The sequence below is a fragment of the Mytilus galloprovincialis genome, chromosome 14, assembly GCF_965363235.1.
Source record: "Mytilus galloprovincialis chromosome 14, xbMytGall1.hap1.1, whole genome shotgun sequence".
NCBI classification, from domain to species: domain Eukaryota; kingdom Metazoa; phylum Mollusca; class Bivalvia; order Mytilida; family Mytilidae; genus Mytilus; species Mytilus galloprovincialis.
The window spans coordinates 36110326-36182414 of NC_134851.1; the positions used below are offsets into that span (position 1 = coordinate 36110326).

General features: G+C 30.9%; 1 protein-coding gene across 3 annotated transcripts; it reads left to right on the forward strand.

Moving 5' to 3' along the window:
* Window positions 1-5766: 5766 nt before the first annotated feature.
* LOC143058664 (uncharacterized) lies at window positions 5767-52546 on the forward strand. Of its 3 annotated transcripts, none has more exons than XM_076232128.1 (6): window positions 5767-5842; window positions 20903-20990; window positions 34032-34105; window positions 36457-36735; window positions 38018-38125; window positions 51718-52546. In XM_076232128.1, exons 2-6 carry the CDS (start codon window positions 20964-20966, stop codon window positions 51881-51883), a joined length of 654 nt encoding a protein of 217 aa, XP_076088243.1. In that variant the 5' UTR covers window positions 5767-5842; window positions 20903-20963; the 3' UTR covers window positions 51884-52546. The 3 variants fall into 3 exon arrangements, with proteins under 3 accessions (XP_076088243.1, XP_076088241.1, XP_076088242.1); XM_076232126.1 differs by lacking the exon at window positions 51718-52546 and adding an exon at window positions 41165-41704; XM_076232127.1 differs by lacking the exons at window positions 5767-5842; window positions 51718-52546 and adding exons at window positions 18605-18658; window positions 41165-41704.
* The last annotated feature ends 19543 nt before the right edge of the window (window positions 52547-72089 follow it).

The window sequence follows — 72089 nt, forward strand, 5'->3', positions numbered from 1 at the left end:
ACTGTATGTTAAGTAAATTTTCTGCCACATGACCCTATATATTTTAACTGCTTCCCGTTTTTCTACTTTGTCTAGTCTTCGAGAAATAGAATGGGAACACCACTTGTACCCTTTAGAAAATGGCATTGCGAATAATTGCGCTCTTGTAACCAGTTAGACTGGATGGATCAATTGAGTTTAAGGTGCACGGTACCGAACACTTTGACTAAAAATGGATTTGGCTCTTTTAATTTTCATATTTTTTTTTTTACAAAATATTCACTTTGACCCTTTGACGAAAATATAAAAAAAAGCAAAAAAACTTGAACCACATACCTTCCCGGAAAAACTTGCTTATATATATAGTACTGTAGTTTGACAAACACTAATTTTGATAATTGAAAAGCTTGATATTGCCTTGATAATAATATTGATCTTTACTGACATGTTCAGCCTTTTCTTGAGCGTGGTAGTACAAGAAACTGTCCACAGAACGACTTGTCACCCTACCAGTACAAGAGGTCAATAAAATGTTAATGTAATATGAATATGAATATATATACTAGTATGTATTTGATCTCAGAGGTGGATTTAAGGGGGGCGCCCCTTTTTGGGAAAACAATTGGTTGCTTATATAGGGAATCACTGAAGCGTGACTGGAGCGGGCCCCCTCTTAGGCAGTCAGTGGGCCCCCTCTTATTACAATTTCTAGATCCGCCAGTAAATCTTGATCGACATATTGAGCTGTAGATTTAACTTTAAAGCTCCAGTCAAGTTAAAAGATCACAGTAAGAAATTTAGATGTCGTTTGTTTGACCTGATCGGCGATCGAACGTCGACATTCTGCACTTTACTTGCGTACAAATCCACAAAGGCGGTCCAGTTATGTAATATTACACGATGGGTATAGTTCATGGGAGTAGTTTTGTCGACTTTTTTCAAATATCGCTTTTCACATGCGAGATTATTTTCTCTTTTTCGATAAGGAGTCGATATGAGTCGCATCAAATGATAACCGTTTTACATTACAGCTTTTTAAAAGTCCAATAAGGCTAGAATGACAGTATAAAATGCAACAACAACTATATTGTATTGCTTGCACAATGTAAACGTATAACACCGACTAAGAATGTAACGCTCAGTTGGTTAAGCGGGATTCTTCTTTCGTAATCCCCTTACAAATAAAATTGTAAACACGCACTTCATCAACTGTTAAAATTGTGTATGACGTACATGATAATTCTGAAGAATCATTGAACTTCTTAGTTGCACTCACACAAAGATGCAGTACACATAACATGCATCAACACAATAAAATTTTTAAATGCATATATATATAACAAATGCGTTATAAAATATGAAATGATGATGATGTGTGAATACTCTCAATTAGTTTTGGATGGTGTAAACAATTATTAAAGAAAACAACCCTTTGAATCATTTCCTATGTGTGTATGTGTGTATGTGCGTGTTTGTGTGTGTAGGAAAGGAGTAAACACAGTTATTGTGGAAAAAAAGATATATATTCCAAATTATTTACTCAGATATTTAACCCCGCAGCATTTTTGCGCCTGTCCAAAGTCTGGCCTTCGTTTGTTTTGCATTTTTTTCTTCAATAATTTGCTCATTTGTATGTTTCGGACTTAAGCGGCCTTTTGCATTTGCGCCGATCTGCATTTCATTTGCGAGTATTTTTTCTTTCATTTGCTCCGATTTTTGTTTTATTTGCGCCGATTTTTTTACAGGTAGATAACAGGTTAATTACAGGTGAAAAGATATTAAATTAGCAAGTGTCCTAATACGAGAATTTATCGGGTCAACAAAATTCATTTCGGGTGAGCGATAAATTCCGCATTAAGACAATTGGACACTGTGTTAAAACCCTCTTGCTGCCGAAGGGACACATATGTCCATGGATAAATTTATGCAAGCTTCTCATCAATGCTGTAACTCTTTCAATTAAAATACCGAAGATAAAACAGAGTTATGTTTTCTCCAGTGGGTCCCAAATGTATTGGTCATTATGTCGTGACGTCATATATCGAATGACGTCGTTGTTTGGCATGTTACGTCACAGACGTTGTTCTATCGTATTTTCCGGCATATGAAATGCAACCTTGAAAAACGGTCGGCAGCAAGAGGGTTAACGAATTTATCCTGATTTTGTTATATTACATATTTTTATATTCAAATTCAATTTTAGGACAAAAAATATATTTTAGATATCAAATCTAAAACTGTGAAAATAAAAAAAATATCATGATTATGAATGCAAAGCAACTAAATTGGGTTTTTTTATTAGGTCAATGGTATAAGGGAGATAATTCCAATTGACGTGATAAAAAATTGTACTGAAATTTATTAGGACAATATCAGCCAATCAAATTGCGAGAAATTACTCTAAATCAGGATAAAAGAAGATGTGGTATCAGTGCCAATGAGACAACTCTCCATCCCTATCATGTTATTTTTATTTATCATCAAATACCACTTGTCGATAACGAAGGCCATCTTCTCTTTGTCTGGCATACGAACAGGTGGGGGCATTTCTAGAGGTAACGGTCTGGATTTCCTTGATAACATCCATAAAAACATCCATAAAACATATATGTTGTGGTGGTGTAAATAAAATTCTAATGCAATTTGTATGTAACAATTTTTTTCATTGGCTAAAAGTTGCCGTCAAATCCACAGTTGACCAGGCGTAACTAAGGAGGGACAACCATTTTGAAATGATTGAATCAACAAATGTTCGATTACTACTATATAATCCAAAATAAAACAACTCCTACCTCGAATTCTTCGTTTTAAAGTTATTTTATCCGAATTTGAAGCGTACAGGTAACGTAATAACCTCCAGTTTGTAAGTTTTCATTTGTATGACGTCACGTTTACCCATGACGTATTTGCGCCAAAATCATTCATGAAGTTTCGCGGATTTTTTTTTATTTGTTAAATTTATACATTTTTCCAAGTTTTATCGTATTATTTCTTTTTGAAATGCATTAGAATCGGAATAACAGACTCAGTACTGTAGTTGAAGAGTTGCCACCGTCAATTTTGATTCTCAACGGGTGCAGCTGTCCAGAAATGAGGTGGATAGCGTGACGTTGTGCATATTATATATATATGTACGACTTTAGTGTGCCTGCCATGCATTTTTCTCTGAACAAATACACTTATTTTATTAGGGGCCAGCTGAAGCCCGCCTACTATAAACGGAATATGCTGGATTTTCTCGCTGCGTTGAGCATGTTGAAGACCCATTGGTGGCATTGGGCTTTTTCTGCTCATTGGTCGGGTTATTGTCTCTTTGACACATTTCCCATTTCCATTCTTAATTTATTGGAAGTTGGGGTAAATGTAACTGTATTATTTTTGGAGACTACTTGATGTAGAAAAATCCTTTTAACCCCATGTATAGACGGAGTAATCATCGACATTCATATAATTGGTTGTAAAAGAAAGTCTTGCCATAACGCATTTTATGTATATCACTTTTTGCTGAGAATTTTCACTTGTTGAGGCCCCTCATAGGGATGTCAAAGTAACCACATAATCACAAAGTTTTTGCCAATATGATTACATATAAAATCATTAATTATCGTGTTAAGCAAGATAATCAAATAATCCAAAAGACAGTACTAGGTTTAGTAGGTTAATCATGAAATATTTGGTCTGCATAGTAATCAAATAATCACTATATAAAAGGTCAAGTAATCACATAATCAAACTAGAGGCTCTAAAGAGCCTGTATCGCTCACCTTGGTATATGTGAATATTAAACCAAGGACGCAAATAGATTCATGACAAAATTGTGTTTTGGTGATGGTGATGTGTTTGTACATCTTACTTTACTGAACATTCTTGCTGCTTACAATTATCTCTATCTATAATGAACTTGGCCAAGTAGTTTCAGTGGAAAATGTTAGTAAAAATTTACAAATTCTATGAAATTTTTTAAAAATTGACTATAAAGGACAATAACTCCTTAGGGGGTCAATTGACCATTTCAGTCATGCTGACTTATTTGTAAATCTTACTTTTCTGAACATTATTGCTGTTTACAGGTTATCTCTATAACCAAAAACAGCAAAATTTCCTTAAAATTACCAATTCAGGGGCAGCAACCTAACAACCAGTTGTCCAATTCATCTGAAAATTTTAGAGCAGATAGATCTGGACTTGATAAACATTTTCTCCCACTGTCAGATTTGCTCTAAATGCTTTGGTTTTTAAGTTATAAGCCCAAAACTGCATTTTACCCGTATGTTCTATTTTTAGCCATGGCGGCCATCTTGGTTGGTTGGCCGGATCACTGGACACAATTTTTAAACTAGATACCCCAATGATGATTGTGGCTAAGTTTGATTTTATTTGGCCCAGTAGTTTCAGAGTAGAAGATTTTTGTAAAAGATAACTAAGATTTACGAAAAATGGTTAAAAATTGACTATAAAAAGCAATAAAGGGGTCAACTGACCATTTTGGACCTGTTGACTTATTTGTAAATCTTACTTTGCTGAACATTTTTTCTATTTACAGTTTATCTCTATCTATAATAATATTCAAGAAAATAACCAAAAATAGCAAAAATTTCCTTAAAATTACCAATTCAGGGGCAGTAACCTAACAACAGGTTGTCCGATTCATCTGAAAATTTCAGGGCAGTTAGATCTTGACCTAATAAACAATTTTACTGCTGTCAGATTTGCTCTTATTGCTTTGGTTTTTGAGTTATAAGCCAAAAACTGCATTTTACCCCTATGTTCTATTTTTAGCCATGGCGGCCATCTTGGTTGGTTGGCCGGATCACTGGACACAATTTTTAAACTAGATACCCTAATTATGATTTTGGCCATATTTGGTTAAATTTGGCCAAGTAGTTTCAGAGAAGAAAATTTTTGTAAAAGATAACTAAGATTTACGAAAAATGGTTAAAAATTGACTATAAAGGGCAATAACTCCTAAAGGGGTCAACTGACCATTTTGGACCTGTTGACTTATTTGTAAATCTTATTTTGCTGAACATTATTGCTGTTTACAGTTTATCTCTATCTATGATAATATTCAAGATAATAACCATATAACGGCAAAATTTCCTTAAAATTGCCAATTCAGGGGCAGCAACCCAACAACCGGTTGTCCGATTCGTCTGACAATTTCAGGGCAAATAGATCTTGACTTAATAAACAATTTAATTCCGTCAGATTTGCTCTAAATGCTTTGGTTTCAGAGTTATAAGCCAAAAACTGCATTTGACCCCTATGTTCTATTTTTAGCCATGGCGGCCATCTTGGTTGGTTGGCCGGGTAACCGAACACATTTTTTAAACTAGATACCCCAATGATGATTGTGACCAAGTTTGGTTAAATTTGGCCAAGTAGTATCAGAGGAGAAGAATTTTGTAAAAGTTAACGACGACGGACGACGGACGACGGACGACGGACGCCGGACGCCAAGTGATGAGAAAAGCTCACTTGGCCCTTCGGGCCAGGTGAGCTAAAAAACATGAAGAGACTTTTTTACGACAGAAAAAGGACATAGATATCATTAACACTAATATTTTCTTTGCATGGAAAACCCCGAGTACTCCAGTACGCAGCGTAATTTATCATGTTGAACAGCTACATGTATAGGTTCAAGATATACAGGGAAAGGGGAAAGCCCCACTTAAGCAAAGTAACACCTCGATTCACGTTTATATATTGTTTTGTTGGTGTATATATATTTTCCCATGTAATGATCAAATATCGTCACGGTCTGATGGTTAATGATAGGTAATTTATGATTAGAAATCTATACGTTATTCTTTAGTCGAACCATGGTGTCTTGAATGAACGTTGGATATTTTTTTTAGGAATAGTAAGTCCTTTCTCTTATTTTCACAAACTTGACATTTCCCTAGTTTTTTTTTTTCTTAAAGTAAATATTTATTTATGAAGTAAATATAGTTTATAGGGAAAACATGACAATTTGTTATTAATGTTTTCTATTCATCTTGTCAACATGAACGAAATTAATTGTAATTTCAGAAAGTAAATAATAACCTCTAGAAAAACAGTAATTGTATCTCGTAAACAATTTGTAAAAAGTAAAGTGATATTTTTGAAAAATTGAAAGTTGATTGATAGTACAACACAAAGTTGAAGAAAAGCAAACTAAAGTAGATATCCGTCATATCGTTTGACAATCAACGCGTCTATCTATAATTATTTGTCAAAGTTATAAATTTGGTTATTCAAACACAGTATAGAAAGAAATATATCCAAGCAACATGCTCGAGAATGCACCAATGCTTAGAGAGCAACTATTTAACGTCAAGAGTAAAGGGAGTTATGTTTTTTTTGTTTGAGTCAGAACTTTTAGTTTCTGATTTTTCATCAATGTTATATACTTTTTTTTTGGAAAAAAAACACAATCCCCTTTAAATTGGAGGTTCAATGGTCGTTCCCTTCTATTTTCGAAACTCTTGTAATGATGTATTTGAAATTGAATAATTTATTGAAATAATTATTGTATATATATTATTCAGATCATATATATATTGGCAATATGTTTACTAGTTAGTATTTAATTGTCACAAACACTTCTATAATTGAACACGTAGATGTATTTATGTTCTAATTAACTTGGAACACTCTTCCTAAAATAACTTTATAAACAAAAGATGTAATATATTTACATGAATTTCATGTAAGGCGATTGTAATTGTATGTTTAACTTAACATTTAAGATCCGTAAATACATGTTGCATTAAACATATTTGTTTCTTAAAAAAATGTTATTCAACACAATGAAAAACGTTTACCTGAAACCTTTATTCATTTAAATAATTAAAATAAAATAAATGCAGCACAGAAGTTGCCGTTTTAAAATATAAATGACCTCGGCAATTCCACTATACATCAAAATGAAAATTGCGTTACGGCATCGGAATCACAATGTTTAATTGTAAGTTTTTGAAAATATAACCAATACCTGTATCTGTATCTGCATCAGACAATCCCTCCCTCACAGGAGCACTTCGTAAAGAATATCTACATTATGTTTTGAAACGTGAAATTGGACGTATCAAAATCTAAAGGACTATGAATAGTTTTTTTTGTTCAAACCCAAAATGAAAATAGCGTCACATCGTTGTGGGTAAATTTCCATTGTTTATGACGTTTTTATCACCCATTACAACGTTTTAGAGTACCTTATGCAAATATAATATAAATTTTACTATTATTCAACGCTTCGTCTGGTATAGACCGAGGATATTTTTCTCAGTATTTTATTATTTTTAATGTCTGACTATTACAACATTTAACGCAGACTGTTGCATATTAAAAAAAATATATATACATGCCCCTCTTTCTGGCCAAATCGCTCCCTAACTCTCGAAATTTTTTTAATGTCTTTCTTGAGGCGAATGTAAACATCAAACATCAATTAAATTTAAGCTGGCTAAAACCAGGTTCAATCAACCGTTTTCTACATCATAAACGCCTGTACCAAGTCAGGAGTATGACAGTTGTTATCAATTTGTTTGATGTGTTTAATTTTTTATTTTGCCATTAATTTTGTTTAAAAACTTTCCGTTTTGAATTTTCCATCGGTTAATCAACATGCCATACATTGAATGCTGTATTCGTGAGTGCAACCTACATTTTAAAACGACAATGCAAGCAATGTTTACTTACTGAAGTGTATATTATTCAGGTCATTTTTATAATCCACTTTATAATGTATTCGCCTCTCAGGTTTGGAATGTATATTGTCTGAGTTTTACAACACTTTTCATGACTATTGTAAACACATTTTCAGTCATTTAACGAGACGATTTAACAATTTAATAAAATAAATATAGGTCAGGAATGCACTTGTTTGTTTTGATGTGCTTTTATGGTGGGGATTGCATCGGGATCTATTGTGTAAATCATCATCAATATTTGTAATAAAACAGTATCACATGATTATTACGACGTAATAATAATCGGTGACGTAAATATTGTCATATTTATTGCATTAATCCTGTCTTTATGGCGATGTATACTCATTGTCTACATAGTTTGTATCATTAATAATAATAAATTTCGTAAATGAAATTGTAAAAATGATATTACAAAAGAAAGTATTCACGCCAATACCACCATACTTATAGGCACAATATCAAAAATAAAATATTAAATGCAAAAAACGCAACAATATATCGAAATCAGAATTATGAACTCTGACATAAGTGTCTTTCCAAGTTTTACAATAATTGCGCATCAAAATGTGCATTTAAAAGTTTATGAGATGATACAATGACATAATAACCTGTATGATGTTAAACTGAACTAAATTATAGACAATGCACGATTGATTTATGCATTAATATCGTTGTATAACAGGATCAAACTTTTTTTGATCTTAATTTATCGATTTGTAAAGTGCATGGACCCTTTGTGCGTTGACTGAATTAATATCGCAGTATATAACGAAGTTGGATTGAATTATCATAGAACGAAAACGAAAAGACTTCGATGTAGATAGGGCAATAATCAAATTAACAATTTTCAAAGTGTACGGACCAATTGTTCGTTGATTGAATAAATAGTTTCAGTATATAACGAAGTGGGATTTAAGTAACATAGTCCGGAAGCGAAAAGTCTTCGATGCATACAGGTAATGCAATAATTGTATTAATAATTTGAACTGTGAGTATGTTATTTTTATCATATATAGATAACTTTATTTACTGATAGATGTTTCCACTTTAGTATTAAATTTGGCATGTCACACGTTTGAAGTAAAATCACAAAAATGTTTCATTGAATATATAATGAAATATACATTGCTCTGTAATTAGGACATGATAGATCTTATATATCTTTTTTAAACAAACGGCAACTTTTAATCATATCTTGGAATTTGATGCAACTGTCATACAAGTTAGAGGTTTAGCTAGCTATAAAACCAGATTTAACCCACCATTTTCTACATAAGAAAATGTAGAAAATGCCTGTACTAAGTCTGGAATATGACAGTTGTTAACCATTCGTTTGAGCTTTTGATTTTGTCATTTGATTAAGAACTTTCCATTTTGAATTTTCTTAGTTCAGTATTTTTGTGATTTTACTTTTTCCATTGTTTTTGGTTGTTTTGTCTGTAGGACTGTTTAGAAAGATTTGAATAATAATGTTCGTAATGGCTCGCGGCACATGTAACAACTTGTTTCTGCAAGAGTCTAGTAACATGTTCCTGTAGGGTGCCATCTTATAGCGGACTGTAACACTGTGCCGTCTGACTATCACGTTCTAATTCCGACTAAATGCTCCAGTTTTATACAATGCATTATTATCATGTTTTCATTCTGAATATGGGTGAGACTTCTTCCAATCAACTTCTACATAGCATGGTGAAATTTAGGGTAAAACATTTTTGGATATGGAAACCTAACTTTGCTTTTGTTTTCAATGAAATACAATATAAAATAATTCTTTTATGAGCAAATATAATAGTTCTTTATTTCAACAAAACATAAAATATAACACGATTTAATTAGACACTCATAAATATTCATAGAATTATTGACTTATTTTGAAATTATGCAAATAAAGGAAACAGTAATTTGTATTACAAGTTTAAATTTCTCTCATTATTGGTGTTACACAATGAAAATCAATCATTAAGATTGAAAGATGTTGATTCATTAAAATAACTCCGACAGCCATTATTAGCCAAACTATTTGTTTTAATGCGACTATTTTCACTTACACTAAACTAGATTTTAGCGCTCTAATGCGACTATTTTCACTTACACTAAACTAGATTTTAGCGCTCTAATGCGACTATTTTCATTTACACTAAACTAGATTTTAGCGCTCTAATGCGACTATTTTCATTTACACTAAACTAGATTTTAGCGCTCTAATGCGACTATTTTCACTTACACTAAACTAGATTTAAAATTTGATGTTAATAAGCACTGCAAAGATATAAATATATCACAATGACGTTTTTTTCTTTATAATTATAAGCTAAATCCAGCGATCTCTGTATATTCAAAAGAAAATGCGGGGAATATAAGAATAATCAATTATTCTAGGAAATTACATAACTTACACCCACTAAATTCATAGCATGGGTACATGTGTCAGAAGTAGGGGTTAACCACAGGATAATTAGTCATCGACATTCGACACAAATAAAATAAGGAAACAAATATTGTCCAGTAAAATCCCCAAGTAATCCGAATTTAAAAATTAAACAAACATACCACTTTATTCTGATATAGTTGAATTTCAAAAAACAAAATGATCATGCACATATGTTAACCCTTTTTTTGGCCTCATCAAGTCATGACCCCGGATATATCTCAATCAAGTTACATGGACAATGTAAATGAAGCGTTAGTATATCAAACTTGTACAAATGTCGAAAAAAAACCATGTTAACATTACTATTTAATATCATAATAACAGTACTTGTGAATAAGACAAATATGTTTTCACTCATATATTCATGTTTAGTATTAATAAAGACAAGTGTTATGCCCCAAAAAAAAATATATGTTTTTCAAGGCTTAGACTGATTATGTAAAAGAAAAATCCTTACACATAAAAAGTTCAAGGAGCCTAAAAACTTGCGTAACTGTGAGAATTTAAGTATAATGATAAAATAGTAAGAAAATACGTACACGTATACTAAGTTGACAATTTATAATCACCAAAACGTAATAAGAAACGTTCATGTATTAGCACGTTTTTGCTTTTGTATATGTCGAATAAAAGTACATGTAGATATATTTATAGATCGATTTATACGACTGACATCGAGCTGCACAACCCAGCCATACTAAAACAACTTTGGTATAAGACTAAATTGATATACCGGCATTATTACAAAATATTGAATTTCAAGGCAAGGGGAAGTTATAAAAGTAACAAAATCGAAAAGCTATCAATCAAAGGAACAAGCGAAAACCAACCGCCATATTCTAGACTCAGTCTTGCTACAGAAAAAAATGATAGTTTAACCTGGTTTTTCAACTAGTTGTCCAACTTGACAGTTGGTTATATTAAAAGAAATCGAGGGGCCAACCCACACAGACAGAGTTGATCAGTGTGACAATAATTTGGTTCTGCATCCATAACTGTGTAAACATACATAACAGGCATACAACACAATTGACTTAACAATTTAAACACACATACAAATTTTGAATTTGACAATGACATCAACAACAAAAACGTTTTTGTTATGTTTTTGTTATTGAAAGTACAGTTATGTGAAAGTGTAACAACTATTAATCTCTCCTTAAATTTTAGATAATCATTGAATCGGTTTTTTTGCAATTCAACATAGATATCATACATCACAAAGTATGAGAACCCTTTTCGCAGCACCTGATTTCATTTTGTTTTAATATTTATTTTTTTAGTCAATGTATGCTTATTGTGTCTGTCTTCTACCTTTTATACATCTTCTTTTATACATCATTTTGACTAGGTTTTTCTGATTTTGACTGGAAACGTTGTTTTTATATGATCATCATATTAATACCTCCAAAATGGAGATGAGCGGTTAATGAAAAATATAATGTAAACGGATTAAAAAAACGTTAAATACATTCTAGATTTGTTTTTGTCATAAATAAGAAAGGAAGCCCATACAATTTTTCTTATTAATAATTGTTTATATGTAGCCGTTTCTTGATTGATCGTCATGATCTACAAAACATGTGGATAATATTTCAAATTTTTAAAATGGCGTCCGATCTAACATAATACTATTACATGAAAATTTAATCACGGAAAGTTATAACTGATTGGCAAATTTCACAGTCAAAATGATTTACATAAAATATTAAGTGTTTAACTTCTACTACTTAGACATAAAATTACTCTATAGTGAAACCTGTCTAAACAAAATCTTACACGAACCTTATATCTGTGTAAACAAAACATGTTCTATAGTGTAGTGATATTAAACTTTTAGCATTTTGAACCTGGTTATAGTGAACCTCTACCAGAAGCGAACACAATCTTTAGTCCCGACGAGGTTTTGTTTAGAATTATGTTAGTCAAATAGTAAAAAAATAAAATTAGTAGCTGCATATTTTATGTGGAGAACACTATTTTTCATAAGTTGCATGATTAAAATTTGAAATATCATTTCACTATTATAAAAAAAACAAAACAATATACACAGACAGAACAAAATACATAGTGAGAAATGTCTGTTATGTTAACAATTTAATAATTCATAGAGCGACCCTCCTAAATAACGGTCAGTTATGCGGTCAGGTATGTAATTTTCATACAGGCAATAAAACAACAAATAACATGAGTTATATTACTTTACATAAACATTTAATATTGTATAGAATTATAATAGTAATGCAACAGGGATGTCCATTATACGATCACGTTAAAGTAAATAGTCATTACAAGTGATTTAATTTTACAGTATCAGGTTTTGAAACGTCGAATCATTGTAAGTTAAAGACTTCAGTTGGTACACTATAAAAAAAGTTTCAGAAGGACATTTTTACAATCTGGCAGTAGCCAAAATTCTTGTACGATATACATCCACATAACAAATAAGAATAAGTGCCAATGAGTACTGCTGTGTCTTTCACCTCAATTATTGGTGTATCTGTTCATTAAAGGGGCAGTAGCTGTAAAATTCACCAATTTGACACAAATTCTCATTTTTGATTTATCCAAATTATAAAAAAAGTATTAAATAAACTATTAACAGGACATATGCCCGATGATATGTAGCTTTGTTCTGTAGGTATCGTAGTCTAGACTCCATCAAATTAACTATTGAGATGACCCCGAAAACAACCGACGTTCACATAACTCTAGCACGATATAAACATAAACATAAATGTAAATAGATATATGGACCTCGTGCAAATGGATTTTTCTATGTCTGTTTGATTTAAATTTTAAGGTTAAAAAATTAATTTAATTTATTTTCGATTTAACCTGTATATAAACGATTTGTTTTGATCGAATCAGTCATTCAACTGATTTACCTTTGTTTCACTTTCAATGTTGACATTGTTTTCTTTTAATAGCCTTACTTTCATCAATTATGCATTATCCATCTCTAGTTTAGGGGTTAAATGGAAGTTCATATGAATACGGATTCACTGAGGTCACTCACTTGCAAGTGAATAATTCATCATCGATGTTTTTTTTAGCTTATTTTAGCAAAATTGAATCATACAGGCTGTCAATAGCGACTTCTCATCTCACTATTTCACTTTAATTAATGATTGAACAAAAACCAAAAAAAAATAATTTGATTTTTTATGTATCTCGTAGCTAGTGCCCCCTCATAAGAATTTGAAAAGTATTTCTATTCAAAAAAGTATTTTCATTCAGAAAAGTAGTTCTATCTACTAGATAGTACAAAGCCTTTTCATTATTTAAAACAAAAAATGTAAGCTATTTATTTCAAGATATAATTCACGAGGTACAAATGTACCACACATAAATTGGAAATCAGCTTTGAGTACCAGTCACATTTTATTAATTAACAGTTTAATAAAATAATAAATTTTATTTATCGTTTTCGCTGTACAAAACTTCAATCAATATATGATTTAAAGTGATTTATTATAACAGTTTGTCATATAGGAGTCATTCAAACATAAGTGTATTTCAATGAATCAATGTACACAATCGTTGTTTAATTGATACACTTTTTTTTTGCATTTGCAATTCATAACATATTCCTTAAAAGTTTGTGATGGTTTATTATATTTCCATTTTTTAAAACAGCCTAACTTGAATAGTTTTGTTATTTTGGATTGTATAAACTGCGTTAGTGCTACAGACTTAACAGAAGGTATTATATTAAAACGTTATTATTATATTTTAGACGTGTACTTTTAATTACATAAATAAATGACAGAAAGAAGGTCATCATTATATCTTGTATAAAAATCAGTTAGCATCTTTTTAAATTAAACGTAAAATACGACCTGTAAAAACCATGTGAAATGGGTGTGTGTGTTAATATGGGTGAGTTGGGATGGGTTGGGGTTAACAATCTGAATCGCACATACTCCATCGAACATAGAGAGAAGTTTAATCGACTGGATACGCATCCCATAAAGGCAGAAGTCAGAAATGTAATAAGAAGCTACAGTCGACTACCGATGTTCAAAAAGTTTAAATTCAGATCGAATGTACAAACTACGTAATAAGGAGAATATGTCCATAGTATACAGATACTCCACTCGCAGTATCATTTCTATGTTTAGTGGACCGTGAAATGGAAATAAAAAATCTAATTAAACTATAAAGATCATATCATAGGACACATGTGTACTACGTTTTAAATTGATTGGACTTCAACTTATCAAAAACCGAAAAAAACAAGGCATGAACTGGTAAAATCCGTCGTGCTACTCATGAAAGTAAAATCAGCTGATAAGGCACATCCGGTAATGTCACAAACAAGGAAAAGGGGACATAATTGGGACTACAAATCCCCAGTTGTCAGCTTTAAAAAACATATATCGATCTTATACAGAAAATATAATATAAGAAGATATGAAGGCTGTTTTTTGATGCATGAAGATGATAACAACATATGATATCACTGGAATAGGATCATTCAGAATGGCACGAATTATAATGTGATACTCTATTAACATTAAAAAAAAGTGAATTTGCGAAATATCTCCAAGATCTGTGTTTAATTTTATTTTTGCACATGTTTTATATACTAACAGAACATTTTCAGAAATGCTTCACTGCACTGCATTTGTCAAAGTAATATTCCCGAAAAGTAATTAGAAATGGTAAAGTTGAAAAAATAAAATCGGTTTTAAATTAAGATGCATTATAAAAAAGCGTAATGTAATGACATAATTTCTCGAAAATGGTTGACGGATGTATTGATATTCATTTGCATAAAGTCGATTTTAATCCGACGCATCTCATTTGATTCTGAAATAAAATGCACCAAACACTTTATAATTATGAATATCATTAAGTGAAGAAAAAAGCAAAAAATAAATAAATAAATAAAACACCTCGCTTACTATCAATTTCTATGCGTAGACGATGTTTCCCCCCCTCCGACAAAAAGAGTTGAAAGAGTGTGAGCTAATAAAAACACATCCACCATGACTGCCAAAGTTATTACCCCTGTTTAACTCATTGTTACGATTTACCATGATCAATGAAAGATTTTATTGCACACTATTCATATAAAAATTATTAACCGACAATAACATGGTCTGAATGGTATATACGAAAAGGACAGAGTGGTACATAACTGTCTATGCTTCTTTGTTCACATATAGATATACTTTAATTAGGTCAAGTTCATAATGTCAAAGTACATGAATAGTTTTAGTGACCATCTATTGTGTGGTATTTAAATATTTTTATTTACAATCTGAAAACGCTAATCGTGTAACATTTTGTATGTAAAATTATTGAAAAAAATACTTATGTTAACCAACGACGATCTATAGTGAATGTTTTTGTAACATATCAAATAGCCTAAACAATCACAAATTACATATATAATAAACAGTTCTTTTTGTAAAGTTTACCGTATAAGACCAGGAATATAACAGTTGTTATCCATTCGTTTGAAGTGTTTGGGCTTTTGTTCTTGCCCTTTTATAATGAATTTTCTGCTTTGAATTTTCGCGTGTAACTTTAATGTAAGAAGTTGTGGTCAATGGTTCCAATACGAATTATTAAAATGGTATTGATTCATCTGCTGTGTACATATTAAAATTCAAATATGATTTATAGTGAAACTACACGTTAGGTTAGAATTTGGTTTGAATCAAATGTCTTTAATTTCTGTATCATTTTCTGAAAGTTTTTACTCAGATGACTACGAAAATGTTTGAATTGCAGTTTGCTGTATGCCGTCTTTTTTCATTATTTGTTGCATAGCTGAGACTGAACATCTCGATATCCACGATTAACACGTGGTAGTGCCACACGTTCAACAGGATCTGCATTCCTTAATTGCAACTGAGATCTCCCGGTGGTTTTTGGAGTTAGTGTTAATCAGTTTTTAGTTTTCTATGTTGTATTTTTTAGCTGACGAAAATAACACTTTATGAATATTGTGCGTCAAAAGTCTATTGTTTTGTCTTCTTTTTGCGATGATTTTGTCAGTTTTTTGTCGACTTATGAGCTTTTATTCTTTCTTCCTACTCCTTCTTAGGTTCGTCAACAAATTGAAAAAATTCCAATAAAAAAACATTCGTGTACATTTCATTGTTTGAAAAACTGCCCTATATAGTGCTTTTTATAACATATAGTAGTACGATGTTAAGTAAAATATTTCCACATTGTTTTTACATACGTTATTGACGTTTATATAGCAATAAGGAAACACATGACTTAAGCTACAGGTGGTTTATATGAACGTGAAGTCTTTTACAGGATGCTGTCTGTGGCAAGTCAATCAAAATAGACTATAAAAATGAAACGCAGACAAGGTATCTATTTTTTTTCTCAACTATGAACATTCCTCCTTCCTATGTAATCAAAATAGACTATGAAAAAGGAACGCAGACAAGGCATTTTTTTTTGTCTCAACCATTGGTTTTCCTCCGTCGTATGAACGCACAAGGGTACAGTTTTAGAACAACGTAATCTTAGAATATTCCTTTTACGGGACGAAGTTTATATTTCTATACAGCATTTGTTTTCTTTGACGATTGTTTTGGTCAATAATTACATTAGATGTATGTTTCATTATAATACTTTATTCTGATTGGCTTACTGCACATCACATGTTATTCCGTAAGCAGTTGCATTGCTCAATACAACTTTTCATTCATGAAAACACGTGGTTCAACAATAAAGTGCACAGGTGATTTAAATAAAAAATATGTAAAATTCGTGTTTTCATGATCATAGCTAAAAAATGTAATTATAAGTATTGAATGCTTCTTTTTGTAACTTTATAGGGTTGTAAAAGCGTTGACCGTGCGCACATTTTTAGAATGAAGCGCTTCCGCGCTTCATACAAAATGTACTTCGGTCAACGCTTTTACACCCCAATAAATTTACAAAAAGAAGCATTCAATTCTTAAATGAATTGTTAAAAGAAGATTTATGATCAATATACAGGATGCTGTCTGTGGCAAGTCAATCGCAATAGACTATAAAAATTGAAACGCAGACAAGGCAACTTATGTTTTGTCTAAACTATGTGTATTCCTACTTTGTATAAACGCACAAGGATACAGAAGAAGAACTTCATAATATTAGAAAATTTTAGTTACGATATTATAGGAGAACAACAATATTCTATGTCGATTGTTTTGGTTGAAGGATTGTAAAAAGGAGATTGATGATCAATTTTAATTTAATAAGTAACACTAACATGACTAAGCAATTTATCTAAACTAATTTTGATATCGATGCAAAATTCAAATGTGGTATTACCAAAGCGGTAAAAATTCAATACCAGATTATAACAAACGCGAAATAAAATATGTTAAAACAAAACTAATTTAAAAACAATGATTAAGCCCAAAATTCTTAATTAAAATGCGGATGTTTAATATATAGCATCTGCTTTAAGGCCTATCTGATATAATGTTGTCTAAAATCAGGAACAAGGCAACAAGACCCGGAACAGGTTGAATAGAAACTCCTAACCCATATTGGTTTTGAGTATTAGGCGATGACTTTCATCTTTAGATAGGTTCGGATTCTTTTTATATATCAAGTAGTGTTTGATGCTTCAGGGTATTGATTAAGTATTTGAGGTAAATTATCGCTTAATACTTGTTGTAGACGACGCTCGTGTATTGGTTGATGTTTTATTTAATTAAGTCATTGATAGATTCTGAAAAATGAGATTTTGTAGTTCCCCTGATGTGCTTTAAGGGACTGATAGTTTTTCTTTCGTTTACGTTATTTCCTTATTGACTAATTTGTTAACTAAAATATTTTAAAAGAATCTAAGGTATCTTAACGTGGTTTTGGTAAACCATTAAACTATCTTGATTTCCGTATGTGATATTTCTATGTGGGTTGTGATTGCTGAAAATGGTATATATAGTCTAGTCGATTGAAGTCATTACTAAACAAATATTTGATAACCTCAGATATCTTTAGTGTAGTTTTTGCTTTATCTCAGGTAATTAAGGTTTCCTTGTGTATTTCTAGGTGAATTTTGTGATTCAAGATGTTTAAAACTGCTGTATGTCGCGTAAGATACATGGGCAGACATCTTAATTGAGAGCAATACTGATTTTATGTTATGACTGAATTCCGTCTATGTTATTTTGGTATCAAATATTCTGTGCTTTTTTATTTTTTGATAGACGTAGTTATTATTTGTTTCCGGTTGACACTATAATAATTACATGCTAATGTTTTCTGTCAGATTATGTTTGTATGGTCGCATGCACTCCCTCACGGAAGTATATTGACTCCTGTCTCAAAGCAAATATATAAGTTAAACTGCACATGTTCCTGGTGATGTCATCTGTAATTTGTTGTGTTACTTAGTATGTAAAAGTCTTTAACCTTTATTCCGACCATTGTTTTCTTTCATTTCATAACTCGATTTGTATTACGTGCATTGTTTTGATAAATCAAACTAAATAAGAAACGTTCATTCAAACGCTTTATTCATTAGATTAAATATTAGCTTAACTTGATGGTGAACCTCGGAAATTTATGAATTATTCAGGTAAGTAAATATGGTAGTATTTTCAATAGTTATACATGTTATACATGTATTGATTAAAAATGATTTCTAATTTAAAATATTCATTTTAAAAACTCTTTTTATTCTAAATTTTATATCAAATCTATTGCTTTCGTCCTGCTTGACTAATATCATCCGTTGCCTGGAATATGACTTGCAAGGCTCCAGGAGTAAGTCGTATTTGGTTAGAGTTTAAGCAAGGAAAGGACATTCAGTTTTCCATAAGACAGATTGAACGAATCTAAACGAATCTTAGACACTTATATATTTCGTAACATTTCAAATAGATGTCTGAGACGCTACACTAAGTTATAAGTTGTCATCATATTATGAAAAGAAAAATCGTTACTAACAAACGTAGTGTGAAGGTTATATAAAATATTATTCCTGACCTAAGTTTCACAAAATTCTGATGAATATTACTCGTAAGTTATAAGCAATTCAGTATACTTATGATTCATTTTAGTTCTAAAAGGTTTTCTGAAATTAGGGCCTTGTATATGTTGTATTTATATACATATCTATCTTGTATTCAAAATATTACCAGTTGCAATGTATTACAATGACTTTTAAAATATATAAATGTACGACATATTGTTGAGAAACCCTTTTATCCTGGTATCTATGATAAGTTTATTTATAACCACTGGATATATGCCACTGCTAGTGGAGTTTTATTTCCTCGTGGGTATCACCAGCCCAGTAAGTGCTGACACGAATTATGATTGAGATGGTTATATTAATGAATTAACTGTTTATAAAACTTTTGAAATTTTTGAAATACTAAGGCTTTTCTACCTCAGGAATAGATTATCTTAGCTGTATTTGGCTAAATGTTTAGGAGTTTTAGGTCCTCAATGCTCTTTAACTTCGTACTTTATTTGGTCTTTTTAACTTTTTTGGATTCGAGCGTAACAGATGAGTCTTTTGTAGACAAAACGCGCGTGTGGCGTAAATACTAAATTTAATCCTCGTCTATATGATTGGTTTGTTTGTTTATATTTGAACGTTATTCCGTTATTCATAAAATATTGGTATGTTATAGATTAAATCATCGTTATTTATTCTTCAAACCTGTTGGCTTTTTTTGTGTATTATGAACATACAAATGTAGTCTTATGTACACTATTAAAATTATCATCTAGTTTTTGCACATGTTTTAAATGGGTAGAATTGTCTGCACCAGAAACAGTAGAAGGTCCTTTCATTTGTTCATTCAATTTTAAATTTATAATTTAAAACTCAAAACTGTTTAAAGACATTAGTCTTATTCTAGCTACAGGGTAAAATAGATACTGATAAAATTGGGGAAAATAACAGCTGATAATTGTAGATAAAAAGAACTGGTTATTTTTCGTGTACTGTTTGCTATTTCGTCATATCTTTCATGGTATTGTCACTTTGCTTTCGACTCACCTTTTTAAATATCCCTTTAGAAGTGTCCCCCCTCTCCGACTGATTTAATGAGGTTTTAAGATTTGGTCGAAATCCCAAATGTTACAAAGTCTCTTGTCATTAAATTTACAGATTCAATGCACAATAATTATTCATAAAAAGCTTTATAAGGTAACATGTTTATTAAACGCTTGATTCAGCGGCTGTACATCGTTATCTGTCATCTTGTAGCTGTACATTATCTTTTGTAGATTTTCTTTTGGCTTTAGATTCATTCAATTGATTGTTTGAATAAGTCTTTATTCTTTTTCCTTTTTTTAGAAAGGTTTACAAGTTTACAATTTGATAAATATTAAATTCAAATCTTCCTTTTTTCTTAACAGCCAGCAGTTGTTTTTTTTTATCAACATTATGTAAAATGAAACTTAGTTCGCTTTTTTAAAAAAAGAGAACATTTACCATTGCAAAACATTTCTGTGTTCAACAATTAGATTCATTTATAATATGTCTGATCATACCACAAAAACACGTATTTTCTATTTGCCTGATCATCCCACAAAACCAAACAGACGATAGATAATAATAAATAATTTTTTTTACCCAAATGATTTAGTTATTTAAATTAAAGAAGTATGCACCCTTTCACTAAAAAGACACTATTGTTTTATGGCTAGCGATTAATTAATTTTTTTCTTATGCATTTACCACATTATTTTATAATAAAACAATAAATTGATATGTATCGCACAATATTTATAGTGTAATCATCACGCAGTTTTGACAGATTGGCTTGTTGTCGTTGATTCATTGTTTTGCTATTTCTTCTTATAGGTTTATGGAAAGTATATCTTAGATCTACCAAAAGTATATAGAAAATTGTGGATCAGACAAGATGGCGGGATGTCATATAATCCGAATAGTAAGTATTTCATTCATTTGTAATTGCTCCAGTCTTGTGAAAATGATGTGCTCTTTAGGTCAACAAAAATTTGTTTATAGCGATAAATACAAACTGACATTCAAACACATAAATCGGAAATAAACTGACATCGCCATGTCTAAAAGCAAAAAGACAAACAGACAAAGAACAGTTCACAAAATACAACGTAAACAATAGACATATTATGATCATGAACAGACATGAGAGGTTTAGCAAAGATGGACGAAAGATACCAAAGGGACAGGCAAACTCATATATCTAAAACAAACTGACAACGCCATGGCTAAAAATGAAAAAGACAAACAAACAACAGCACACATGACACAACATAGAAAACTAAAGAAGAAACAACACGAACCCCTCCAAAAAACTAGGGGTGATCTCAAGCAAGCTATAAAACCTGGTTAAACTTACTATTTCCTTTGAAAGTACCAAGTCAGAGATTAAGGATGTACTTAGGTGAGGTTAGGTGAAAACTAATAAATTAAGAAGTTAAAATTAATACTATAAACTGGTAGAGCATCAATTAAGGATAAGAATAAACGAAAAATATTGACAGGTCATGGACCTCCTTTTCGAGATATTTGAGGTTTAAAATATGGCGGGAAAAGGCTGACTCGGACTTTTACCTTATATTTGCATTGGTATTATTAGTTCTCAAAACAAAAGAAAGAAAATTAAGAATCTTCTAAAATTTTGGTAAATGACCTTTCATGAGCTATTAAGTCTTATATGAAAAAATAAATGGGTGTTATGGGGCAAAATATTTTACATTGTATTGTATGGAAAAACACCAAGGAGTCCGAACATTTGACACAAATTCTAAAATTTCACTTCAGTACATCCTTAAACAGTTATTTGACAGTTATTTTCTGTCTTTTCGTTGGTTGATCTGACCTTTATTTGTGTTAGATTTGATTGACTTCACCTCTCGAATTTAGCTAAGAGTTTTGTACTTTTGTTATATTTTTCTTCCTAAAACTAAAATGTAGATACGTGTTCCTGTAAATTCAAATAATGCTACGACAATGTATTTATATGTAAATCATTAAAGATATCGACTTTCTGTATATTTGTACATCTGTGAAGGTTAGATTAAAGGGCAAGTTTGTTTTGAGGTTTATAATTAACATGCAATTGTTCAATGCACTTTGACAACAACACGGAAACACAGACGACATAAATAGATAAATGGATCTCGAAGGAATTTACTCATGTATGTGTTCATAACGATTTTACTAGCATGTGGTTCATGACGTTTCCATCGTTTAAACATTCGTTTTGTATGGCGATAAAAAGAAATTTCCAACATGCCATAATTCTAAGGATACTATTTGTTCATTCAATTTTGTAACTATTTGCACCACCACAAAAAGAACAAGGTCAATAGAGGAGACAGTAGTTTACCCGTGTTCAAATCTGGTATATCGATAAAAAGAGACATTTGACCAACAAAAACCAAAAGAACTAAATGCACATGAGATGGATCGGGACCACGTGCGTTGATAGAGTTAGGATATTCTTGTATAGGAGCTCCTATAAACCTGTAGCGTCCGTCATGCCATTTCACACTCAGTCATAATGTCACAATCGGGAATAGGACATAACTGCAAAATAACAGAATAAAAAAGTATATTGGTATCTAAAAAGTTTAAATGTGTCCTTACAGCTATATGAACTAAAAAAATCTCTGTTAAATATAATGTTTGATTTGTGCTTTATGTGTGCATTTGTGCAGTTCATCTGATTTATATTCATAAAAGTGACATATTTTTCATAAAAATGAGATGAAGTGGTATGATGGAATACTTTTGAACATGTTAGGTTTAAGCGGATATTGAGCATATGCAATAGCTTAATTAAAAGTGCATACAACATGTGTAATGCGTGTGACAAATTTGCATCATCCATTAAATTGTATATATATGATTAGTCATATGCAAGATTTATTGCAAAACAAAAGTGTTTGGATTAGGTCAAATGTGTTTTAAAAGCTTATTTTTTTTATTTATATCTAACGGCGTAAAACATATAAACTTATACATGTATATTTTGCCCTCAATATCAAGAAGAAAAAAAGGTTTCTCTCTTGTGTGTGTGAGTTGAGAGTAGTATGTTTTTCTCTCGATACAAACAATTCCGTCGGTTTCATTTAAAAATCAAAATCAAATTATGATTTTTAACACCATGCATTAACAATAATTCCGTCGGTTTCATTTAAAAATCAAAATCAAATTATGATTTTTAACACCATGCATTAACAATAATGTGGTTTTTGAAACTTGTTGTCTAATTTATCCTCCTAAAAAAAAGGAAAAAAAGAAAGATTATTAATGCATTAAAAATAGAGTAGATTGTTAAGCTGCACGATCGTGCCAGTTAAATACATAGTCTATGAGTTCTAATGTACACCACTATTCATGCAAACTTTTTTTGTATAGCAAACCTCGAAAAATTGAGAGAAAAGTGTTAGAAAATATATTTGTATTGCCGATAATTTGAAGCTATCTTTTATATCCTGGTATCAATATCTTAACAATAAATAGAACAATGATTTATGAAGGCTTATTGTTATATCTATTTAAATAATCTCTTAAATGATATGACATAAATTAGCATTCCCCATGGGTAGTCTTAAACAGCTAAGGTATAATTTAAAACATTATGGCATTTGTTTAGTTTAATAAAATGCAGTAACTTAGTAAGAATAAAACTTTTAAACGTTCCGCATGGACATTATGTCATTTCTATTTTACCTTCAAATAAAAGAAAACAAATGATGTGAAATATTAATTATGAAATATATATATATATATAATTTAGAAACCTACATTAATCAAGGAATTATTCCGAAAGGACTTATTTTAAAGGCCTCCCCACTTACAACCGGAGAAAAGTCGAACAGATTTTTTCACAGATGGAACAACATTTTATACAACAGTTCTTTTCGTCTGATGGATCTCTTACGCCAAGAAGCAATTCATCAAGTTAATTATTTTTATAAACTACGTGATAATTTGCACTGCCGATCCCGTTAACATTTGTCTGATCCTGAACTTGACGAAATTCAAGTACGTCTTGGTGATATCAACCATATTGAATCACATAAGCTCCACGTCAAACAGATCAACAAATTTAAACGTGATGGTGTGCAAATTAACCACCCTTCAATTAGACCCTCTACAAAATCTAAGAAAAAGCCTCGAAATCGTAGATTTAAAAGAAAAATTCGAGTTCCGATGGATCCCAACAACACGGTTGTCAATTTATCCTCAGTCTCTTTATCTGAGGACGAAACTAAAGTCTTGTCCAAGGGTTTGAATTTTTGCCCTACTCCCAATAAAATAGATGATATGAAACTGGGAGATGACCTTGATAACTTTGCTAGAACCCTCAGAATCAAAGAATATTTTGGTAACAAGGATAAAGAGGTGGATAATGAGAAAGACACAGACACGTCCGACTCGGAGGAAGAAATCATAATTCCGCATTTTAAAAAGAAGAGTTCATGGATTCCAAAACCTAGTAAATCTGCTACACTGGAAGATGTTATCGACAAAATCAAATCGGATGTTGTTCATCTAGCTAGCAACAAGTACTCGTCATTTTACAACACCTCTCCTGACGAGAAAAAAGCCATACAATCGCTAAGAAACCGAGATGATATTGTGATAAAACCAGCAGACAAGGGCAGTGCCGTTGTGATAATGGACAAAGCTAACTACATCGCGGAAGCAGTGCGTCAGCTCTCTGATGAGAGATTTTATAAAAAGCTAGAATATGACCCTACTTCCGAGTTTAGCTCCAAAATTATCACTGCGGTACAAACCATGTACAATGACGGTCACATAGATGAGGATACAATTGGTTATTTAAAGCCAGAGAATGCCAAGCCTGGTCGATTGTATCTTCTTCCCAAAATACACAAGGTTAACAACCCTGGTAGACCCATTGTATCCGCAAACGGCCATCCGACTGAGAAAATCTCGGAATTCGTCGATTTTCATTTAAGATCTCATGTAGAAAATCTTCCTTCCCACATTCAAGACACTACAGATTATCTTCGTAAAATGGAATCCATGAACCCTCTTCCTCCGGAAACCCTCCTTGTCACTTTAGATGTCACCTCATTGTATACCAACATACCTCATGATGACGGCATACAATCTTGTAGGGAAATATGGGACTCGCGCAACATTTTAGAACCACCTACTGAATGTTTAGTCCAGCTGCTTACTCTGGTCCTGAAATGCAACAATTTCACCTTTAATGGTGAGCATTACCTTCAAATTAACGGGACAGCGATGGGGACGAAAATGGCACCGTCTTACGCCAATATTTTCATGGGCAAATTAGAAAAACAAATTATTGCAACATCTTTATCCAAACCTTTGTCTTGGTTCCGTTTCATTGATGATGTTGACATGAAATGGATTGAATCTCAACAAAAACTGGATGATTTCATCAGACATGCAAACAACGCCCACCATTCAATTAAATTTACGTATGAAATTTCCGACTCTAAGATATCTTTCTTAGACACAACCACATCTATAAAGGACGGTGTCATATCAACAGACCTTTACTGTAAACCCACAGATAAACATCAATACCTTTCTCCCCAAAGCTGTCACCCCAAACACTGTACAAAAAGTATCCCGTACAGTCAAGCTCTCAGAGTCAAGCGGATTTGCTCCTCTGAGGAGGCTGTCACGAAACGGTTACAGGAACTTCGCGGATTTTTGACAAAACGAGGTTATAAGAAAGTGGACATAGATAAGGGGTTTGCGCGCGCTAACAATAACAGCCGCAATGACCTCTTACAGTACAAACGGAAGAGGCGCAGCAAAATTGTCCCGTTTGTTCTTACATACAATCCAGCCTTTAATAACCTTTCACGTTTGATCCGTGCCAATTGGCAAACTATTGCCAAACACCCTAAATTATCCAAGATCTTTCCCAATCCTCCTGTCTTAGCTTTTCGGAGACCAGCAAGTCTGAAAGACTTATTTGTTAGAGCTGACGTCTCCTCAAATAAAAGCTGTTCAATTGCAGGATGGTGCAAGTCATGTGGTAACAGACGTTGCCTGACTTGTCAACAAATACTGAATACTCAAACATTCACTTGCCACTCGACTGGGTCTGTGTACACTATATATTGCAATGTAACTTGCAAAACCCAGAATGTTGTATACCTCCTTCAATGTCGATGTGGCATGCAGTATGTTGGCGAGACAGAGCAGCCATTTAACAAACGCATGAATGGTCATCGAAGTGACTACACTTGCAAGCCCGACCTACCCGTAAGTCGTCATTTGAGATCACCTGGACACACACAAGCTGATCTCAAAAACCTTACCATCACGATCATAGACCACAACGAGGGTTGGTCGAAGGTCGACAGAGTCGCTCGGGAAAGATTTTGGATAAGAAAGTTACGGACAGTCTCCCCAGAGGGTATAAATGAAAAAACATAGAACGAGTCCCTCATTTTCCTGTGACTACCTGTTTCAAACAACGCCGGATTTAGTACTGGCTTTACAGTTCGAAATTATTTTTAAAATAACAGTTTAAATTACAGGTTTTCATTGATTCGCGATGATGTATAAGTACGTTGCCACGTTCAATTATTTTACCTCATTATACAATACTTATTTTTTCAATCATTATTAGACTGATATTCGTTTGGGAGGCTTAAATATGTAGTTTCTGTTGTAATTGCCCTACCGTTGTCTAATTTATACCATCCTGGATCGGTTAGGACATTTTTGATTTTTTGGTTTGAGGACTGCCCTCAATGCAGTTATAACATCTCAACTGTCACAACCTTTGGAAATCTAGAGTTGTGCCATTTCACATCGTAAATAACTATTTTTATTTTTGGCATATTTCTGTAGTCTTTGCGGTGTGTTTGGAAATTTTAAAATTGTTCCAGCGTTCGCTTAAATTGTATAAATCAAGATTTTGATAGAGTCTCAATTTGAATTGACATGATTCATTTGTCATTGTGCAATTACCGAAGAAGGATATCTGTTATCCGAAATATCTAATATTTGTATATTTTATAGTTATTTAATGGTGATGTTGTACCCTTTTTGACTTGTTATATATATATATATATATATATATATATGAACGTTTTGTTATTTTTAGAGATGAAATCATGTACATTTTATTAAAATACACGAATAATAAATTAAATAGTTATACGTTTTTCTAAAACATTAGAAATTACAAACGAAAAGTAATGACAGATGCACAACAACAATGTAAGAACAGAAAACAAATAAAATCAACTTTTTGTAATCTATTAGCAACACATAAAAAGCGTAAACAATTGTAACATAATACCTTATAGGAAATTACATAGACTTTATTTTAGTCTGGTAATAAAACTTGCATGTAATAACTATGCGGTTACATTTATCATATATAACATATACATATTTATGCCACAAAAGTCGTTGATCGCGATTTGGGATGTCATATTTATGTAAGTATGAAACGAAAGTGTTAAATGTTATAGTAATGAAGAAAAAAAAATGGTTTGTTTGTTTATTTCTTAGTAATCCCACACACGTAATTTATCAATAAAAATATGAACATCTGACAAACAGAACATGGCTTATTGTTGTTCATAAATATTCCAATATTGGCATTTTTTTGTAAATAATATGACTTGGCAGTTGATGTTTTTTCACTAATGCAAAGAATACTACTCATTGGCGTGACTACCACATCTTCTTATATCTATATCAAGTAAAGTTCCACTTAGTCGGAGGATAATTCATCATTTGATCAACAGATACTCTAAGAAACAATTGACAACATGAGTTCAACCTTTTTAAACATATAGACTTTGAACTAATATGAATTTAAATTAAAAAAAAAACTATGGCTTAATTTAATTTTTAGTTATTTACATTTAACTGTTTAATGATCGATGAGTTATACCGTAAAAGTCATTATTTAACAATTTATTGATATTTAAAACATAACATTTGCAAAATATAAAAGATAGTACTAATATCTATTCTACAAAAGTATTTTATGATTATTAACACCTGTTTGTGATTTATATTAAAATACTTCTTTATTTCGAAAAGAAGGGAAACAATGTTGAAACCGATGGACTGCTGTTGCTTTAAATTAAAGTGTTTTTTTTTAAAGTTGAAACCGAAAAATTATGATTTGATTTTTTGTAATGACATTTAAAATTTTAAGATTTTCGAATCTTATTTTCTTTTTATAACACCAATCTACATTAACCTTTCGAATACTTGAAATTATTGATGTATTTCTATATCTATTTACCAATTTCGTTTAACTAATCATTTATTTGACTAACAACTGAACTTTACAAATGTCATTTAGTTACATATTCTTGTCGTTCTGCTCATATTCCAAAATATATACATTTTTCAATTTATTTTTAGTAAAAACGTTTTTTTCTATATATATTTTAAATGCGAAATGATCTTATAATGTACTATTCAATTTTAAACTTTTGTTTTTTTTCCAAACATATTTGTCGGACTATAAATAATAAAATAAAATCAGTGAATGATTTAACGATGAAAGTTCTGTAAAAGGGTTCATGTAGATCCTCACGTAGAACGTACCTACATCGAATCAACACCTGACAAGATAACAGAAGTTTCGACAAACGTAAAATATATATGACATGAATAACCAATAAAAGTCATACAATTTTGACCTGTTTGGTTTTTTCCTTGATTATAAATTTATGATTCTATAGCTCAGGTCACTCGATTTGGACTGAAGTTTTGTATGTGTTTTTGCATTAAGGATGTTCTCTACTCTATTTCTAAATAACAAGCTTTTAAAAGATAGTATATGAAATAAGGAACTGAAAAACAGAAAAAAAGTGAAAGGACCATGTACTTTTTTTCTAGATATATGCAATAAAAAATTTAATGGGACTTGATTCTCTCTAGACTTGTCATAAATTATACATTTGTTAAAAATTGGCAACTTTTTTTCTTTCAAAAACTTTCAAAATTACAGGGGTTTTACACGATTTTCATTTATGGCTTTCTAAACTATATGCAATAAAATTATGAAAAGAAAAGTAGGAACAAAAATAAATTAAGCACTAGCTACATGGAAGAAACCAGAGGATCCAGAATATCTGGCTTAAATTAAAAAAAAAAAAAAAAAAAAAAAACCGAGAGGAGCGCACTCCTTTACCAAATTACATTTAAAGAAAAAGATATAATCTCAGCTAACATAAAACAACGAAAATTTCTTTTAATACATATTTCCCGTGTAATATATGAGAACAAAAAGTCTACGAATAGGAATACTTAATTAAACCAATAATATGCCCATAAAGGGCAAGTTACATATAGTGATTATTCTTTGGCATTAACAAAGAAACAATAATAATATGCAGTCAAACATAACACTTTTTTTTTGTTCTTGTGTTTTAAAAACGAATCAAAGCCACAGTTATTGTAAAAAAGTAAATGTCTTACTTGTTTACACGAAAGAAGCCATATAAATCTGTTTTTTTTTTACCTAGATATGTGGAATTATTGCAAAGTTTTAAAACACAGCACGACGTTGTTCTAATATTGGATTTGCCATCAGAAAATGAATTTCAAATTCTCTGCCAATCTTTTTCTAGCGAACTGACTCAATAGCTTATTTATGACCTCTAATTTTCATTTATGTGAAGTATTTTGCGAACGTTTTCATTATGACCAAGAAAAAACAAAAACAAACTGAATTGTTGCCAATCTTAAATTTATTGTAACATTGTTTTTGTTTACAAATGATCAATAGAACATTTTAACTTATGCAATACCTCATATACTACACTTGGACAGGAAAGCAAGTACCATTAGGAAACATTTTTTTTCAAAATTTCAGTCGGGCAACGTCAAGTAGACTGCAACGCAGCGATAACTTAATAAAATGTAAGGGGCACCATGCGATCTTAAGCATGATAGTTGTATCATAAACAATCATATAACATATCCTCAATGTCATAAATATAATTATCTGAAAGTAATTGTAATGACAGAATGCAGCGATGGAACAACATCAGTATCCTTACAACTATAACCAATAAGTATATTAATGCAAATAAAAAGATTAATAAACATTTCCGTAGCTTTTCAGTTTTGATATATTATTACTGTAATACAAAAGCTTAATGCGAAATACACGTTTTATCAAATTCATGAAACAGAGCTTTTTAAGACGTGTTTGTAAAAGTTGAAGTCTTTTTGAATTATTCTTAACTTGATCCACATTAGATTTAGTTAACAAAAGAACCTCTACTTATGGATCTCTTTGTTGTCTTAATACCTTTCATGACTTTTACTTCCATATTCATACAGCAATCATTAAACATCTCAGACATTTGTAATAAATTAATCAAAATTTTGAATGGTATTGCTATCCACACCTAACTTTACTGAATTGATCAATATATCAATATATTTGACAATATCTGAACCCGCCCTGGAAAAAATAAATAATTATCATATCACACATCTATATAAGGACGAGACCAAAAATAGCAAATTTAATTAATTTTCTTATTTCAATTGATATTGCATCAAGTCTTATATATATCAGTTTTAATATGTGTCTGACAATTTGAAATCAACCATTTTGTTCAGCAACGATTCTACTTCCCGTAACCGTATTTTATGATTGATTTGCTCATGTTTACTAAGTCCATCACAGAAGTTTATAGCACAGTCATATCCCTTCGTTATAAATTGACGGCTCAAACGAATAGACTACTTAAAAGCCCTAAATATAGTCCGTGTTTGATGTTGTTATAAAATATGATGCAAACTATTTAAAAATATTAAATAACAAAAATACCAAACCAGGAAAATTCAAAACAGAAAGTCAGAAATAAAATGACAAAATCAAAAGCTCAAACTCATCAAAAGAATGGACAACATCTGTTATACTTTTGACTTGGTACATGCAGTTCTCATGTAAAAAATGTTGGATTATACCTCGTTATATAGCCATCTCAACCATTTTTATGACAGTCGCATATAATTCCCTTATATTGACGAAGATATAATAGATTACTGCGTAATTACTGTTCTCATTGTATGTAACACACTTTCATGTTTACTTCTTTTACTACAAAATGAGAAGGTTCTTTCATAGTCGTGTTACTTTTTCAGGGACGAGCTTCTTTTCTTTATTTGATTTTTAAGTATCTTTTTTCCGTTGAAAAACAAAGGTTCCAACTATCTCAAGCACAGTTGCTCTTTTAGAAATTAAGCAGTACGTTTTATGTTCCTTTTAGTCATAACAATTCCTGAACATTTTATAAATTTATACATTTTGGGCTTTGACATATTTCCATATAAGCGATATTGATGAAAGTATACCAATAAAAACCACTAAAACGAGGAGTCGTTACTTCATCCGTAAATTAAAAAAAAAAAAAAACTTATGCTAGCATTTCTAAATTATGATTGATAATTATAAACAATCATAATAACGCATGTGTAGTAGGCGATTATTTCTTTATTTGATTTTTAAGTAACTTTTTTCCGTTGAAAAACAAAGGTTCCAACTATCTGAAGCATAGTTGCCCTTTTAGGAATTAAGCAGTACGTTTTATGTTCCTTTTAGTCATAACAATTCCTGAACATTTTATAAATTTATACATTTTGGGCTTTGACATATTTCCGTATAAGCGATATTGATGAAAGTATACCAATAAAAACCACTAAAACGAGGAGTCATTACTTCATCCGTAAATTAAAAAAAAAACCAAACTTATGCTAGCATTTCTAAATAATTAATTGATAATTATAAACAATCATAATAACGAATGTGTAGTAGGCGATAATAATCTTTTCGAAGCACTTGGCTAATTTCGTTTCGAGTTCATGCGATTACAAGTGTTTAGATTGCAGCATAATCTGTACCTGGACCAACATGTTTTATTGACATTTGTTAAATTACTTTTTGTATTTATATACGTGTGATATATAGCATTTCTATGTGCTAAAATTAGAAACTGAACATTTATATTCATGCAAAGAAACTATTAGATACACCATTCTATATTTGTATTGTTAACGTGTCATGTTTAATCATTTTAAGGAGGCGTTCGAGTTCAATTATAGCGTTTATTTGGCACACATATCAAAATAGAAATGTACTTATTATATATCAAAAAACGAGGTCCGATCAAAAATGTTTGCTTAGGAAAATTTAACGGTTTGACCATTCTGTATGAAGGTAAACCCAAAAAAATCACTTAGGACTTGTATTTGTTTATTTCATTTTCATGGGCAAGGTGAACATTTTGTTTGTACTCAGGGTTATCATGAAGTAGGTACTGAATTAATTTATACCGTACAAATATACAATTTTACAATAACGGATTAAAATGTTACCAATACACACTCAAGATAACAAATTTGATGTTTTATATATTCCCTCTTACTCTCCCATATTCCCAAGTGGTCTTTCCAAAAATTAACAATCACTTTGATTTAAGCTTGAAAAAAAAAAGCATTTTCATTTTATTAATTTAACAGTTTTTCTTGTATAGTAGTTTTTTACGGATTTGAATATTTTTACAGAATATGGCAGTTGTTATCTAATAGTTCGTTTCTATATATGTTGCATTGTCGTTTGTTTCTTTTTGCTCTTTAGACTTCTGTTGTTTCGTTGTTTTTCCTCTTATAGTTGATGGATTTCCCTCGGTTTTAGTTTGTAACCTGGATTTGCTTTCACTCAATCGATTTATGACTTTTGAAAATCAGTATACTACTGTTGCCTTTATTTGATACTTGGTAAATTTCAACAAGGACATCAAGGTTTAAATTTGGTAAGGCAGACACGCGATTGGTCGACATGGAACTTTATATCAAACGAATTTTTAATCACTGCTGTGATCCATATTCTTTCTACAAGTAATTGACCTAGTTAAAGTCGTATATCAACTCATACCATGTCATCCTGAAGCACATATCATTTGCATTTTGGATGTGTTTGACAGCCGAATTGCTAATAAAAATTTAGTGAAACCTGTCTGCACTCATTTCTTTGCTTCAAGGTCTTAATAATGATATAGACGACCGTGACAGTAAAATGTATTGGAAATTATTTGACAATTAATGCAATGAAGTATTTTAATTGATTATTGTCTTTTTTTCATCCTCTAATGATTTTGAAATTACATACTAATATACCAATTGTAAATGGGCTTTTTGTTTTAACGAAATTAAATATGTTACTTGAAAGGAGCAACAATATGTGGATGGTCAACTGCCTTCCATGTCGAAACACCGATTTATTTTCTGATTCTCAGATGGCTTCAGTTGCTTATCATTAGATTTCTATGTCAGTTTTTAAGTGATATCGATTATTTTCTTTTACATTCATATGTATTTGTTACGAATTAGACATTTTGATGAAATGAAAAGTATATAAAAACATATTGTTGACACTTAAAGTAATGTCTTTGTGCTTTGTACTCGTTCTAAAGATTTTGTTAAGAATATTTTCGTCTTATGATAGGAATATAATATTATTAGGGAAGTTATATAAAACTATTTTAAACTTTCAACTGCAGCTTACTTGTCGTTAAACATTCTTCTGTGTACCTGATGAAAGTTACTTCAAACACATTTTCTGGCACTGAAATAATAAGGGCGACAATAATTCATCGGTGTTCAAATCTGGTTAGGGTAACACACAAGTATTGAAAAAAACCTAAGGTATTGACAAGAAATCAAAGAACTAAAGATGAAACGATAAAAGATGCTTCGACAAGATAAGCCTCTCCTGCTTTACACAAATTTCCCGCCATACGAATTCTTCTTCAGTCAAAATGTCACAATCGGGAAAAAGGAACAATCCATTATATATTGTAAATCATATCACTTTTCTTGTAAGATATCTAATGTAATAACAAATGTTTGTTTTCACATAATTACGAAAATGAAGATTAAATTTTCTTTAGTATTTGTATTTATGTTGTATTTTTGTTTATTTTAGGTGACAATCACATTAGTATTAGTATTATCGACTCAAGCTGTAACTCATTTTAATCAAATGTGGAAAAAATTATTGTAAGTTCTTTTTATATTTTGTTTGAAATAATTGTTTTGACATAAATACCAAAAGTTCAATGTGTCTATTGATTGCGAAATGAGTTTGAATTTCAGAGAGTTTTTCGCGTAGAACAATTGCGCTAATACAAGTCGTTTCCATTAGGTCAAACAACGATAACGTCAGATTAAATACGACATTTATTTAGAATCTTTGCTTCAAACATTTCACAAGCCATAGCCTTTGAAAAAAAAGATACACAGATTTCAATGATGTTTGTCTAAAAAAAATTATTAAAGATACGATGATTAAAAACTGCTACACCCAAAATTTAGGAGAAAAAATGCAATGATTATAAAGTGTTACGCCAAACATTTAGGATACCAGGTCCACAATGGTTATCAAAGGTACCAGGATTATAATTTAGTACGCCAGACGCGCGTTACGTCTACATAAGACTCATCAGTGACACTAATATCAAAATGATTATAAAGTCAAACAGGTACAAAGTTGAAGAGCATTGAGGATCCAAAATTCCAAGAGGTTGTGCCAAATACGGCTAAGGTAATCTATGCCTGGGATAAGAAAATCCTTAGTTTTTCGAAAAATTCAAAGTTTTGTAAACAGGAAATTTATAAAAATGACCACATTATTGATATTCATGTCAACACCGACGTGTTGACTACTGGGCTGGTGATACCCTCGGGGACGAAACGTCCACCAGCAATCGACCCAGTGATGTAAATAGTTATCAAAGGTACCACAACCTTTGCTATCTAAGGAAACACGCTAACAAGATAAAAATATATTACATATTTTGAGTTTTCGTAAGTTTCTCTTAGCTGTGTGTACATATTGCATTATATGTTTAACTATTTATTGAATGCTTGGTGTATTTCAATGTATTCGAAATGATTGAATATTGAATCAAACGTCTATAATAGAACTAGCAAGTGTAAGTATACCGTACTGATGTATCGTTAAATGAATATAAGATTTTAACTAATGTATTTTCGATGTCAAATGTATTCCCTGTACTTTGAAATCTCCATAAATGTTTTGTACACAATCTAGGTTGCAACAATGTGAAATAACGGTAACGTAATGTTATACATTTTTTATATTAAGACAAGTTGTTTAAACTTCCCTTGATAACATTTCAGAATGATATCTTTCGAAGTTACAACGTTATCCACAGATACACAAATTGAAAACTCATACTGTGGATTCATTATTGTTCGTTGGATACCAATTTTCGTTGATTTCGTTGGAACAGTTAAACCACGAAATTAAATGTTCAACGAATGACAAATTTCTTATGGCTTGCATGCTGACTTTGGCAAAACCACGAAATCAAATATCCACGAACATGTAAGTTTTCCTCAATCCACGAAAATTGGTACCCACGAAAATAAATGAATCCACAGTATGCTATATTACTGCAGAAACCAAACTAACAAGATAATTTGTAGAAAATACCTTTAAAATCGGAATACAGTTAAAATCAATGAATAAAAGAATGTCACGCATCAACAAAATGATATGCCAGGTGTACGAGCAATTAAAAATCACACGTGAAGCAAAGGCAAACATTAAAACATCAAGCTCAAGACAATAAAACAATGTTTTAAAAGTGATTTGTCCTATTTGATATATTTTGTCTAATGCGACACCCGAATAATTTGATTAACAAAATATATCAACTTATAAATGTATGGCTAATTTTAGATTGTACTATTGAAAATTGCACTCTTTCAGTGCATAAAGTGTTTAAAAAAATGACACAGAAATATGAACTTTAATTTACCAATTATAATGAAATGCGTGTTTAATAAATGTACATTTTTCACCCTGTAATTCATAAATAAATGCTATTTTTCGTGTTTTCCTGCAGAACAGTTCACCAGGTTTATAGGGCATAATATGTGGTATTTCCTTGTAACAATGACAAACAATGATATAAAGGATTTTGTTATAAAATGGTACACACATGTAAACGTACAGTACTCTTCCACTAAAATTAACTTATATATTTAATGGTCGTAACGGCACAGTTAAGTTTTTCATTTCATTTAAATAACATTTTGATAAGAAGAAAATGTCAATGAAATGACCAAATTAGACACTGGTCAGGAGTTTGATACACTCTTCATTTCGGCACTATCGCTAAGACTAAAACTAGTATCCCAAGTTAGATTCAGACAAGTTGTAAATGGCTTCATTATTGCTTAGTGATAAACTTTGAACATCTTTATGTATGACAAATATAAAAGTGTTTATTTGTTTTATCATCCATTTACAAACCACAAATAATCACCTTTTGCTGAAAACAAGATCTCACTTATTTTTATATTTATGTTTTCAATTTCAGAACTAGCCGCAAATTTACAACAATTACACCAGACAATTTACAAAAATATTTTCCAGGATATTTTCGAACACCATCAGAACAATTAGAATATGAAAGACTGATCTTATATGGATCAAAAAATAAAATACCAGTGTCAACACAAAGTATGGCACCTTATAATTACCATTGTAATGTAGACTGTCGGCGTAGATATGGACCATTTCATAATATGAGATTCAAACGACAAGCCAGTACAGGTTCAGGAAATAACGATGATTTTATGCACGCATGTTGTGTAACGTAAGTAATGTCAGTCAAGATCGAATGTTGTTTATTATCTGATTAGGTAACATGTAAATTAAGTTCTTGGCTTTTAATGATTTTACACTTTGGAGTCTTCAAAATCACGTAAAGAATGTTATATGTTACCCTTATTGACGCACAGAGTCAAATTTCAACTGCTTTTTTTTTTATTGTCTATTAATTTTGACTTCAAATTGTTTAAGAAAGGTTGAAATGTTTGATTGACAATGACACAACTATCTTACAGATTTTTTTAGAATTAATAGAACCCAGACTGTATTGTGAGCCTTTGTTTGTTTTAAATTTAGACCAATAAGTATTAAACATCGATATAGTACTCTTTTATATTGTGTATAAAATCCTGTAACATGGTTTATTATTTGGTTGAAAGTGGCTTAGAAGTAATAAACAGTACAAGTACCTATGTGTGCTCTTACGTTAGTATCTTTGCTTCCCCCAAATATAAGAAATTGTTCTTTTCTTACTGATTTTAATTATTTTTTGTGTTTTGCAATTGCACGCGTTCAGGTAGTCCTTGCTATCTGTCATATTTGTTTTCATTTTATTTGCTTTTAGCAAAAGTCAAAGGTTTAAAAGTATTTACAAAAATACTGATTTACAAAGTAAAATAAAATAAAAAAAGGTGGAGGTTCGTACACTCTGACGAAACGAATTGAAAAAACTGTCATATTCATAGCTTAGTCATTTTCTCTGGAGTGAGAGATTAGCTTATAGTTTAAGGTCGTCCGATGTCCTTTTGTTTATTAACACTTACATCTTATCAACTGTTTTATATAATGTTGATGCAAGTACCGCATGATTCACATATTTACTGTATCTTGCCTAAATAGAGGCTGTCCTTGGTAACCAAATAATTTGCAAAGGAAATCCATTAAACTTTAAAACTACATAAAGAAGGACGATAAATCACGGTTATCTTTTGTTGGGTTCGTATTCGTCAGTCTTTAGATTTCTATGAAGGGCTTTAAGAACTTTGACTTCTGTATGTTTCCTTGGTATCTTTCGCCTTTTTCTTCATTAACTCTATGAAATATTGTTTAGAATATCGTAAGGAATAATGCAGTTGTCGTCCATTCGTTTAATGTGTTTTGTCATTTGATTTTGCCTTGTGATTAGGGACTTTCCGATTGAATTTTCCTCGAAGTTCAGTATTTTTGTGATTTTACTTTTTCATATCTGAATATTTTATACATTGCAATGTGACATTTAATCCGTTTGTTGATTTACGCATTTCAATATTGTAATATTAATATTTCAGAAATGTGTTCTTCGAAACACCAGATTTAAAACCCAGTGTTAACGGTGATAATAGAAATTTACTCCATCTGCCAGGAATGAGACAGGTTTTCAAAGTAGAAAATTGCAGGTATGATCAATGGGTTGTTTTATAAATCTTATATGAAATTCTTACTAAAGCAAAGACAACTAAAGAGAAATAATGTCATAGCTATGAATGAAAGGGGAATAACTCGGATTTTAAATGTTTCACGCATACAAACGATAAGAAGAAATGGAGTGATAAAATGCAAAAATTTGGTTGTTTATAAATCTGATATGAAATATTTATCAAATTTAGTCAACTGCAAGAAAAAAAATGTCATAGCTATGGGTTAAAGGGATATAACTCAAATTGTAAATATCATATTCATGTATATGAATGATGGGAAGGAATGTACTGATAAAAAGCAAGAATTTGGTTGTTGTATAAATCTGCTATAAAATATTCAATAAAAAATTACACTTTAAGGCTAATGAATGGTATAGCTATGAATGAAAGGGAAATACCTCAAATTTCAAATATCATATTCATGTATAACAACGATGATATTGGAAGAATTTGCAATACTATTAATCGTAAGGCATTGATATATATATTTTTTGTAGTTTATAATTGTTGACTTGTACAGTTCCCTTACATTCTGAAGAAGTTTGAAAATTGGGAACATATCTATATTTTTATATCTAATACATGTAATTGTTTGTTCATGTGTTTAAGACAAAATTATAAGACATATTTGTAACTATTCAGAAATTAAAAAAACTAGGGAAAAAATTTGGAACGAAGATATTTTTGAAGATACAAAAGATAATGATCATTAATTTCTATAAAAATAAAATAAGAATGACATACAACTAACTAACTAAAAGTTGGTAATATATGAAGTCTAAAACATGTTTTTTTTTCGATACTCTTATTTTTGTTAATGTTTATTTTCATAAACCAATGTCCATTGATATCAGTTTGATATTTAAAATTCAAAATGATAATAATAATAACAAGTGTAATAAAAATAAACAAGAACATACTGTTATATCAACCGCTAGTGTCTGTATTTTTGGGTCTCACTAATTAGCGACAACAAGCGTCAAGAAGCGACAACAAGCGTCAACAAGCGACAAGAAGCGACAACAAGAATTATTTTAGCGACAACAAGAGACAAGAAGACTATTTAGCGACAAGAAAACATTTATTTTTATTAGATATAAAGAAATTTGTATTTAATGGTTTTTTTTTAAATATACGAGCAGATATGTCTAATTAAAATGTTTTATTATATTGGTAGATGAAGAAATTTAACATTTGTGAAGAAGAAGAGATTGAGCTTCTTTTTTTTATTTTTAAATATGAAGAATATGTATAAGATAATGCACGGGGGGGGGGGGTTAACTTCCTATTATTGGGTATACGGGGATGTGCCAAAAATATGGGTCTTAATTTTGCGAGATTTTATATAAAAATGACCCTCCTTTTTAATGACATCCTATATTAAAATGCATTTACGTTTGATAATTGTATATTGATTTGGGGTATGATCTACATATCATATATAAATATGCTATTGATATGTGCACCAAACGATGTCAATTCATATATAAAAACTTAAGGGTAGCTGGTATATTTATGAATTATGAGTGATGATGAGTAAGTGCTTATATAAGCATGGGTCAAATATTGTATATAAGTATATGTCATTCTTTCTTAAATATTTATATAACTATAGGTACTGAATTTCAGTGAATGTTATATTAAAATGGGTACGTTTTTTGAGACAAAAATGGCACACCCCTACCAAAAAAATATCGAAGTTACCCCCCTCCCCGTGAGATAATGTATGTATCTGTTTTCATCAAAGTCAAAGTATGAATAAACGAATGGCGATATATATGGAGCGGGCATAATGGAATATAATATTTTTATTCTAACAGTATAATTCATTGTTTTAAAAAACAAATTATAAGATAAATAATATGTTCTAAACAAAGGAAAAGCAAGGATTTGTATAGTACTATACAAATCCTTGGGAAAAGTAATCTCATAATACAATAATTAAACGTAATACTGGCTGTTATTCATAATAGATGATAAAATATTATGTAAATAATGTTTCATTTTTTTCTATCAATTTTAACTTTCTTGTCGTTAAAATTATTTTCTTTTGCATATTCTTTTAATATTTATTGCAATAATTTATTTTAATTAAAAGAAAATGTTTTCTTGTCGCTAAATAGTTTCTTGTCGCTTGTTGTCGCTAAAATAATTCTTGTTGTCGCTTCTTGTCGCTTGTTGACGCTTGTTGTCGCTAAAATTGTTGTTGTCGCTAATTAGTGAGACCGGTATTTTTGTTTATTTCACGCTTTGCTTGGTGTGGTTTATAGTGCTTAATGTTTTGTATTGTTCTTCACATTAATCGTCAATATTCGTGTATAAACTGATGATTGATGATTGACATTTGATGGTTAATGCCACTATCAGCACAATTGGCTATTTGGTGGCGGTCAGTGTAAAATGGTAAGGGAATTTTAGGTGCCTTGGGAGAACCTACCAACTTTTGGTAGGAAACTGGATATTATAGTCAATTATGATTGGAGTCGTAGCACCTGTCACGTGCGGGGCTCGAACTCTTAACATCAGTGTTGACTGGCTTGTGGCACAGTAGTTAAACAATTATGATCATTTGACCACCTAGGTTCTCATATGCACAGATCAAACATATATCCTATCACGAAAAAATTAAACAAAGATTATTATATTATGTAGACCAATGTGTTTGCAATACAAATTTTGGTTATAATAAGTACTAAAGTCAATATTTTAGATATCAAGAAAAAATGAAGATTTGACAACGTACAATAACTTTAGCTTGTAATACTTTGTTTACTAACTTATCAGGATATACATGTAGATAAAAAGGAATCAAACGGAAAAGACGTGATATCACAAAAGAATTCAAAGTTTTGAACTTAGATCTTTCTGTCTATTTGAATAATCACAATGTGTATTTTTTTCAAAGTAACAAAAATGAAATTACATAGTTTTTATTATCAATTTACAAGATGGGTGTTCCATATTAAAAATATTCATTTATTGTTAATTATTAATGTTATGTCACTATATATATTTCAGTCAAGCTGTTGGGTGTACCGGTTGCAGATGTATGCATGAACAGGCTTTAGCTTCAGCAGTGGTTATTAAACAGCACATTCCACCTTCTTTAGCAGATCAAATGGACGATTTAGAAATTGACTTATTTTATTTCAATGGTTGCTGCAAATGCGTCAACTACGGTTAAGGGAGTTTGATGTGATGCCATTTTCTCTTCTTTTTTTGAGTCGTTCGAAGTCACTAAAGTTGTTGTAAAAATTGTAAATAATCAATGAAGTAGCACAGATTATAAATTTTCAAAGCAACATTGTATAAATATGAAGTCATGGATTTGATTTCTTTCTAAGAGAGATAAACAAAGTTGTTAGGTAAATCATTTTGATAAGTTTGTGAGTGCTTCTTACTTTTTCATTGAAAATCCTTCGTGGTTAAAAAATATCACAATGCTTAAAACAATCATAATGCATAGTCACGTGGACCTGCGTTTTATTAAATAGAATCTAAAATTCATATATAAATTATTTATAGAAATCTTAGTTTACAAATAAAACTTAAATCTCTTTTATTCACTTATATATAGCATAGATAGTTTGCACTGCATGTACAATATCAACACATATACCTTTGGTCATAGATTTATATTTCATTTGCATATAAATCAGTATATTTTATATTTAAATGAATTGATACGTTGTACGTACTTTTTTGTTACATCATAGACATCATTGTTACATTAAAGTAGACAAACAAAAAATTTCAAATCTTAGTTTAAAAATTTCTGTGAATTCATTATTTCAAAAATTTCTTATTATACCGCAGATTTTATTCAAGAAACTAATTTTGATAGCCAATCATATACAATAGAGATGTCAATTTCCATTGAAACCCTAGCACTGAAGTTTATTCTTTAAATGTAATTTGTTAATTCTAAAACTAAGATTGTCTACAAAAATGGAATTAAACCTTTTTTATGACCAAACGGTATATTGCTTATATGTACACATCGACAATATATAGATATATTTATATTTACACGCATTGTATTGAAACACACACGCATTATATTGAAACACACATGCATTATATTGAAACACAACTACGGCATGTGCCTTGTACACGAATATAGAAAAATGTCTGGTATAGAAGTGAATAGTTGAAAAAATCATTGTGAGGACAGAAATTTTTGATCATTGAAACTGTCATTTTCAGATAATTATAATCTTTCTTAAAATATCCGTTTTTAAATTTTTAAATTATTAAAAAAAAAAAAATGGTTCCAACTCCCTAAGTCAAAATGTTTGATAAGTCTATTATGAAAAAACTGATAGCAATTTGCATACTTTTAGGTATCATTGAATCAAAGAAGGGGATGTTTTTTAAAGTATCATACTTAACTGAATGCAGAGTTGATATAATAGTTATATTCTACAACAATTTGTTGTCTCTTTTCAAATCATTATTTGCTGTTTTGGACATATTATAGCTTTTTAGAACCATTGTTTTACCTAGTAAATAGTTTCCATTACCACGAAGCTCTCTGAAATACCCTCAACGATAAGGTATAGGAAACAGCAATTCAAATGCCACTTGTGATAAGTGCGGAACAAATTCAAATTAGCATTATCTAATGACAGGCATCAGGTTAAGATGAAAGTATACATACAAAAGTTGATGCAAGCAGGTCATTTAATTATGTATCCCTGCAAACTTCTGTACATTATAAATGAATGTCTTGTCAATGTGTTATCAATGTTTGTATTAGCTGTTATGTATTTTCGTAAACTTGTTTTATCTGACACTTGTATCCTTCTTATACTCGCTTTATGTTGTATTGTTTTCTGTGTCTAAACGAGGTATTGCAACATGTCCAAATAATGCAGCTCATAACATGATGATTATACAATTATTTTATATGGCAAGTAATAGAATTTTCCAAAGTGTAATCATTACACAATTCTTCGCATTCTTGTTAAAATTTACATATCTTACCATACGTTTAAATTGAAAAATTACAGTCTGGTGAAATAAATCATCTCACTGTTGTAGATATGAAGTTTCATAAATAATAAGAAACTACACTTATCTCATTTACATAGTATCCAGTTGTCTCCTAACCGAAATAGCTTTTATAATTCACCAACTTGAACTATTGACTACACCTAATCGCAATTTAAACCAAACCGGGGGCAAAACAGAAAATGGGACAAGCTTCGCAAAAAACTAACGTTACCTGTAATAAGTTGACGGCGGAAAAAGTTTTGAAAGTGGAAATTTTGATATTTCAAAAAACATATACTTAACGAAAAACCTGTAATCAAATTTTGTATATCATTCATATGTATTTGTTAAATATATATCGTTTTGAATATATCTAAACATTAATTAATAACATTTATAAAGTTGTCATTCTTATGCATGCAACTTAACATGTGTACTGTATTGTTTTCTAGATTGTCAAAAAAGTCAATTTAGTGTGAATAATCTTGACATGAAATTAAAAATAAAAAATACTTTTAAAATAAATATCATTTTAATAGACATTGAAAATAGTCTGCTTACTTAATTGATATCAACACCTGCCGATTATTAATCAGAGCTCGATGTTTGTGTTATTTTACTTTTTTCTCTTATCATAGTTTTTTCATTGTTGAGTACCAATATTTTGAAAGATTGACAAATCTATCAAGAAAGTTGTAGACTGGATAGTATCAAGCAATGTTTGCTTGACCTACAAATAAGCGCAAATCTCCAACACCTTATAATAAAAGAGAGAAGGTTTTCAATTTACGGCTCAGGAATGATGTAACATCAGCATAAGACTCATCATTGATGTTCAAATGAAGTAAAAAAAAAACATCCATAGTGGAGAAACAAATATTTAGTTTCTAATAGCCGTCTAAATAAGACTCGATCAGACAGAATATATTTATCGTAAATAAAGACGACAACGAATGCAAAATGTAATACAAATATACGTTGAGAAAAAAAAAAAAAAAAAAAAAAAAAAAAAAACACCACCAGATGTTTGTTTTGAACAAAAATCCATCTGCGTTTAATCAGAAAATCTATTTTGACTGACATAACAATTTGTAGTTATAATAACAGAAATTGGCATTCTCATATTAAACGAGGATGCAGCTGTCTCACCGTTTTATTTAAGAGTTCGTGTTTCGCAGACGCCAAAAAGGGAATATATTTCGATTTTTAACACTATTCTATTTTTTGCTGAGGACTTCACGATTTATTTAACATGAGATTATCATCTACATTGTTTGAATTGAAAAAAGATATATACAGTGAAATGGGCTACACAAAAGGTGTTCGTCTCTTTAATATTTTACAGACATAATTTTGACTTGAATTTAAATCACGAGATACTTCCGGCATTTCCAGCGCCGTCTGTTTACATATGCTATTTACTACACAAAAGCATGACAGACGTTGATCGGATTTTAATTTACAACTGTACAATTATAGTAGTCAAATTAAATTGACCGTGTGTCTAGATATATTATACAGCCGTGTATCGCGTTGTTTAGGACATTGGAATATTGACAAAGTTTTCGTAAAGCTTTATTTGCGACGTCAGTACAGAATACAGGTTCGTGGAATTTAACGTTGTCCTTTTCAAACAAAACAGAATGTTTTAACTCGAATATTTCGTTTTGTATTTGATTTAATTTTGATTTTTGTTTCGTTTAAACGCCGATTTTTTAGCCCAGACTTTATGCTATTTCGCGGCGGCCAGTTTCCATTGGTAGAGGAAGCCGGAGTGCCCGAAAAAACCCAACGACCTTCAATAGGAAAATTGACTATCCTAGTAATTCAGGTTGGATCCTAGTGCATCCGCACGAGCAGGGTTCGATCTAACAACCTCAGTGTTGACCGTCTAGCGAATTAGAGTACTGTAGTAACTATTTAGGCACTCGACCACCGAGGTCTCTATTTCGTATGAAAGAGTTGCAGTATATAAATAAAATTTTCATTTGTATTCGGCCTAAAATACAAACAATATGTCCAAAGTATATGATAAAAAATATAATTACAATCATTTAATTTTCCATATCTTGAAGGATGTCATCTCTCTACCCATACGATCTGGGGTCTCGGGATGATTCCTCGACCGATATACCAAAAAAAAAATGGGAAGTAGAAAAATATGAGTGTACTGATCTGATATGTACTTACATGAAACCTTTATGAAATATTGTGTTTTAATCTAAAATATTCAAATATGATGATACATCTTAATGTAATTAAAAAAAATATGTGAACTATTTTTGTTGAAAGTGTTCGCAACAACTGCTATTATAATTTTAAAAATAATTAAAAACCAATTGTTCAAAGAACAATTGAAGGTCTTTCCACAAGTAAATATCTATTTAATTATCAAAATTTTTATTATCTATCTAAAATGTCAGTTCCTATGGCTTTATAATGTATAAATATGAATTTAGAGCAAAGGTCAAAATCTAGAACGTGCAAATTACCTATGACCTTGACCTTAATTTCAAGGTCATAAACCAAGGATCTCAAATCAAAAGACCCTAGGTCTTTATTATGTATGGTTAATGAGTTATATCACTTTACTCATAATTCTAAATATAAGATGAGCGAAAACTCTTATTTATTGTTTACGCACCCTTTCAACCAAAATTTATAAGTAACGGCATGTCGCAACTAACAATTTAGAGAAAATAAGATGTTGATATGTTATTCAGGTTTTGAAAATTAGTAAAAATAAGCCAAAATAAAAATATAGAATATGACCTTGACCTTTGACCTTGACCTAATTTATTTTTTTTGGACCAAGGATCTCAAATTAAAAGACCCTAGGTCTCTATCACTTATGGTTTACCAGTTAGAAATGCAAATCACTTATATCAAATACATAAGGGGGAATAACTCTCATATGGAGTCTCCGGATAGCTTCGGTCAAAACTAAACTCCGAATCCTGAAGATGTAACGAGCAATTTGGTAAAATAAATTTGTCGTAATCTTTTACGGTTGCAAAGAAGTAGTGGCCACAAGAAAAACAGTGTTTGGGGAGATAACTCTTACAACGCAAAGTATTTAGTTACGCGGTTGTCACTTTTAAAGCGTATAAATTATACGATATCATATTCCAAATATCAAAGCGACATCTTTTGAAACAACAAAATTACGCAAGAAAAAAATTAGGCGGAAGTAAAAAAAAAATTGAAGGTCTTTCCACTAGTAAAGATCTATTTTGATATTGAAATATGAAAAATCAGTTGAAAATGTTAGTTCCTATAGCTTTATGATGTATTAATATGAATTTAAAGCAAAGGTCAAAATCTAGAACGTCCTATTACCCTATGACCTTGTCCTAGATTTCAAGGTCACAAACCAAGGACCTTAAATCAAAAGATCCAAAGTCTTTAATATGTTTGGTTAAAGAGTAATATAACTTTACGTGTAATTCTAAATGTAAGATGAGCAAAAACTCCCATTAATTGTCTACGTACCAATTCAACCAAAACATATAAGTAACGACATGTCGCAACTAACAATTTAGTAAAAATAATTTTTTGTCGATATGTTATACAGTGTTTGAAATTAAGCCAAAATAAGACAAAATAAATTTATAATTTGACCTTGACCTTTGACCTTGACCTAATTTTCATTTTTTTGGACCAAGGATCTTTAATCAAAATACGTTAAGTCTCTATCACTTATGGTTTACCAGTTAGAAACGCATTTCACTTATATCAAATACAAAAGGGGGAATAACTCTCATATGGAGTTTCTGAATAGCTTCGATCAAAATTAAACTCTGAATCCTGAAGATGTAACGAGCAATTTGGTAAAATAAATTTGTCGTAATCTTTTATGGTTGCGAAGGAGTAGTGGCCACAAGAAAAACAGTATTTGGGGAGATAACTCTTACAACGTAAAGTATTTGGTTACGCCTTTGTCAATTTTTAAAGCGTATAAACTATACGATATCATATTCCAAATATCTAAGCGACATCTTTTGAAACATCAACAATACGCAAGAAAAAAATTAGGCGGAAGAAAAAAAAAATAATAATAATAATCAGAACAAAAGCAATAGATCTTTCCACAGAAAGGTGGAAAGACCTAATAATAATCAGAACAAAATCAATAGGTCTTTCCACGGAAAGGTGGAAAGACCTAAAAATTAAGAATAGGAAACATGATGACTCTTCTGATATTTAAAGGCCTTAGACTACGAAAACATGTAGCTACAATGTAGTGAGTTGAGACGCAGATGTGAATATGCATGAGCTTAACGGATTATTTGGGATACGTAAACGCCACACATAGGCAATATGATATGATACTGATGAGAAACTGGAAGTTGACAATGTAATTCTGTTATGTGAGAGAGAATACGCATTATGTACCTCTTAGATTAATGTAAACAAATTGATAAAATCCAATTGTATTTATTTTGCACTGGAACCGTTTTGAAAAGTCTTTAACTCTTTACTTACATTTACTCTCTAAATGTGGACTTTATAAAGTCTGTGAATTGTTAATTTTGTCCTTCGAAACCAATTTCTGTGGGTTCGTGGGTAGTGATCAACCAAGAATTTAAATGTTCAACGAATATCATATTTTTAATAGGCTTTGTATACACACGAATAACATACTATTCTCAAAATTTGCAAATTTCATTAAAAATCTAGACCGCATGTTATCCACTTTTTCAAAATCCAAGTCGAAGGAAGACACCCGATTTACCTTAAACCCGGTTTTAAAGCAAGCTTAACCTCTAGTTGAACATTCAACACAACAGCGCTAGCCAGTGTTCATACAATGATAAAAGGATGCCAAAGTCAAAAGTCCCTACTCTTGGAATGTGAAACAGATAACAAAATAATAATCAGCGCTCTTAGAAAGTTGCTTACACCGCATGGGCAAAACTACCGATATGTTAATAAAATCAACGGTACCAATTTTCTTGCACCAGATACGCATTTCGACAATATATGTCTCTTCAGTGATGCTCGTGGCCAAAATATTTAAAATCCAAAGCTTATATAAAAGATGAAGAGCTATAATCCAAAACGTCCAAAAAGTATAGCTAAATCCGTGAAAGGAATCAGAGCTTTGCATGAGGGAGATACATTCCTTAATTTATAATAATTTCTATCATTTTGTAACAGCAAATTTTATAAACACAAAAAATCCGTATTTTCATGCCAGTACCGAGGTACTGGCTACTGGGCTGGTGATACCCTCAAGTTACCGTGAAGGCAATACAAATACTCAGTATGTTGTCATCATATTACCCAGACGACAAGAGGCGAAAACCAATGCTCATGTAAGCTAGCGGACGAAAAATTTCCATATTTCAACATACGTTACACGATGAATATAAAAAGTGAAACATATTCTTTTCTCCACGGTATTTGATGATTTGTATTACACAATGACCATTTATTTTCCTGCATAGTTTTATGAACTGAGTTTGTGTCGTTTAGTATTTTTTTGACGTGTCCTTGCTTTATTCATACAAAAAATTTAATCAGCAATATCCTTATGTTTTAAACATGTTAAAGGTAGACTATTATATTTCTAAGAAACGCATTTTGAACATCTCATAACAGTGAATACATGTGGTCATACAACGTTTTTATCTAATACATAAACAAATGCAATTATCTTCTTTTATTCATTAAAGCTTTGTTAGCATCAGTTGTATGAACGTCTATAATTACGTTCTTTTTGAAAGTCAAGGATTTTCTTGTAAATCTCTTCAGAAAGTTAACATTACAGTTTTGTGAATATCAATAAGGTGTAAATAGCCAAGGATGTTTGACAAGTAATTTATACATAAAAAAAACTAAAGTTGCGTTTAAAATGACCTTACAATTGCCGTCAGCACAAGCACGTGCTCATTTCACCGAAGTTTGTTTTTAAATGGAAGATGATCAATTTTATTCTTGCAGAGATTTATGAACTGCGTGTTTTTCTTGTTTTATTTATTCTCATGATGTAGTCTTTTTCAATTTAACTTATAATATTCGATTGAGTCTACCTTTTTTATACAAAAATATTTAACTGTAATGTCCGTATAATATAAGGGATTGTTGCTAACAAGTAAACTATTGAACCAAGATTTCCAAATAGTGAAGTGGAACTCAACCCTTCGTAAATGTTACGGACGCCATCACGACTTGGTTGATCGTTACGGAATATCTGTTTTTCAGATGATATCGGATATGTTCTGTATGTCGTAACTGCAGGATCAGCTTACATTGCCGGAGCACATGTGATCATCCCTTGTTTTTGGTAGGGTTTGTGGTGCTAATAGGTGTTTAGTTTTCTATTTGGTATCTTGTGTAGTACTATTTGTCTGTTTGTCTTTTTTCTTTCATAGCCATGACGTTGTCAGTTTGTTTTCGATCTATGAGATTGAATGTCCCTCTGATATCGTTCACTACCCTTTATTAAGTTTTAAGAAATACACTTAAACAGCATTAATGCACGTGGTCATACAATGTTTCTATATGATATAAACACATGTTATAATCTTATCTTATCTTATTGATTATCAATAGCCAAGGATGTTTAAAAAATATCTATATATTGAAAAAAAAAAAATTGTGATAAAAATGACTAAGCATGCAGTTATCCAACGTTTCTATAAGATATAAACAAATGTTATAATCTTATCTTATTGCCTATTTGAGATTTTAAACAACAGTTGCTATGAGCGTCTAGAATCATACTCTTTTTAAAAGTCAAGGATTTTCAAGAATATAATACACAAAAAATATTACCATTACAGATGTATAAATATCAAAGATGTGTGAATAGCCCAGGATGATTAAAAGAAATACTGAATAAAAAAATGATATTTGTGTTAAAAATGAAAAGTTCCTTACAAGTGTCGTGAACACAAACACATGTTCTATTCACCGAAGTTGTATTTCCTTGCGCAAATAAACTGGTGCCACATGTCGAAACACATCGGCTATATCTACCAGAGAAACTAAGTTCAGCGCGGTTCTTGTGGGATTATTTTTGATAAATATTAAGTTTTCTAAGTTGTATTTGTAGACTTATGTTTGGCGTTGGTTAGATTTTATTTTATTGCGTTGCAATTTTGTATTCGACGTATGAGTTTGTATATCATTTGATAACTTCCGCATCTCGTACAAGGGCTAATGTATCGTTATCATTGCAGTTTGCATAAGCACTAAATAATCCCTTAATGTACACTGTTTTCCCATTACATCCATCATGCAGTAGAAATATTTAACCCTTCGGTTTTTCTGTATTGCTCTTTTCTGTTATAAGAATTTTGGAATACGCATGTAGATTTTCTATTTGGATATCATATGTTTTATCAAACTAAATGTTTCGTCACTCTAAATGACAAAATTCATACTGTAAACCTATAGGTATTACATACTAGGTGGCATAATTTTGATCTTTTAACTTATGTTTACATTAGGTATTTTAAATCCAACTGGTAGTTTTAATAACCACGAGATCAAAGCAAATGCTGTTAAGATATCTCTTCTACGCTTTTTTGGTGGATAAAATATCAAATTAACGTACAAACTAAGTTATGCACAGCGATGTTTATCACAACATACTTTATAAATATTTTTGTGATGCAACATCCCTGCATGAAACTATGCAATTGTTGTCATTTTTCGTAAAACATTATATATTTCAGATATTTATCTACTGTAAAGTTTCGCATACTTATAGAATTTGACAGACCAAAACTTTAGAATAGACTTTGAAACAAACATTCTTATGAGTCAAACTATCACGTTATTGTGAATTTTTTCAAGTTATAAAACCCATGGGGTTCTCAATAAACCTGTTAATCATAAAACCTAGAAGGGCTTCATATATGAATACCACAAATACGCTACAGGCAAAAAAGTTATTTTCGTTCTTAATAAAAAAAAAAAAAAATACATTGATATAAAAAGATGCTTTTTTACCTGAACAAAATCGTACTGTTATGTCATTTCCTTTCTGTCCGCCCTGCGTTGACTATCTATTCATGGAACCTACCATTGACTAAAATAAGCATATGTAGTCCTATGAAGTGTTTATTTTACTGTTTAGTCTGTTTTTTGGTGATTTATACTGGATGCGGCTCTGTACATATATACCTGTCATTCCGTTTTTTTTCTATTATAGCTTTTGTATTCTTGTCTTTCAATTTTTGCAATTGCTTAATATATACTTTGTCTATATGCCTGTGTGTGTTTCTTTGTTACATATGACGTGTCTCTGTACTTATATATCCCGTCATTGTGCTATCAACCATAGTTAACGTTGGTTTTCTTATCTATCATTCTTTCTAATTTGCTTCGTCTAAATGTCTTTTTGTTCTTCCCTGTTGAATATGTGTTTTTTTTTAAATAGTTATTAAACTACATAAGAAAATACCTATACCATTTCCCGAATATAACAGTTGTTGTCAATTCGTTTGATTTGTTTGTGGTTTTGATTTTTGCCATATGATTAGGAACCTTCAGTTTTTAAATTTTACTCGGAGCTGAGTATTTTTGTGATTTTACTTTTCACTTTGCTTCTTTTATCATTTCAGTCAAGCTGTAGGTTGTACTGGATGTCGCTGTATGCACGAGCAAGCACTAGCATCCGCAGTCGTTATCAAAAAGCCAATACCACCATCTTTAGCAGATGAAATTGATGACCTGGAAATTGAACTGTTCTATTTCAGTGGTTGTTGTAAATGTGTTAATAATGGATGATCATTTTTTGTGTTTTACAATTAGAAGCAAGATTTTTAAAAAGGAAAAATGCGATAAATTTATTTGGACAGGCATAACAATTTGTTAGCCTGCAAATTTTGGTTAGTTTTTTCAAACTCATTTGATCACGTTGGCAGAGAAAATAAAAAAAAACTCTTTGTAATTGGCCGGTGCCAGTTTATTCATTCATGACATTATATTTAATGATGATAAAACCTCATCATAGTTTATTTTATGTTAAGGAACAATTGAGGTTCAAAATAAGGATCCACGTCCTTCTTACTTCTGTCTAACATTTAGAGGTTTCTCCGTCACATGATTTGAAGATGAATGCTCATGTTATTTTGAAACAACTTTAGCAACCAACTGTTGCCTTCATAGATAATATTTGCGTCTTAATAAGTTTAGATTAGTGCATTTCTACAAATTTTATATGGAAACATTAGCAATGAAAATCAAATACTACCATGGCAGTCCCAGCTTGCAGCGTGTACATTTTAGTTTTAGTTTGAGCATCATATTATTTATTGTTTTGATGGAAATATCAAATTGGAAAGAGAAAGCTACAGTCGTCTTTTTTTCAAATTTAATGTTGAACTATTCATAATGTATATGATTTATTGACCATGTTCTTTGATTCCTATTATTTTTTTTTTAAATAAACTTACATAAAATAAATATTGAATATGATTCTAATATTATAATAAATGTGACAAAATGAAAAAATCCCATATTCAGGTGTTCGGTTATATATATGTGGTTATATATGAATTGAATTTTAATTTTAATTAAAAGGATGCTTCTAAATTTAATTATGAAAATTACAAAAATGTATCTCAAACATTCACATGTTATAAATGACTGCTTACTACACCAAATAAAGAAAAGATACATACAAGTTGTTTGGTTTGATGTCAATTTATCAATCAATCAATCGAGATAGAGATGAAGGTTTAGTCTGATAAATTATGGTAGACAGCAACGAATGCAATTGGCCGTTTCAGAATCTAAAGCATCATGGGTAATTTCATTGTCCGTACCCCAAAGTGAAAATAACGTTACGTCATTGGTTTAATTTCCATTGTTTATAACGTTTTAAACCAATCAAAACGCTTTGGTGTACGCTTTTGAAAATATTACCCAGGATGCATTAGATTCTGAAACGGCGAATTATTGATCATTCATTGTTGATTGATTTTATTGAAGCATTCGTATTGATATAAGTTTATGCACTCAATTGAGACATGCTTAAATGGTTGATACATATAGTTTTTTTTAATGTATCAGTGAATTATAGTAAAAAGTAAAATAACAAAAAAACAAAAATTCGGGAAAAATTCAAAATGGAGAGTCTCTTTACAATTCACAAAATCAAAGCTCAACCACATCAAACGAATGGAAAAAAAAACTGTCATATTCCTGACTTGGTACGGATTTTTCCTAGAGTATAATAGTAGATTAAACATGGTTTTAAAGCTTGCTGAACATTAAGTAAAATTCCAAGTTTCATTATGTTAAAATGATGACAAAGGCGATAATCCCGACTTATGTTATGTAAAACATACTAAAAGGGATAATGATCAGTGCTATGGGCCGCATGAACAAAACTAACGATTTGGCAAAGTTACAGCGAAGGCAAAGCAATAAATCAGCGTATTGTAATGTTACAAAAACGATTAAAGGTCAGTTGAAATGACATTGGTAATACACGATGAATTTTATTAGTAAAATACTTAGTTTTCTCCGCGGTATTTGATAGAGTTTGTGTTGCACGATTATCATACTTTTCCTGCATAATTCGATGAACTGCAATCTTGTCTTTTATTATTTAAGATTTGTGAACATCAGTTGCAATGAACGTCCATAATTTTTATCTTTTTGGAATTAAAGGATTTTCTCGTATATTAACCTGGAATATTGACATTAAGGATGTGTAAATGGCCAATGGTGTTTTAAAACTATCTATAAATTAAAAAAAAAATTATTACTCCCAATCAGACAACTTTAAACTGATGTAATTCATCCTTCTTTATATTTTATAAATGAGGTACCAGAAGAAAGAAGAAAGGTTAATCTTTCAAATTGTGATAATTTCATTATGACATAATTATTACATAATTAATTATTATGTAATTAGTTGCTATATTGTGATGTCCACGCTTGAATGAATTTAGCGTCTTTGTTCTTCATAGCATCCCAAAATATTTTATAGATTCTTGTACAACTCAGCTTTACCTCCAAAACCGTGTCTTAGATTTCCAAAAACATCAATAGAACAAATTTATACCCAATTGAATTCAGTGGTCTCTTATGAATTGATCTTGAAAACTTCATTTAAGATTTGTGAGAGAATGAAATACTATAGTAAAAAATCTGAGACATGGTTTTGGAGGTCAAACAGTGTTGTGCAAGAATCTATATAATATTTTGGGATGCTACGGATAACAAAGAAGCTAAATTCATTCAAGTATGGACATCACAATATGATAGTTTTAAGATGTCTGATTTGGGATGAAAAATCTTTGTATTGTGCTACCTTAAGTGTTGTGTATTATATTTTAAAAAAATGCCCTTTAAAGATCTTACGGATGTTCGCTACTACATTTGAAAATAACAAGCTCTTCAAAAGACTTTTATTATTTGATAGTATATGAATAAGACTAAAATTGCAGAAAAGATGAAGGATCTATGTTACGAGATATAAGCCATTTAAAATTTGTCGGGAAATAATTCTCTCTAGATTTTTGTATGTATTTAACATGAATACCTTTTTTCTATCAAAAACAACAAAAAATATCAGGGGTTTTATGATATTTTCAAAGATAGTATTTTAAACTATACATGCTATATCTAATTTAATTGGAGTAAGAAATGTAGGGTTTACGGAGCAAAGATTTTAATGGCATTACATGGATAAAAAAAGATGAATCCGAATATCTGGCAAACATCTGTGCAAACATCCTTGTTTTGTATGTTGTCATACAACGTTTCACTTGATATAAATAAACTGTGTAAATCTTATCTTATGATTGAAGGTTTATCAACAGCAGTAGCTATGAATGTCCATAATAACGTACTTTTTGAAATTCAAGGATTTGCTCGTATACAAACATTAATGATGTATAAATATCAAAGATGTGTAAATAGCTAAGGATGTTTTAAACGTATCTAGATATAAAACAATTGTTTTAAATATGACCTAACAATTGTCGTCAGATCAATCCCATCTCTACTCACAAAAGTTGTATTTACTTGAACAAATAGGCTAGTGCAACATGTTGAGACGTATTGGCTTCCCTTCCAGAGAGACTGAGATTAACACGGTTTTTGTTGGATTATTTGGCCGAGCTGATCTTCTAACTAATGGAGTCAGTATAAAAAAATGCAATTATTCTGTTCATCGGCAACTTGGTAAAAATGTATACTTTGTTGTTTTTGTGAATATGAAATAAACTGAATAGTCCGTAAAACTACTTTTAATTTAGGATTACAAAACGTTAAGACAGTTGTTCGGTTGTATGAATGTCGCTTGCATTTTATTGATAAATTGCCGCGGATTGACGTGAACAAGCGATGTTGCTGCTCTGATACATCATTTTTTGTTCATGACGTCACTGTCTTATATTTTCTAGTATGTTATTAATGTAGGTAAATATTAAGCAGTATAATCAAAGGAAACATGTTTTGTATAGTTTGTTCTTATTGTGTACTGTTACAACGCTGTCCGAGGACAGGGGAGGTTTTGGATCCCGCTTACATTTATAACCCCGCCACATTTTGTATGTATATGCATGTCCAAAGTTAAAAGCCCGTACATCAGTGATTGTCGTTTGTTAATGTGTAACATATTTGTTTTTCGTTCATTTTTTGTACATACATTAGGCCGTTAGTTTTCTTGAATTGTTTTTCATTTTTCATTTCGGAGTCTTTAAAAGCTGACTATGCGGTATAGGCTTTGCTCATTGTTGAAGGCCGTACTGTGACCTATAGTTGTTAATTTCTGTATCATTTGATCTCTTGTTGAGAGGCATTTCATTGGCAATCATGCCACATCTTCTTTTTTAAATGTACGAATTGTCGATAAAACAGCATCCCTTCATGAAAACTATACAATTGTTGTAATTTGTTGTAAAACTTTTAAATTTTAGCTATATACTTTTTGTAAACTCTTACATGTTTATGGTATTGGAAAGACATAAACTTCAAATTAATCAAAATATCACGTATTTGTGTAACTTTTCAAATAAGGTTCTCAATAAAACTTTTCATGTTGAAACTTCTGAGGGCTACCTATAAGAACACCGCACTAACGCTAAAGACAAACAAATTATTTACCTGAACAACATTGTTTTATAACGCCATTTTTGTTGTGTCAGCCGTGAATTGACTAAATATCAATGCTACCTACCATACACCAAAATCAGCATGTGTAGACAAATATATCACTTTCCTTTTTTATCATTTCAGTCAAGCTAGTGGTTGTACCGGATGTCGTTGTATGCATGAGCAAGCACTACAATCCGCTGTCGTTATTAAGCAGCCAATTCCACCATCTTTAGCGGACGAAATTGATGACCTTGAAATCGAACTTTTCTATTTTGATGGTTGTTGTAAATGTGAAAATAGAGGATGATAAATGTTTGTGTTTTAGATTCGAAAGAAAGATGTTTTAAATTGAAAATGTGATAAAACTGACTTTACAGGCACATTTATTCTTAAAAGAAGGCATAGTCTGTAAATGTTGGATAGTTTCCTTACACTCGTCTGATTACGTATTACAAAAAACCCAGAATGGATGATGCTCTATGTTATAAGCCTGTACCATTTTGTTTGTTCGTGTGAATGTCTGTAGTGATGGTACAACCTTATCATAGTTTAATTCGGTCTTCATGATATTGAGTTCAAAATTTTTAATTCGAGTCCTTTTCTTACCTTCTTCTACACATGATTTGAAGATGACTAGTGATTGTCTCATGAACCAGGAACTAACTATTGAGTTCATAGATGAAATCATGTGCTTCTTAGCTAAAAAATCATCCATTTTGGTAAATTTTCTCGGACATTAATTAAAACGTAGTAATACACTATGAAAATCAATACTACATGTACCACGTCAGTCCCCGCTTGTAGCGAGTACATTTTAGTATTAACCTTATATTATTTATTGCTTTATAGCAAGTTTTGAATTGGATTTTTTCAAATATATTGTTTAAATATCTAGAATTTATATGATTTAGGTGTTATTTTCTTTGAACCGTATGATTTTTTTTGCATGCTGTAAATAAACAAAACATAATTTGTTAAGAATCACCGTATTTCAACAACAAATATTATTATGATTATGCAATAATAATTCAACAAATATACCAGGCATTTAATTTAGAACCCAAGGTACGAGTTTGTATTAGAAAGGCACCACGGTGGCGCTTGAATCAAAACAGTTCAAAGATTAAATGATAAATGTCGTCAAAGACTATAAACAATCTAAGATTAAAAAAAGGTGCTAAACACAGATAAGGCAAAACAGTTACATATATGCATATAAACTCATCATAGATGCCAGGATTTGAATTTTGTATAGCGCCAGACGTGCGCTTTATATGCAAAAGACTCATCAGAGACGCTCGAATGAAAAAAGTTAAAAAGTACAAATAAGGTACAAGTTGAATAGTATGTTTAACCTTTTACCTGAAAAAGAGCAGATGAAATGAATGACCTTGACATTGAATTCTTCTTCATTAATAGTGGCGGCTGTAATTGTATCAGTTATGGTAGCAGTATAAGTTTAAACTAGTGTTGACGAATATTGTTGTCCCATATAGAAAATAATTCAACAAAAGTGAAAGTTACAAAGAAATGTTTATGAACTAATTTGTCCCCGACCACCCGATAGCATCTGCTCCATCCCTGAAAATATCTAACAAAAATTATAGTTCTAGAATTTATGACACGTTTCAATGATTAGTTTAATTCAACAGACTATATCATTCTATAAATGGGCTTAAATAAAATAACTGTTACATACTTTATAGCTCGAAAACTCACCAACACATCTATATTTTATAAAAAAAATAAACCAAAAAAGTTCACAAATTTTCATACCGAATACAAAGCAAAGCATGCCGAAGTCTATCTAGAGAAAGAAAAGATAGCAAATGGACGATAAAATATATACCATTAACATGATTAATATCAATTTCTTTAAATTACAAAATATGAAATACTTAAGACAAATATCTATCTTTTTAACTCGGAAAAGGCAGAATAAAGCACAACAGTATATTACGGCATCAGTACTTTACCATCAAATAGAAAATCGATTCAAAAGAAACAAATTAAGAAACAAACAAATCGAATAGAATTGCATGAACTCTCCAAAAAGAGAAGAAAAAAAAATAGATACAACGACAGGGTAAAAGTCAATTGCTATGCATGTATTACCCGCCATGCCAAAGCACAAAAGAGGTAAAAATGGCACAATTGAGAAAAAACGACTATACTAGGATCAACATATCGACAAACGCTGAATCATGATTTAGTAAAGATGAGATATAAAAATAGTATGCATCCATACCAATTCATAACGTAAAACAAATGTATTTCAGATGGTCTTTATCATAACTCTTTTTGGGTAAATTTTATGTGTAAAAAACACTGTTATTTAAGTCCATAAACAGTAAACACGTTAGAGCATATCATTAATCGTATTGTAAGACATATATTGTTCATATACGAGGAAATGAGAATTTAAACACACACACTGCAGTTCTAAAGTACACTTTACGAATATGAACACAGGAAAAGAATGTATTTCCGGTCTTAGTATCAATTGGACAATTTATAACAAAATTCGTACACAAAGTGTAACGTGAAAGAAAGTTTTCTTTTTATTATTTATAAAATTTTTAAAGTTGATATATTTTTATGATGTGTAGGGTACTGCCATTGAACACCTGTTCCGGAAAAACCAGAATGAATCAAATAAAGAGCTCAATTTCATTAGCGTTACGTAAACCAGAGTGAGGGGTCAACATTTGTTTTTAAAACTAGGTCAATAAACTCATCATAGATACCAGGATTAACATTCTATATATATGCCAGACGCGCGTTTCGTCTACAAAAGACTCATTAGTGACGCTCAAATAAAAAAAATGCTAAAAGGCCAAATAAAGTACGAAGCCGAAGAGCACTGAGGACAAAAAATTCATGAAAGTCAAAAGTCAAGTTCAATAAGGACGTTGAAGCCAAGTGATGCATTTACTTAAATGATTGCCTATGATCGGCAATAAATTCGTTATTGAATTACACATTTCATTATAAACAACATGGAATTCACATTTTTTCTTCACTATATACAATCATAAAACTTACACAAGCGCACGCGCGGATCTTCTGAGTAATTGGTAGTATCACCCGAAACTATGGACTTTAAAGTCGTAGCCAGTCGAAAACCGAATACAATGGTTATTTTTGAAATAAATAACGCTTTTTCCACCGCAGGAAGAGATAACTTAGCTGTATTTAACTTAAATTTTTAGAAAGTTGGTTTTAAATGTTCTTCAACTTTGTACTTTATTTGGACTTTTTGAGGTTGTTTTGTTTTATTCGAGCGTCGCTGATTAGTCTTTTGTAGACGAAACGCCCGATTAGCCCAAATATAAGAGTTTTTATTCCTGGTATCTATGACGAGTTTATTTATGGACAATATGCAATTATGGTCGAATGATTAATACATAATAAAAAAAGGCAAACCGAACAGTAAATCCGTAATACGAAGGTGACCATGATAGGTGTATTTATCAATGAGACATATCACTTACAGACGGATTAAAGTCAGCATAATGTTTTCAAAATCAAACACCTAATAAATGTCGTGTGACCGAAGTCGCTTTTATAAATTAATCTTGAAGAGAAATAATCAAGCCTTAACGTTTAAAATTCAGGGATGTATAATTATTAAGACACGTTTTATGCCATATGTATAAAAGCATAATTACCATTAGACAAATTCATTCGTCTAATGTCTTAAGGAGTTTGGAATTTAGACATTTGAATACAGTATGGTAATAAGATAATATACTGATAGGTACGTAATTCTTTAACAGGTTTAGAGAGTTAAGCGTTCTCCTGGTTAAACATATGGTACAGAACATTCCCCCGCTTAAGACATTAATAACAGTGTATTTTATAATAATCATTCATTTTTTGATATATTTCTGCAATTTATCTTTTAAAACTGTAACTCATTCATGTTATTAACACTTATACATGTGTTAATTATGATACCTCCCGTACATCATGTAAATATGTTTTAAAGTTTCTGTGTTAATCAGATGACTTAAAACCGTTAAAAAATATGGTCTCAGATATATTTCTGCATAATATCTTTATCTAAGGCCCAGCGGTTAGGAACCCTTTTGGGAAGGGGACATAAATGTCGTTGATATTCTTAAATTAATAAGAAAGACATTGGTTAAGGATGTTTGCTTGTCGATTGTTTGATTTTTGTCAGACATTCTTATTGATATTTACCAACGTGGTGCCATAAAAACAATTTGCTAACACCTAATTTTTTCTTTTCAGTATTTCTATCAATTAAAAAAAACAGACTTGTTATTTTGAAACAGAGTAATGATCGTCATTAAGTCACAAATAACTCAAAGTGTAGAAAGGGGAAAAATGTTTTTCTATTGATTAAATGCATTGAGCTGGTGTCCATGGTCTTATGTCATATAAATCTTTTCGAAAGCATCTCAAAACTAAATCGTTCAAAGAAAAATGTTTCATGACATTCATAAAAAGGACTTTGGTTAATGGCGGTTGTTTCCTTTTGGGTTTTCTTTTTGTTTGATATTCTCTAGAGTTACCAACGTGTTGCTATTAAAACAGTTTACTAACCCCCTTCTTTTTCTCTTCATAATTTTTCTTTCAAATAAAGAAACCTATTTGTTATTTTCAAATAGAGTTGCAAACATCCATATTTTGAGTTAAGCTGATGAAGTTATCCATAATTTGTAATTTGTCCCGAAAGTACATGTAGTACACAAAACTGTACAAATAATATTGAAAAAAAACAGGTGGGATTTTTTTAAAACTTTCATTGATTGTCTTAAAAAAATAGCACTATGAAATACCTGTATGCTCTGGCCATCATGATGAAACAATCCATGTAAAAAAAAAAAAACAAAAATGGGTTAAAAAATTGAAAACAGCAGTTGAATAATTCATTGCGTCCGAAGCGCTTTTCTGGTTTTACCTTCATCAGGAACGCTCAAAGGCAAACATTTTGAAATCCGAAGATGTATAAGTACCGAAACGTTGAGGAGCTTTACGACAAAAATACCTAAAATAAATAGACAAATTCATCTAAAGTCAACTTTTCCTGAGGGAGTTGAAACCTTAGTTGCTTAATAATTAAAAAATTTAAAAACGGACAATTTTAGTAAAGTTTGTTTTATCATGTCGGTACCGAAATACTTACTACTGAGCTTATGATACCCTCGGGGACTGAAAGTCCACCAGCAGACGTTTCGACCCAGTGCTGTAAAAAGATTGAAAACAACACGTTTAATAATGTATTGCGTTAAACATGTTCGATCTCCAATTAACACATCATTTAACACATTTGCACAAGAGGTGACTTCATTAACACATACTTAAGTGTTATACAAATATTGATTTGGGATTATATCATTTTGTAAGTAAATATCAAAATTGTATATGCTGCTATCAATTCTTGAATTTAATGAATTTCCAATGTACCACATCTTTCAAAAACAAAACTACATATAGGTATAAGAAGATGTGGTATGAGTGCCAATGAGACAGCTCTTCATCCAATTGACAATTTATGAAAGTAAACCATTATAGGTCAAACTACAGTCTTCAACACAGAGCCTTGTCTCACAGCAAACAGCAAGCTATTAGGCCTACAAATTATTAGTGTAAAACCATTCAAACGATAAAACCAACGGTCTAATCTGTATACATTTTTTTTTTTACAAAACAAAAATGTTGATGTTCATAGTACAAAGAAGAGAAAATTATAATAAAACCAAATTCATATCAAGGGAGGTATAAAGACCAGATAAAATCCGGAATAAATGAACATAGTTAACAAAAAAAAACCATTACAAATAGTATTTACAGGACAAATTAACAATACAGTACGATTTGAGAGTACTTGCAGTTACTGAGAGCTAGTTAAAAGCCAATAACAATTAATGATAAAAAAGCATGCATCAAGACTAAAATCACTAACAAAAATTTTGTACTCACATAATAAATTCCACTAGCATTTATTTATGTGCAGTTATAACACTTAATCAAAGAACTGAATGTTCTTTTTTTGTAAAATATTTAATACAAAAATATATGGAAGGCGTTTTCTAACTCGCTATTTTATGGTTGTTCTATTACAATGTATTTATACGTATTGATTGGTTAGTTTCTTATATAACGGAGACACAAACCCGTTGTATGCAACGTAGAGTTAAATAACAGCATCGACATCAGGTTTTGAACGCTATCCTGGAGAACACGTGCAGTCATAGATGTTTCTGAAATTAATCGCCTGCTGAAAAATGCGGAATCATATTTAATGTCTATAGAATTGAATGAATTGATTCTTAGAGTCAACTGAACCTTTTTGTTTCTATTTTTATGTTTTGTTATGACATTGGCAATGCTAGAACGTACATTCTTTCAAATGCATAGAATATAGTGTAACATACATGTAACATCATCATTGCAGCATAAACATTTTATTTTTTAAGAGTTGAATAACATAAGCGACAACAGATTACCTTATCTGTATTTTGGCAACACTTTTAAGAATTTTGGATCTCACTGCTCTTCAACTTCTTACTTTGTTTGGCTTTTTTTTTACTTTTTTGGATTCGAGCGTCAATGATGAGTCTTTTGTAGACGAAACGCGCGTCTGGCGTACATATAAAATTAAGTCCTGGTATCTATGATGAGGTTATATACATGCATTGACCTATAATGGTTTACTTTAAAGTTTATAAATTGCTATTTGGATGGAGTGTTGTCTCATCGGCACTCACACCACATCTTCCTATATCTATTTCATGAATACATAAAAATTGATTCTTGCGAGCTTTTTGTGAGTCGTTGGTAAGGTACAGATATTCTTGGTAATGAATTGTAAAAAAAAATTCTAACATCGATTTTTCAGTTTTGAAACTTTAAAACAGATATTGACTTATGTACGGGAGGTATTCTCATTAACACGTATATTAGTGTTAATAAAATGCATCTGAAATAATTTTCTAAAATTTATTGTAGAAACATATAAAAACTGATTGATTATTAAAATTTATCCTTTTATAAATTTATAAAGCAAATAAAATGTATCTTTGATATATTACATTATTAAATGACCCTAATACATATAAATCGAAGTTATAAAATCATATGAATTACCGTTTCCTCTTCTTGCGGTTTTTAGAATGATATTTTAAAAAAATCAACCTATTGTTAACAAGTGAACGGTTTCCACATTGAATTTCTTGGTAATTGATAAGAAACTACTACCTGTTTACTCAAAGTTACTATTGAGGTTTGATCATAGATTTTTTCAAACGTATTAAAAATCTATGAATTATGACTTTGAAATGGAAGATTATTTGCTACCCCCAAAAATATGGTTACTCTTTCATAAAAAAGATAACTATTCACTAATTTGGAAAACAATGGTTCTTTATATGTTTTCTTTACAAAACGGAGACAGTAAGTTACCGTTAACATTAGTGGACTTTCGGTGTCATTAAAAATTTATTAAATGTTAATTGTAAAATTGTATTGTTTCTAAGTAGTCCAGTCAATCTAGCATAAATTTTATCCTAACCCGAATGTAATTGCAACAGACGATTTTTAAGTTTTAATCTTTAGCATTATACCCCAAATATACACAGAAAAAAGTCCCATTAAATCAAACTTGAGGAAGACTAAAAAAAATCAGCATTTAAAATTCCTATGGAGATTTGCATTGAAAAGAGAACGACCTCTTACAAAAAAGGCAGAAATATCAATAACAATTGATACAAAATTATAACTTTACCGCTTCTATTCATCACAATGCATTGTTTCCTGATTTTTTAGCGGTCTTTAGAGTATAACAAACAACTCTAAGGTGTTTTCATATATTTTATCAAGCTATTTAATAGATTTCGTAATTCATTACTTGACCATTTATTGAGTTTTTCAACATGTCAAGGTAAAGAATCTCAAATTTAATAGAAATAATTAAGCATGTATTCTTCTTTTTGTGGTTTGAAGTTTCTTTAGATAAGTAAGTTGCTGAAAAAATATAATATAGAGATATAAACATTACCAAATTTTTACATTATTTTTTCAAAATGGTTTCAAAGCTTCAAATTTGCAATTTCTTTTATGAAAAATGCACGAAAAAAATAAAACTACCCATAACACTTCGATTTTGTACATTTTATGAGGAGAATATTTTTTAATTTAGTCAAATGCAAACTTATAACCACCAAAGTATCATACTATACATAAATTTCAAGAAAAACAACCAAAAACTGACCAAAAAAGACTCATGTTTGCTAGAGTTATCTCCCCCCTCCAATGTTAATTTTCATAGGAAATTAAAAATGCTGATTTTAAGTTTTCCTCAAGTAAGATTTTATTGGACATTTTTTTGTGTATATTTAGGGCATAATGCTATAGATTAGAACTAAAACATTTTCTTTTGCAATTAGTTTGAGTTTAAATCTTAGTTTGACGGTGTTTTCCCTTGAATAACTGCAAAACAAGCTGCTTCCAGTTTGCCCAAGATCACTGCAGATTGAGATTTGCAAGATCAAATGTCATTAAACCTTTTGTAAAAGCCACTATGGCTTTATTTTGTACCAGAATGAAGTTAGATTTGATTTACCTTTTCAACATTTCAGGAACAATAGATCATATAAGATATCATCAGATAGCTTCGAATCAAATGTACAAATGACCTTTGACCTTGACCTGATTTTCAATATTATATTTCAAGGATCTCAAATAAACAAAATGTTAAAAATTTTAGGCTTACGGTTTATAGGCGAGAGACATTTTCAGAAAGACGTTTAGTTAGTGACTTTGATGCACCTACCTAACACACAGCTGAATTTTTTATATGTTATAGTATTATATTTTAACTTCCTTTTTTGGTTGGTCGTAAAAAAATCGTACGGTGCAATGTTTGTAAAAATTGAATTAAAATCGAGAATTAATTCCAAATTGAAAAGTGACCAACAGTTTTGAAGTGTGAAAAATTAACATGTAGCTTAATTTTCTGTCGTCACAATGCAAATTTATGTACGTTCAACATGCCAATATATAAAAAAATACTTTTCAAAAATAAAAGAAGTAATTTTTGCGAAAAAAAAACATTTTTGGAATTTTTTATAAAAATGGTGCCAATTTTCATATTTTTTTCATTTCTTAGATATTTTCGGCTTGAAACCCAAATTAATGATGTTCGTATTATTAAAAAGTTCATGACTTGTTTAATACATATCTTTATCACTGTATTATTCTGGATTTTATACAGTTTTTCACACTTCACCTTTTCAATCAAATTTCCGAAATCGCTTTCTCTGTTAATTTCCCTCAGGTTAACGGACCTAAACGCTTCGAAAAAGAGTATTTGTTTTTGGTACAAATATATACAAAGTATGTAAAAAAAAATTTAGAAGCTGAGATGTCAACGTTTTTTTTTGGTAGAAAACCAATATCTTGTTATTCTTAGTCAATTTGCACTTACAAAAGGGAGAGATTATGAATAACTATTGAAAAATACTTCTTTCTCAATTGCAACTAAAAGTACTCAAAAATGTGTCAAATCTGATATTTTCCCCATGAACTTGAACGTGAGATATGTCCACCTTTTAAATTTCCTACCGTTTTAACCATCGCATACGGTAGACTTATTGATGGTGCAAATTTGGTCAGTATTTTAGAGGAAGCATAGTATATGCGCTTGGGTCACGTCAAAAGCCTATATGTTGACACGCTATAAATACTTTAATATATGGGATATCTATGCATTCAGTTGACAGATTTTGAATTCTTCGTTGATATTTGAAATACAATAAATGTTCTACCTCAGGGTATATATTCCCTTAGCCGTATTTTACATAGGAGTACGTGTTTTTGAATATTCTTCGAAGTTTTACTTGGTTCGAGCGTCACCGATGAGTCTTTTGTAGACGAAACGCATGTCTAACGTAAACAATCGATCATATGCCTGATATCTTTCAAATTGATTTGTCATTCATTATGGTTGTCGTTAGTTGCTTTTTATGAGTTTTGCTTTTGTTTGTAGTTTTGAGCATGAATCAAGCTTTTGGGTATTTAATTAAAATTGATTTAGAACCTTTATAGCTTATTATAAAGTGTTGGTTATTGCTTCTTGTTTTAGGCCATACGATAAGCTACAGTTGTTTACCTCAAAGCATTTAATCCATCGTATACAGAGATCATAATGTCCTTTTAATCATACTTATCAAAGGTACCGGGCTTATAATATGATATCTTCAGGCTTCTTATTCTAAATACGGATTAACAATTTAAGAGGAGTAATGTCAGAGGGTCAAGGATGACCTGACACTTCGTTGTATTCTAGACATGGAATAACTGTGTGCTGTTTACGAGTTCTATAACCAGTGGGAATTATGGTTGGCGATGCACCATGTTTATTCTGCATGTATAGTTTTTTTATTATATATATGTATCTTTACCAGCAGTTCATGCTCTTACAGGTTCTAACAGCTCATCATCTATCTTTGTTCCTAAGAAAACTCTCTTTAACGTTTTCGAAATCGCCAATAGATGGCGGGTCTATCACAAATTAAACAAAATTCATATTGATACGTAGATCGGTGGTGCAAAAAAACTGTAAAGTGTCCGAAACCAAAAATAAGTATGTATAAGTCTAATCAAGACGATTTGAGCAAGCTACATATCAGACTTCCAACCAAAAAGATTGCCATCGTGTCACGCCTACCACCAAGTGCGTCATCATTTAAACTACATGTTCTGAAAGCTAGCAAACAAAGACATGGCGTCATAACAAACAAATACGGCAGTAGGTTTAACCAAGTATGAGTACGGATGATAAAAGTGGTCTTAATACGTCATACTTTCTTCATGATAAATTTGTTCTTGTGAAAGAAAGATATATGCATTAGGGCCTTGTGCATGTACTGAAATCATTGTAAGCCTCTGTCACACAGAATTATGTCAGTAACAGCGAAGTATCAGGAATTGTTCCAGTAAAGTAAAAATTTCACAGCTCAGTTTTAAAATATGAATTTCGACTGTCTTATATAGTTAAAAATCACAAAACGGAAAATTGCATTATTTGTAATAAATTATATTTATTTCGTTTGTTTTAAAGAAAAAGATTATTCACAGAAACTCCTTCAGAATGACAAAAAAAAAAACTATATTCCGCAAATTCATATTAGTTCATAAATATCTATATATATCTAAGTTTTGAATACTGATAAGAAATTAATGCTTGCATTTTTAACTTCAAACTTCTTGACTGCACAAATGTGAGTGAAAATAAATGCAGTCGTAATAAAAAAGTGTTTGTAAAGTATATAATCCCAAATGTCAAAATAAAGGTCACCGTGGAACCTAACTTTAGTTTGTAATCACCGCATTCTAATTTTGCATTTGGGTCAGTTTCACAACAAATCTTACGACTAAAGCTGGTCGTAAGTCATGAATAGTTCACTTTACTAACGATTAATGTTGTCTTAAAGTGTTTTTGTGAAACCGACTTCTGTATCTGAATTTTGGTGAACCTTAGATTTGCAGCTATATATGTCGCGGGCAGGATTCCATTATGATTGGATCCATATCACTGTGACCTGATTTTAGTTTATGACCACCCCCTATTATATGATGTACATGCATACTTAGTTTGGAAAACCTATGTTCAACGATTCAAGAGATATCGACCGGACACAAACCAGAATCAAACAATGTTTAAAAACTTGACGACTCAAATGTCAATTTCAATGTCAAAATGAACTGGTTTAATTTATGAAAAACCACGTGCCATCCCATAATATATCTCTGAACTAAGTGTGTTTAACATCAGTTCTATAGTTCAAAGCAATGCATCTTATATTTGAAATCTTTGGTTTTTGGATGAACTGTATGTCTAAAATTGAGACTGGAAATGGGGAATGTGTCAAAGAGACAACAACCCGACAATAGAGCAGACAACAGCAGAAGGTCACCAACAGGTCTTCAATGCAGCGAGAAATTGCCGCACCCGGAGGAGTCCTTCAACTGGCCCCTATCTGTATACATGTATAAGTTACCTGATTTAATTCGACACGGGCCGCAAACAAGTGGGGACTGACGGACGGACAGACTTAAAATGATATTCATCTATCCTCTTTAACTTTGCTTGTGGTTGTATTAAACATCTTAGATAGTAATTTCCAATCTTGACACGGTTTGTAGGCTGTTAACAAACAGGAGACTATTGTCACTGTTGATGTGCAATGACATCTACTTTTTACTTTCTTTATTGCGTTGTTTTCTCTCCCTTTTACTCGTCCAACTTTCAAATATTTCATCATATTTTTTTATATTAACACATTTAAGGTCAAATATTTGTTATTATACGTCGTTTTTGTAGAAAGTATTGTTTTACCTATAACAGATAAAAACGTCAAAATGACGTCAATTATCGCCAAATCATGAACGATAAGCAACTCAGATTCAGAGCGACGTTATCATAGTATCGTGTAAAGTAAAATTTGAATTAACTATATTACCAGCTGCTTCAAATAAGACAATGATAATACAAAAGGGTTATTCTTTCATTTTTCTATGAAAGACCTTTGACCCCAATTTAAAACAAAATGCACCATATTTCGCTTTTACGACCGAGAAAAATGGAATCTACACATGTTTTACTTTCGAATGATATATACTATAGCTGTGTGTTATATAGGTGCATTAAAAATATTTTAAAGGTCTGAATGTCAGTCGCCTATGAAGAGTAACACAGAAATTCAGATACAAAAATAGTGACGGGTAGGTATCTTCTGAAGTGTTACCGGATCGCCTCGCGCCTCGCGCAAATTTAAAACATATGGGTGACATTTTGCGTAACAAATATTTTACAAGAGTGGAAGAAAAAAATAAAAACCAACTGTTCTGAGAACAAATGTACATGTTGAAGGTCTTTCCAAATTACATTTCTAGAAAACTAAAACTACTTTAAGTTTACTATTGACGTTCAACTATATTTTTCGTCATAATAATAAGAAAATATAAAGTTTTCATACATATGATTTTATTGTCTTAAATATGGGAAATAGATTGCAATGCTCTCCAGCTTTGTACTTGTTTGGCTTTATAATTATTTTGAACTGAGTGTGACTGATGAGTCTTATGTAAACTTAATTATAATACTGGTACCTTTGATAACTTCTTACACCACTGGGTCGATGCCACTGCTGATGGACGTTTCGTCCCCGAGGGTATCACCAGCCAAATAGTCAGCACTTTGGTGTTGACATGAATATCAATTATATGGTATTTTGTTTTTATAAATTACCTATTTACCAAACTTTGAATTTTTCGAAAAACAAGGGTTTTCTTATCCAAGGAATAGATTACCATAGCCTAGTTTGGCACAACTATTTGGAATATTGGGTCCTCAATGCTTTTCAACTTTAATTTGTACTTGTTTGGCTGTATAATTATTTTGAACTGAGCGTCACTGATGAGTCTTATGTAGGCGAAACGCGTATCTGGTGTATTAAATTATAATCCTTTAATAATTTTTTGCTACTTTCTATTGAGAAAATGTTATTTCATGTCTCATATGATAGCTTTCTATGCACTGCGTTCAAAAAATATATGATTTCTATATTATTTTGACTTATATATGGGAGATCATTTTCTACTTCTGGTTAACAATTATGATTCCAGGATAAGAAAGATAGCTTACTTTCAACGTATTCCAAAGGTATATGATTTCTACGTACTTTTCTTCGCAAAAAGTGATATAATAAGCTATTTCCACTTATTCCAAAGGTTTCTACGTACTTTTCCTCGCAAAAAGGTATATAATAAGCTATTTTCACTTATACCAAAGGCTTCTACGTACTGTTCCTCGCAAAAAGGGATATAATAAGCTATTTCCATTTATTCGAAAGGTTTATGATTTTTACGTACTTTTATTCGAAATAAGATATATAATAAGCTACTTCCAGTTAACAGCAGGCGACCACGGGCTTCATTTAAAGTTTATTGTATACTAATTTTAAAAATATATATTTTCTTAGTATATTCCCCTTGATTGAGTGCAAACATAGAAATATAGCTTTTTCCGGTTTGCACAAGTCACTTTGGAATTATAACTTTTAAGGTCAGCTGTCACCAAACCCTTTGAAAAATAAACTATGTCTTCATCTTATAGTAAAATTTGTTTGTTTTTGTATTACCTTAAGTTTTAACATCTTTAAAAGGACAATGACTCCTGTCAGATGAAATCCGATCGCTACAAAAAAGAAAAATCTCAAAAAATACTGAATTCCATGGGAAATTCAATACAAAAAGACCCTTATCAAATGCATAATTCAAAAGCAGCCAAAAATCATGAAATAATTGAATAACAACTGTCAGATTCCTGACTTGGTACAAGCTTTTTCTTATGTAGGAAAAGGGTGGATTCAACCTAGTTGTATAGCTAGCTATACATCTTACTTGTATGACAGTTCCATCTCATTCACAACATATATGTCATGTGTGAACAAAACAAACAGACATAATTGGCAAATATGTTAAAATAGGAATAAAACAGTCAACATTGTGTTACAATCTCAATCACTATAAAAAAGTATGAAATAAAGAAACACACAAGGGACTATAGACAAGGCACATAAGCATATACGAAAGACAACACAAACAAAAATTACAAAGTGAACGTACCATTTTTTGTCCAAGCAACCCACATATTTAGCACCAATCCGTTTATGTCTAGCTTTTATAATATAAGATGCACACACAACCAAAGGGAAAATCATAGAAAACGACCATGACCTTTAACAGTTTCCCCGTTTTCGTTTTGGTGGACCAATGACCTCAAACCAAGATAACAATAAGCATTTATAGGTGGGAACAAATTTGTCACCTTATGAAAAATATCCTGATTTAAACCTCATAATAAAGAAAATTGTGACACGTGTAAAACTTTCCTTTATGTAAACAAGAGTGTTTTCGAGCTCTATACAACATAAACAAGACATTCAAACTAATAAAAAAACAAATATGAAAATGTTGACACGTTTTATAAGACATCCAAACTGATATAATTACCATATATGAAAAGGTTAACACGTTTTATAGTTCTCGTCTGGGGAAAAAATGTTTTTGATTCTATCATAGCTGTTTTGTTGACATTTGCTGCATGATTACATGTTGTTGAGTATCTTTGTGTTATATGTCATTGTAAACAATATAGAAGAAATTGATGCTACGTCATTTGAGATAAATGTTATGATGTCATCGATCGAACAGTAAAGGCAGAACACCATGAAATAAATACTTTTCGTGAAAAAACTTTTTTGTTTTTTTTGGTCTGATCATATGTATATCTATCACAAGATATTGTGCATTAATTCATGGTGTTTGTGTGTTTCTGACAATTATAAATGAAAAGAAAAACTGTAAGAGTTTGAACTTAAATATGTAGGACTCGGAGGTGCGATGGGGACGCTGAAGTGCGATGGTCACGCTGAAGTGCGATGGTCTACGCAGAAGTGCGATGGTCCTTTCGTTGAAGTGCGATGGTTTAGCACGACTTTTAGTTGTTTTGACGTTTTCTAAACAACACGGATTCGCAGGCAGGTAGATAAGATTATTTAGATTAAGATTTATTGCGAACAAAGGAATTAAAAAAAAACAAAGTAACGAACAATTCAAGTCCAGAACAGTTTTGAGCATTAAAGGTTGAGGTTACAAAAAAATTTATAACTAAGTCATGCTACAAATCATAAGGAACAAATCGGCTAAAAGATGATCTTGGTCTGCTGATTGGTTATCTAGCGTTCGGTGTTATGCCGCAAACATTTTGTACGATCAATAAAATGTCTGGGTCTTTGCTTTAAGTATGTTTCACTCAGTTATATGTGATTTTTTTAAATAAAAT

Coding starts and splice junctions, on each gene's coding strand:
- LOC143058664 (XM_076232128.1), top strand. CDS start 20,964: ATGGCGGGATGTCATATAATCCGAATA. Junction 36,736..38,017: donor ATGCACGCATGTTGTGTAAC/GTAAGTAATGTC, acceptor TTAATATTTCAG/AAATGTGTTCTTCGAAACAC. Junction 38,126..51,717: donor TTCAAAGTAGAAAATTGCAG/GTATGATCAATG, acceptor TTATCATTTCAG/TCAAGCTGTAGGTTGTACTG.